The sequence below is a fragment of the Monodelphis domestica genome, chromosome X, assembly GCF_027887165.1.
Source record: "Monodelphis domestica isolate mMonDom1 chromosome X, mMonDom1.pri, whole genome shotgun sequence".
In the NCBI taxonomy this organism is placed as follows: Eukaryota; Metazoa; Chordata; class Mammalia; order Didelphimorphia; family Didelphidae; genus Monodelphis; species Monodelphis domestica.
The window spans coordinates 21,077,498-21,149,586 of NC_077235.1; positions in this window are offsets into that span (position 1 = coordinate 21,077,498).

The following is a 72,089-nucleotide window of genomic DNA, read 5'->3' on the forward strand; positions in this document are numbered from 1 at the left end:
AAGAAAGATACCATTCCAGGTATAGAGGTGTAACTGATGTAAATACACAAAGGTAGCAAAAAGCAGAAAGATGAAAGAATGATGAGGATACCAGAATGTCTGAATCATTTAATTCATAATGGGGAATCATATGAAATGAAGCTGGGAAACTATGGTAGAACCAGGAGAAAAAAATTGCAGGAGAGATATTTAAAATCCATGAGAAAGGAAAGCATTTCAGGCATCATCATGTATTATAAAAAAATCCATGATATTCTAATTTAATTTATTTTAATTTATTAAATGACACCTGAGGATTTCTAGCAATGCTTTATTGCCTACTTTTATTTTTGCTGTATGTTTGGCAGTTCAGAGGATGTATATGGACTATAAGCTCCTTGAAAGCAAGGACTATATCATTTTTATGTTTGTATTCTCCTCATCTATTACGGCGCCTGAAACTGCATAAATGCCTGTTTGCTGTTTGTTGAATTGATTTGAACTGAATGTTAGGCCATTGGGTTGCCATGAAAATATTCTATAATTAAGCTTTTTATCATTTGTACCTGATTTTCCCTATTAATTGAATTAGTGAGGTTTGACAAGGTATTTGAAAGATTAAGATTAAACACACGTTCCTGCATTATATGGGGTGCCCCAAAGGCTTAGTGCTTTTTTCCCTTAAAACTGCACCTGAACTTCTGGGAAATTTTATTTGTGTGTGTGTGTGTGTGTGTGTGTGTGTGTGTGTGTGTGTTTTAGTTTAGTTTTAGTTTTCAGCAATTATAGTATGTATAACTAGAAAATTTCCTGGGACAGCTAGGATACCTATCAGCGTCATGGATGCTCTGCCACTATCATGATAGCTGGCTATACCATCAACTGGCCCCAGTTTCTGTCTGTTACTCTTAACCTTTTAGGAAGAAGGAATAAGAATTGTTTGGAGAAAGTTTGGGATTTGCTGGCTAGCTCCTCATGCACAAGTTAAACTGTTAATATTGTGTTGGTTCATAATCTTTTATTTTAAGAAATACTCCATATATTTTTCAAGAGCATTGATATCATGAAAATTGTAGAAAATGCACTGACTGAAGTCAGAGGACCTAGGTTTAAATTCTGCCTCTACTAAGTATTATCTTTGTGACCTTGGACAAGTCCCTTAGCCAATATCAACCTTTCTTTTTTCATATATAAAATGAGATCAATGAACTAACTGGCCCCTGAGAATACTTCTTGCTTTAAATCTATTAGTCTATGAGCCTAATCTTGGCTATTTGGTTTCACAGCCATACTTAGGCTCTTTAAACCTGAGGTCTCTGATACACCTGGGAAAATAAGCTGAGGATTTGTACAAGTAAGAGAACCCTGTAGATGATTTGGCAAAAATAGTGCATTTGATTAACTTTAGGAAACTTGGATGGAGAATTCTTCTTCTAATTGTGGTCTAGACCATTGGCTCTCAACCTTTTTGGTCTTAGGAACCATTTATAATTTTTACAAATTATTGAGTAGCCTTTAAAGAGCTTTTGATTATGTTGGTCATATGTATTCATTTTTACCATGTTAGAAATGAAAATTTCTGAGTAAATTTATCTGAGCAAAATTTTGAATATAATTTTGACCTCAAGGGACCCCTTAAAAGGTCTGTCACCCACTGAGGATCCCTAGATCTCACTTTGAGAACTTCTGGTCAAGAGCACTTGATTTTCTTTTTTTTTTTACCATATTGTTGGCTGCTTTTGTGCCTTTGAATTGATTTATTGAGGTATCACTTTGCAAACATTAAAAGGAAAGTTTATACATTGTCAATAAGCAAATGAGGGTTAAATAGTTTAGTAATTAGGCAAATTATGTGTAATTTGTGTAACAAATCATGTACTATAATTTGCAACATTGCTAAATGAAAACCCTAATGTGGTGACTTCCCTATAGATATGTTTGCAGTGCTTGGGTATGTCTAAGAAAGAAGAAAAATCATAGCATTCACTATTGCACAATGTAACCTTTTCTGAAGATTATGCCTGCTAATGTGTTTCAGCAAAGACATTGCACTGCCATAATTTGGATACTGTCCTAATGCAAGCTGCCATTAGAAACTTTATTGGTATAAAGTCATTATTGCTACTTGGTTCTATATGAAGCACTATTAAGAATGAATGACCACATAGGCTATGAAGCCATCTAATAAATGTAAAATTTCCGATTACATTTTTCCCTACTGACAAAAATGGGTATTTTCTTGATGACTCACAACAGGTTTAATGGATACAGGGGAAAGACAGTTAATGTGCAATAAAGTGTAAAGCAAAAACATTAACAGCAAATAAATAGTAGAACTCCTTTTTGGTTGCAATAGTTTCAGGCGTTTAAGTGATACAACATTGGAAATGTACACCCTTAAAAAGGCTTCAAGGTGTGAGCTTCTAGGGCTAGGGGTAATTTGGGCTCCATTTAGGAAAACTGTTTACGTAGTAACATGCTCAGAAATTCTTAAATTCATTTTAAAGGGCAATAAAAAGATGAATATGATTCATTTATATTCAAGGAATGGAACTAAAAAAGCAATGTGAACAAGTTCCAAATTTGGCATCAAATCAACTCAACCCCAAAGGTTCTAGATAGATATAGGCACATGATACTCTGGTGGTGGGTCAGAAGAGTTTTGTAGGGTGCCAAGTTAGAAAAATGCCCACTGTCCAAGCTTCAAGGATTTTGTGCCTCCAGGCAAGAGGCTTCAGAGACAAGGCACAATCAAAAGGTGCCCAGTGTTCAATAGAGTTTGTAAAGGTGTTTGGTAGCCTTCTCCCCCTCAAAATGCACTTTTGTTCATATCTACTTAACTAATGCTTCTAAAGTCCTTTTCCTTTGCAAAACTGGCTGGTGTGGTTATATGAGTCATTCATTGCAGCTGTAGTATACCCAACTGGATGTTGGAAAGAGAAGATCTGGGTCTTGAGTGGCTCATTCATTTGAAAAAGCCTTGTCTAAAGATCTTGTTTTGCCTCATGGAGGTCAGTCATAGAAATGAAGGTTCCATTTATTACCAACATATGCACTGTAGCATGTTTCTAGTAGCAAAGACCTAGTAACAAGTTAGGTGCATTTTAATTGGTGGATGGATGTAGAAATCACAATGTTTGAGTGGAATGGAATATTTTTGTACCATGGGAAATGAGGAACATGAGGAATTTAGAAAAATATGAGGAATTTCAAGATCATGGGTCTAGAGTTGGAAGGGACCTCAGGGGTCTTCCTCCAGAGAAGACTGGTGCCTAAAGAAATTACTTCCCCAAAATCACATAGCTAGGATGGCTCTGAGGTGGGAATTAAATCCAAATCTTTCTGATTCCATGTTTAAGATCGTATACATTACATCATAATTAAGTGAAGAAGACCAGGAAAAGACAGAATGACTACAAGGGTGTAAATGAAAAGCACCACCAAATTAAGCCAGGTGATTTGTAATGGGTGTGACCAATCCTGAAAGTGTATCTTTGGTTAGGGAGGGAGTGGTCAGTGGATAGAGAATAATGTGTACACTGTTAAATGCAGAAATTGTCAGTTGGTTTTATTTGGCTACTTTTCTTTCTTGCAAGTAAAGGTTCATGGTGAGGATTTGGAGGGGGGAAATGAATCTCCAGGAGCAACTATGATATATATATAAAAAACCATTCAAACTTAAATTAGAAATTATAATATCATTTAGAAAACTCAGGCCACCGGTTTTCCCAAATCTCTTGCCTCAGATTAATGACCTAACTGATTCTGAAATGACTGGCTAATTCTTCATCTTGCTACTTGATTTGACCAGAAATATAAACTAAGAAATAAGAGATATATTTTATCCTTGATTCCAGGCTGCAGGATTAAGGTCAAGAAAAAAACATACAGGACACCTGGCATCCTTAATCCAAATTCCTATTCAGATCATCACTCGGCAGTTCCCCATTCTAGCTGAGTACATCCTGACTCCCTTTTTGAATTCTCTCCTACAGGCAATTAAAAACTGCTTAGTACCACCACAATAGGGTAAATAATATAATAAATCCATGCCTCCCAGGAAATATGCAATTTAGAATGGAGATAAAATGTGCTTGCTCAATTCAGAAGAATAGTAACAGAAGAAACCCCCAAAGTCCTCAAGACCCAGGCATCTCTAGTGAAAACAGAGTTGTTGAGGTGACCTCTGGGAGATGAAAACACAATCAATATGGTTTTTTGCCTCTATATCACAGTGGATTCCTGAAGAACCCTTGTGACACTTAGTTTTTATTTCTTAATATTTCTATTTACATATTTTGGGACAAAGTAATTTAATTAAATTTTAGTTGATTTTCCCCCCTTTTCCTCCATAGTTAAGGACCCATTAAATGAGAAGTCTATCAGATTCAGTCATTGAACTAATCCTTTTTTCCACCTTTTTTTTCTTTTTTTTCATTTGCCGTTAAAGACTAATTGTGTGGGTAATGAACTAGCATCACTTATTAATCTGAACCCTAACACTTGATCCTATAGTGCCGATGAAGTTTTTGAAATTCCAAGCACCTACTGGAACTTTGATTTCCTGTACAGAGAAAGATTTTTTTAATTTCCCATTTTTATTTGCTGAGTACAAAGCAAAGTCATTTTAACATCATAGAGTACCACTTAACTAAAAGACCATTGTTTGGTGCTCACAGGTTCAGAGTTTCCAGACACATGAGCAATGGCAAACACCCCTCCAGGAGGCCAAGAAAGAAGAGAGCAAATGTCTTGTCAAACCTATCTGCCTCAACCTTGGACTGCTTTCATTTGTTCAGCTCAACTCCTTACCCTGCTGTCCAGATTTGAGCTTTTTACTGTTACCAAATTTCCATTTCTTCAGAATCATCTCAAACAGTAGTCACCATCCATAGTATGGGATGTTTCTGTAGTACATTAACATAGATTTTTTAATATAGTTTCATTTTTGCCTTTATTTTGACAACACAATTGTTTCCATTTCCCTCACCCTTTGACTCCATTGAACCCTTCCTCTTAACAACTATGCTACAAACAACTACAAAACATTTAAGCAAACCTAATTAGAGAGGAACTGTGTCTGATATTTTATACTTCATTCCATATCCATAGTCTGCAGCTCATTGAGAGGGAAAATGTGTATTTCATTATTAGAATAGAGATTCACCAGAACTTGACTATTTTTAGCATTGGTTCATGTAGTATAATCACTGTGCATATATTCCTTTGCATCATTACAGGAAAGTATTCTCACACATTTTTTCTGAATACCTCTTATTCTCTTTTCTTTATTGTGCAATAATATTTTACTGCATTCTTATCTCACAGTTTATTCAGCCATCCATGCCTTGATCTACAGATACTCGTTTTATTTCCAGTTGCTGTTTCCCTTGTCACCATGAAGACTGATGCTTCAAATTTCCAAGAAAAGAGATTTTTCTCCCTTAAGTATAGAGATTTATTGACTCAAGACCCTGGAAATTTGGCTATGAGGCACCGAGTCTCTTGGGCGAAAGCAACTCAAGAAGTTCTCCACTGAAGTCCTTCTCCAGTACCAATTATCATGGCGTGGAGGAGATTGAGATTCCAGAGCAGTCATGACTCAGGCAGATCCCATTGAGCTGGAACTTTGCTGTGCGTCATGAACCAAACTGTGTGTCCATCATTTGTGAAGCAGCCTAGCTATAGTTGGAAACTCTCATCACTAGCAGTTTGGAAACTTGGCAAAGATTTTTTCTGAACAGAGCAATTCATGAAGATTCTTTACTAAGTTATCATCATATCAGAATGTATTTTAACAGAACAGGCTCCTGGGAGATAGACTGGTTTCTTCATTTTTCAACTTTGTGTCACAAGGGTCTGGCATTTCCTGGACTCTAGTGTTTGATCTATGGAGGATGCTTAGTAAATGTTTATTGAATGAATAAATGAAAGGTGGTAATAGTAGGTTTGCAAAGACCTTTGGGTACATTTTTTCACCTGGTCCTCACAACAATCAAATAGGTGTATTGAGTATTAAGCTCATTTGTTAGGTGAAAAAATTGAATTTCCTATAATGTCCCTTGGGGGGAAGGGAGGCACTATTCCATTACCCCTCTCCATGGCTCCTGAGGACAATTTTCACATGCCCTGCCCCTCTGCCCAGAAGCCCAATGCAGGTACCTCCTCCCTTCCCTTTCTGGGGTAATGTGGGGTGGGGCTCACAGGAAGCTGGAGGGTACAATTTGGGCATGTGATCTCTAAAAGGTTTGGCAATACTACCATAGAAGGTAAATCACACAGTCAGTAAATATTTATTAAGCACCTACACTGTGCTAAGGGGTAAGGATATAAGAGAGGCAAAAAACAGTTCCTGCTTGTAAGGAGCTGAGGATCAAATGGGGAAGTCAACAAAGAAACAAATATGTACAAAGAAGCCAGAATAATTAAGAGATGGGAGGCACTACAATCAGAAGGGGTTGGGAAAGGCTTTATTTAGAAGATGGAGTTTTATTTAAGCTTAAAGGAAGCAGAGATGTGGAAGGAGATCAGAGACAGCTAAAGAAAATGCCTAGAGCCATGAAATGGAGTGTCTTATTCATGGAACAGTCAAGAAGCCAGTGTCATTGGAGAGTACTGTTAGGGAGTCAAGTATAAAAAGACTGAAAAGATGAGAGAAGACTAGATCATGTGAAGAGATTTGAACACCAAACTGAGCATTCTGTACTTGAGCCTGGAGGTGCTGGGGAGACACTAGAGTTTATTGAGTAGGAGGTCAACATGGTGATACCTACACTTTTGGAAAAATATATTAGAGGTTTCATAGAGGGTCAAAGGAATGGGAAGAGACTGGAGAGAGACCCACTCACAAGCCGGCTATTTCATCAGTCCAAGCATGATGTATAAGAACCTTCACTAGAGTGGTAGCAGTGTTAGAGGAGAAAAGGGACCTTAAGTAATTTGCTGAGAATTATAGTTACTAAGCATCTGAATTTGAATTTAGGGCTTCCTTAGTTCAAACAAGGTGAGGGGTGGTAGCTGCTATCTGTATCAGTGCACCAAGTCCCTATACCAATGGATCCTTGAAGCTCTATTTTTTTCTTAGTTTTTACATTCCCCAAAGAAATGTCAGCCTGTTGGAGTGAAAACATTTTTAGCTATTTCACTTTTCTGGGAGCAAATGAGATAATAGATCCCGAAAGTCTAAAATGGACTCTGAAAATTACTTAAAATCTGTATTTTAAATTTCAAACAAACCCAGTTATTCAAGATATCAAGTCTCTTGATAGGAATTGATGTCATAGTTGAAAGAAAAAAATTATGAAGACAGCTTTATTTTTAAAAATTAATTAAATGTGAGTTGTGTGATGTTAAATAGTTGCCCTAAAGGGATATTATGATGAATCAAGGAGAAAAGGGAGTCTCTAGACAGAATTTCTATTAAAATGTGTATTGTATCAAAAGACTGAATCAGAACTGAAAATTTTTTCCAAAAATATATTTGGGTTTCTTTTTTTTTATTAAAGTGCCACCATTTGAAAAGGGCTTTATGATAACTTATTAGGATGAAATATAATATTGAATCTACTGCTCCTCTTCTAAAGTTTATCACCTGCTCAGGGAACACATCATTTGAATTTTATGCTAAGCTTTGACACTGTGGGGAGGCTACAGATGTGATGTTCATACTCCCCTTACTCCTTCCCCTCTTCCCAGCAGAATGCAACTGAATCCCAATGAAGCCAGACTCCTGGAGGCTTATGTTCATTTTTACTCCCCTCCCTATTACCCAAGGTGGATCCTTGAGGATAATTTTAAAGAAAAGTGCAAATAGCATCACAACAGTGAATAAGTTTACTTGCCCAGAGAATGGAAATGTCTAAGGAAAATCTAATAAAATCAGACAGGCTTGCAAAGAGTTTATAGGATTATTCTAAGCACTACAAACCAGGTAGTCTCTCTTGAAGACTATGTTCCTTGTTTTTACAAATGTGAATAAAAAGAAAATAGTTAAAACTGTGAATTGCTTCAGCTCTCAATTAAGCAGGGATAAATACTGTTAAAACTTTATTCCAGAGTTAGAAATGAAGTGATGAGAAGTGGCAACCCATTTGGGATAGTTTGTAATTAGAACTAACTTGCCATCAGTCAACAAACAGTTTCTATATCAAAAGAAATATTCTATAACACTTGATTCTTAGTAACTCCTAGAGAAGTTATTAAGTAGCAGTGAAGGTACTAATGGTTATTACCACTTTGACATGGCTTCCATTTTAAGACCAAGATGTTCTCTTTAAAAAAGATTTCTGAACTGGATGAAATCTTTCCAAGACATTTCATAATGACAGGATGACTGCATGTGAAAGAAGCAGTTTAGGGTAGTGGAACTCCTATTCAGTATATATTAGTGGCTTCTAATCACCTCCAGGATTAAATGGAAAATCCTCTGGTAATTGAATCCCTTTACATCCTGGCACCTTTGTACCTTTCCAGTCTTCTCCCACTCTACTTTGTCTATTTTATTTGTTTTTTCAAACTACCAGCTTGTAGTCTTATTTATTAAATCAATAGTTCTTTGACTTTTCAATTTTATTAATTTCTCTTTAATTTTTAGGATCTCTACTTTTCATCTGAGAATTTTTAAGTTGTTCACTGTCTAGTTTTTTAATTTGCATGCTCAATTCATTGACCTCTGCCCTCCATAATTTGTTAATGTATGAACTCAAGTAAATTTTCCCCTAAGTACGGCTTTGACTGCATCCCATCTCATCATTTTCATGTTCTTCAATGAAACTGTTCATTGTTTCTATGATTTGTTCTTTAATTAACCAGTTTTGGAGAATCATATTATTTAATTTCCAATTAATTTTTTATTTGCCTCTCCATGTACCCTTAGTAATTATTATTTTTATTGCATTGTGATCTAAAAACATTGAATTTATTATTTTCACTCTTTTTCATTTGCTTGCAATGTTTTTGTCCTAGTACATGGTCAGTCTTTGTGAATGTACCATGTGCTGCTGAAATGAAGGTGTATTCCTTTTTCCCTATTTATTTTTCTCCATATATCCACTAACTCTAATTTTTCTAAGATTTCATTCACTTCTCATATCTCCTTCTTATTTATTTATTGTTTTGATTTATCTAGTTCGGATAGAGGAAAGTTCAGGTCTCCCACTAGTATAGTTTTTCTATCTATTTCATCCTTGAACTCCACTAGTTTCTCCTTTAGAAATTGGATATTATGCCATTTGGTGCATACACTTGACTACTGGTATTTCCTCATTGTCTATACTGCCTTTTATCAGGATGTAATTACCTTCCCTATCTCTTTTAACTAGATCCATTTTTACTTTGGCTTTGTCAGATATCATGATTGCAACTCCTGCCTTCTTTTTATCAGTTGATGCCCAATAGATTTGGCTCCATCCTCTTACTTTCACCCTATGTGTATCTACCTTCCTCATGCGTGTTTCTTGTAGACAGCATATGGTAGGATTTTGGTTTCTAATCCACTCTTTTATTTGCTTGAATTTCATGGGTGAGTTCATTCCATTCATATTCAGAGTTATAATTACCAGCTGTTTATTTACTGGCATTTTGATTTCTACTCCTAGTCCTGCCCTTTCTTCTTTCAATATTTGCTTCTACACCAGTGTTTGGTTTTTAATCAGTCCCCCTAATTCCCACTCTTATTTTACTTCCCTTTCAATCCCCTCTCCCTTCTTATTCTCCTAATATTTTCTTTACGATGTTTTAAAACTACCACAACACCCTCTCCCTCCCTTTTATTCCTTCCCTCCCCACCAGTCTGTTTGTTACCCTTCTACTTCCCTATAGGGCACAAATCAGTTCTCTGCCCCAGTGGATCTGATTGTTCTTCCCTCTTTGAATCAATTTCAATGCACATAAGAATTAAGTCTTTTTTTCCTCTAACCTCTTTAATGTTCCAGTGTATTGGTGTTCTCCCCAGCTCCCGCCATGTGTTTCTTTATGACCCATAAATTTAATCCATTTTGTTTCTTTTCCCATTTCTCTTAGTATTAACCTCTTTATTTACCTCTAGTTTTATATATATACATATGTGTGTGTATGTGTGTGTCTTGGCATTTCATCCTATACTGTTTATTACTGTTCCCTAAGTATAATTCTTCTAGCTACCTAGGTAATAATAATAATTTTTAAGAGTTACCAATATCCTCTTTTCTTATAGGGATACAAATCATGTTAACTTATTGTGTCCCTTAAGAAAAGTTTTTTTTTGTTTGTTTTTCCCCTTTCTTAATTACCTTCTGGTGATTCTCTTCACATATGTTTGGGCATCAAATTTTCTGTTTAAGTCCAGTCTTTTCTTTATGAATGCTTTTAAGTCTTCTATTTTATTAAATGACCATACTTCCCCCTGTAATAATATAGTCAATTTTGCTGAATAGTTGATTCTTGGTTATAGACCTAGTTTCCTCGTTTTCCAGAATATCATATTCTATGCTTTCTGTCCTTTAGTGTAGATGCAGCCAGATCCTGTGTTATCCTCACTGTGGTTCCATGGTATCTGAATGACTTCTTCTTAGCAGCTTGTAATATTTTTTCCTTGGTCTGGTAGTTCCTGAATTTGGCTATAACATTCTTTGTTGTTGTCATTTGGGGATTAAGTATAGGAGATGATCTGTGGTTTCTTTGAGTCTCTACTTTTCCCTCTTGCTCTAGAATATTGGGGAAGTTTTCTTGGATAATTTCCTTTAGAATGATGTTCAGGCTTTTTCTTTTGTCATGATCTTCTGGCAGTCCAATGATTCTTATCTTGTCTCTTCTGGACCTGTTTTCTAGGTCTTCCATTTTGTGGGTGAGGTATTTCATATTTTCCTAAATTTTTTCATTCTTTTGATTTTGTTTTATAGTTTCCTGCTGCCTTCTGAAGTAATTTGCTTCTATTTGTTAGATTCTAGTTTTTAATGACTGAATTTCATCCCTGGCTTTTTGTTCATCCTTCTCCTTCTGATCTTTCCTCTCCTTTGCCTTGTTTTAAAAGCTGATTAATTTTGGCTTTCAAGACATTATTTTCTGTTTCTAGATTATTTATTTTGCTTTTTAAATTCTTTCCCCAGTTGTCTTCAGTATCTCTTAATTTTTTTAATTGTATTTTGAATTCTTCCAAAACCCGTGTCCAATTTTCTGGAATTTCTGTGTTTTTTTCTTGGTGTTCCTTGATCCTCTTCCATTTGCTCTTTGTTCATTGCCTGGATATAAGGTGTTGATTGTAATGTCTGTTTTCTTTTTCTATTGTTTACTCATATTTCCCCTTTCTTTCCCCCCTGTAGACTTGCTCCTCTCATTATGTGCTGGGTCTGTGGGTTTGGGCTGTTCTGTCCTAAAGGGGATTCTTCTCTGTTCTGCTGATTGATCAGGTTAGTCAGATCTTTCCCATCTGACAGCAGAAGCTGAAAAGGAGCCACACTTCCTGTCCTGTTGTCAAGGTTGTTGCCGTAGTTTGTTGCAGCTTTTGCTTTTGAAACTTAGTCAGGAAGGCTCTTATATCAGTCTGTGGATCAGGGGTGTTGGAGCTTGAGCTTCCCTGCCCACTGAAGGCTTATTATCTGCCCTATTGATGAGATTGAGCCATGGCAGAGGAGTTGATCTGAAAACGTGGATGTGCCCTGATGCCAAAACCTCCAGAAAGGAAGGGCAAAATAGAGCATCTTGTTTGTGACTAGACTGCCTGCTCTGATCTTCTCCCCCAGCTGTCTCTATGCTGCCTGTGTTCTAAACCATTAGCCTGGTACAGCTTTACCAGCAAGGTACTCCCTCCAGACTAGCACCCTTGCCTGCCTAGAGATTCCAGCCACCACTGGAGGCTCAGCACTGTAGCTGGTGGAGGAGTCCTGGGACCTTCCTTCTTCCTTTATCTTAAACCCTCATGCTCTAGAGTTCAGACTTTTTGGGGAAGTACCTTTTAAGTTGGGTCTAGGGGGAGGGTTCCCTAGCTCTGTCCTGTTGTTAGATTTGGGTTTTAGTCCCCTCAAAGCATTGTGTTTTTGATTGGTGAGGAAGGGTTTACAGAGTCTGAACTGCTGCTGTCTCTAAGCCACCATCTTGACTCCGCCGTGACTGAATAACTTCCTAACTTAATTTCAAAGTTTTAAAAAATTGAGGAATGAGAACATTGTGAGAATAAAGGACAAAGTCAATCCCTCTTTGTTTATTAAATGTGACTGAATTCCTTCATAAGACTCCTATTATATTAGATGCCCATATTTGTAATAAAATCATGCTAGGTGTGACTTTGTATAAATGACTGTGTTATTGCCTAGGCCTTGAGTGGAAATTTTATGATGAAGTCCCTAGAGAAGCATCAGTGAGCTGTTCATCTCTCAGCATATTTTAGAAGGTAGAGAGATAATATGCTGTAGGAATACCAGGTGTATGAAGAATTCTAAAATGCTAACTATTCTCTGATGGAAGAAGTTTCTTAATCTTGTATTGCTGCTATGTTCAGCCCAACATTCTAGCCTGTTGAAATCCTTTGGGATGCTGATTTTGTTATCCATCATGGCAACCATCCTTCCTAGTTTTGAATCTCTTGCAAAGTAGACACATATGACATCTATACCTTTATGTCATATGATTTATGTCAGTGATACAATAAATAAATCTCCCAGAGACAAGCATGGATTCTTGAAGCATTCCATTTGGAAACCTCCTTCTAAGTTAACATCAAAACATTCATCACTACTCATCAGGTTAAGCCATTCATTGAATACTAAATGTACTTAACCTGTATTATCATTAAACCCACAACACTCCATCATGTCTCTGAGAATAACCTAAGAGGATCTGATGGATGCTTTGCTATTATCTAGTTAATGTTAGAGCATTGCTCTCATCTTCTAGTCTAGTAGCCCCAACAAAAAAGGGGATCAGCAGTCGTTCCCCCTCATTTTTCTCACTCTTGGTAGGAATTTATATATCTGCTGGTCCTGTGTTCAGGACCAGCTGGGTTAAGGAAATGTATCCATTGCCATCTATATTTCAGAAAAATTATATTACATATTTTGGAAGGGTTATAAAGGATTCTCTTGTTATCATAGTGAAGCCATCTTTGGTACACTTATGTAGTTGTGAGTAGTGTGTACTCTTGAAGAATTAACAAGAATGGGAAAGGACTTAGGATATTACTTCTAGGGGGTACAGAGAATTTGTAAGTTGTCTCCATATGATATCTGAGGTTGTTTTTTGCCACAGTCAAGTAAGTAATCATTAGCTATGCCTATGGCTCACTCTGGTCTTCTGCCTAGAAGAGAAGGCAGAAGAGCTCTCTAAGCCCTCCCACATTATCAAGTAGAATGTCATGTTCCTCAAAGACACAGAAGAATAGAATTAATGTGAAAAAAAAGAAAATGGCTTGCTAGAAAAGAAAAGTAGTAGATTCTTAGCATTCCCAGGGTTAGTGGGAATTAGTGATCTGTGTAGGAGTTTGGAAAGACAACATAGAAGAGACAGAACTAAACACTTGGATCAAAACAACACATTTAAGGCTTTTCTTGAGAAACAAATGAAGAATGAATGGCTGAAAAAGCATTTGTTAAATGATTACTATGTGCAAGGCACTAGGGATTCAAATAAAAAGGCAAAAAAAGGCTTTACTCTTATATTTCTCACATTCTAATGGGAGAGATAATAAATACATAAAATTTCATTTGTAAATTGGATGGCAAAGCCCAGTGGTTCTTCAGGTACAGTGGTACTACTATGGCAATGTATCTTCTTTCATATAATTTCCATTGATAAAATCATAGGTTTTCTGATATCAAATCATTTGACAATGTCTAAGACCTTGGTGCGTGGAATTTTTTTTTCTCTTAATATGTAGTGACTACTGAAGTGGTTCAGTAGTTGGATCTGGGTTCATATGGCATATATTATCTCTTCTCTCTCCCTCAGGATGTCTTGCTTTGTTAACTGGGCCAGCTTGCCTGTCTTGTACATGGCTGTTAGTAAAGATGACTGGCCCTCTCCATAGGCTTGCTTCATTGGATAATAGTTTCAGGGTACATGACCACTTGTTTGGGAAGCACTGCTATTTCAATTACTGTTCAATTCCAGACTTGCTACCTTGGTATCTGTAAGGATGTCAAAAAAACCTGTGCTTTGATTTGCCTGACACATGCTCCCTCTTGTCTCTTCCTTAGGGTTCCTTGCTGCTTGTGATAAACCTTTAGAAGAAGAAATCTCTGTGCATTCTCCAAGGAATGTTATTGTGAATTCAAACATTCAGTTAAGTGAGCAGTCATCCGTTAATGGTCTAAGGAAGAAGAAACAAGTACTAAGGAGACCTGGCCCTCTTTACCTTCTGAAATCACATGAGGTTGGTTGCATTTAACATAGCAAGAATGCAGACAAGTAGTGTTCCTGCTATCTGTTAAGGGTTGCTGGGGCCAATATTTATCAACTCAGTAGAGTTTTGCTCTCTACTAGGACCATGCATCAACATCCACGATGTGACGGATAGCTTTATAAGACTTGTCAAATTAATTGTATATATTTACTTCTGCTTAGACATACGAACACAAATGCCAAAGCTCAAAATAATCTAGACAACATGGCTAAATATTTTAAAGTGTTAGAAAAGAAATTGAAGATCTTAGAAATGGAGTTAGTATCTGCATCATTTTTACAGATTTAAGGCAAGGGTTTGAGAAAGGCAGGTTCAGGAAGTGAATGAGCATCTATTTGAAAAGAGAAACCTGAAAATGATATTTGGATTTCTGATAATGACTTAAAGTAGAGGAATCAGAAGCTCCTGGCCAGGGATGGATTGTAGTTTCCAAAGATTGCTAAGAATGGATTTGCCTGAGGTCCTGAGAATTAAATTATCAAAAGTATGTAATAAAAAACTAGTAATAAGGGACCAGAGAGACAACTATCTGTGTTTTGGTTCATTAAGATAAGTGCCACAGAGCGTTGTTCTTAGATGGGAAGAGTAAAAGTGAAGATGCCCAGAGATTCATTGGACACAAAATTCAAAAAATAGGCACCAGCAATACAAAACACAGACTCAAATGCCTCTACATACATAAGTGTACATAGTATAGGTAAGTTAATGTATACTAGAAATGCTAATGTAATGAGGAAACTTTGATCTCCCTGGGACTTGCTGAGATGACCTTCATTATTAAAGATGGCTCAACTAAGCTATAACTTATTTAAAAGCAACAGGATTGGGTAAATCAGGAGAGCAGGGCCCCAGATAGCATGCATATTAAGGTATACTCCCAAGAGCAAATATAGGAATCAAAGGAGAGGAGAGTCATGGTGTTATACACTTCAGTAAAGACCTATGACAGAATAGATTACAGCGATAATGTCAATGGAGTACAAGACAATCTGGATACAGAGGAGAAATAGATGAAAATTTGGAGAAACTAGAAAACTGGCATGGAGGCAGGATATGATAATGATGGGGGCCTTCAACTCTCCAGACAGCTGCTGGTGTTCCGTCTCTTTGCCAAAAGCAGCAGCTAATAATTTTTTACTTGCCTTAATGATGATTTCTTCCTTAAAAACGTAAGGAAGCAATCAATGAAGGGAACTTCTGTGAATTTGAATAGTAGCAATAAGGAGTTGGTTGCTGAGGTGGGAATGGTAGGAACTCTGGAGAAGTCACTGTTCCATCTTTGGATTTATGCTAGTAAAGGACAGAAAAGTCACACATGACCTAACATGCAGTTGAGATTTGGGAATAATACATTTTAGAGTTTTCCCACAAAGTCAAGGGAGCATCCCTGTAGCTAAAATTCTCTTGGGGGAAGTCAGCCCAGGAGGGATGGGAGACATTCAAGAATGAAATTCTGAAAAGAAAGCGGCTAATTGTAATCAGAAGAAAATTTGTCCAAACAAAAAGTCCCCCTAAAGTGCAGATGATGGAATGTGATCTTGATTCCCTACGTGAATTATTCTTTCTAATTCAAAAGCACCTTAGGAGGACCAGGGAGACTGTATATGCAGCTACTCAACCCTACTCTCTCTGGAGGAACCTTCTATATAATGCATTGAGGAGATGCAGCAGGCAGTGTTATTTCAGGGAAACTTGTAACCCTTTTTATTTGCAAAGTTTGTGCACTTGGCTGTATGTTGCTTTAGGCAGAAAGAGATAAATCTGCAATCTTCTTTGGGCCAGAAGAACCTCAGAAAAATCGTCTTGCTTTGCTTCATTACAACACCTGCTTGCAATAAGTCAGGGGGATCTTATCTATTTCTGCAATCAAGCACCGTGCTAGAGCTGTGCTCTTAATTATCCTGCTAAATAATGGGACACATTTAAAGCCTTTCCACTTCATCTGCCTGTGCTCATTAGTGTCACTTATGAATTATTTGTCGGAAAGTCATTGCCTTGCCCCAAATTTGGGGATTAGGCACTGCTTCTAAGACACCAAAGTAAAACAGTCACAAAATGACCAGACTTGTCTGCTTGGAAACTGACTTGAAGTTTGCAGAGCAAATATGGAGATATTTTATTGGAAGATATCCGAAGGAATCTAGGTGTCTGTGTTTGAATAGGGTCTATAATGTTGCAGATGCAGTGACAAGCCAGAGAAACTCCTAGAACTTGAGGGAGAACAATTACCTCGTGCTTTCTAGCTACTAGGCCTGGAAACATATTAGATGTTTGCCAGTGATGTGGGATTCAGAGTCTCCTAGTCCTCAGGTAGCTGACCTGGAATGAAAGAATGAACATGAATGCACCGACAAGTGTCCAGGCTGAGCCACTGTTTGGAAGAGTGGAGAATGCATGTCTTTATGGGTATGAAACCTGAAATAGCCTTGAGGTGTCCATCATGCATCATCTCAGCCTAAAACCCCATCCCTTCAGTGCTGTCTCCTTTAAATATACATTTCCAGGCCCGTGGGGAAAGATCTTTTCTGAGAGATGGTCAGTTGAAAACCTTCAAATAAATCATGGGTAAGGGAGACAAGGATCATCTCACCCCATCTAGTGTAGCTGTGAAGATGTGTGCACTGCTTCTGTTACCCAAACTGCAGGGCAGGAGGAGCCCCAAGGTGTTGGCATGGAAACCAATTAAATAAGATTCTTCTCAACTGCTCTTTGCATCTGGGAGTTCAATGAGAGGCCTTATATATTGAAAGCTACTGGGCTGGAGGGAAACCTTTCATTGGGAGTCTATATCTGTGGCTGTCCTCCCTCTTTTTCCCCATTAGGATCCCTTGTGTGAAGGCAAGCATCTTTAAAGTCCCTGACAAATCAGCCATCTTGGGCTCCTCCAGCCCTGACTGAAATGACAAACATTGTTTGTGGGAAGAAAATATTCCACCAAAAATCCACAATAAGACCCCAGAGACATACTCCCATCAGGCCTAGATTTTGCTTGGGAAGCTCTAGGAACACTGACTAGCAAAGATTTTTTTTCATTTAAGAAATATTATTTTTCCCTCGGGGGAAAGGCAAAACCCCTTGAAACAAATATGGATAGTCAAGCAAAACAAGTTCCCAAATTGCTGATGTCCAGTATAAATATAAACACATGTACACATCTCCATCCCCATCCCCCTGAATTGATTACCTGTCCTTCAAGCAGTGGGTAGTATGCTCACCATCATGGTTGGTTATTATGATGATCAGGCTTTGGAAGTCTTGTAGCTGTATGTCTTTAGAGTGTTGTTTTTGTAGGAACTGTCCTATTGCACTAGTATCTTTTTGGGGAAACTTCTGAATCTCAATTCTGTTCTGTTCCTCTTAAGTGATATCGAGTTGGTTAGGGGCAGTGCCTGTGTGAGGCAAGACCTTTCCCCATCTAGTATGATGGTGTGATGTAGCAAAAGGAGTGATATACTTGGAGTAAGGAAGAGTTTGGTTCTAAGGTCGTCTCTAGTACCCCTAGCTGCTTGACCATGGGCAATTCTCTCAACCTCTGAATTTCAGTTTCCTCATCCATAAAATGGGAACAATGGCACATTTAGCATTTAGCTCATAGGCCTTTATGTGTGGCTTCAGTGAGATGGGGTTGGACAAGACTGTCTGCTATATTCTCCAAACACTATAGTCTTCAAAGAGCAAAAGTTGCAGCTGGCCCAGAGTTCAACAGAGAAATGCATGGTGGGAACAAGCAGGATCCAAAATATCACAAATCATGTGGAATCAGAAAAGAAGGTAGGTCCATCATTTCATGAGAGTAAATTATAGATCATAGATAGCCTGAGTTCTATAGGATGAGGTGTAGATGGACTAGCATCTATATGAATGACAAAACAGCCTTACAGCCAGCTATTCTGAAGGCAACTTCCGGAGAGCAACCCAACCCAGTCGAGGGGGCACCTTAGCAGCAGGGAAACAGAGAGAACCGGGGGAGAGTGTGGCCCCCTGGTCCAACCCTTCCATTCCAGTTCCATTGAAAGTCATTGCCTGAAGGCATACTCAGTTTAACCCAGGGAAAGCTCATAGAACCGACAATCTGCCCAGGACTAAAACCTCTGAACACCAGACAGAGATAAGAAAAGCTAATCCTCCCCATTCAGAGATGGCAAACTCCACAGAAGCACAGAAGCCCCCAAATCCCAAGAAAAATAAGAAGAAAGGGGCAACTTTGGACACATTCTATGGAGCCAAAATACAAAATACAGAGGAGATAGAAGACGATACACAAGAAAATGCTCCGAAACCTTCCAAAGGAAATGGAAACTCTCCACAAACCCATGAAGAATTTGAATCAGAAATGACCAAAAAGATGGAAGCCTTCTGGGAGGAAAAGTTGGAAATAATGCAAAAGAAATTCACGCATCTACAAAACCGGTGTGACCAAACTGAAAAGGAAAACCAGGCTTTAAAGGCCAGAATCAGGCAGCTGGAAGACAACGATCGTGTAAAAGAGCAAGAATTAATAAAGCAAAGCCAAAACACCAAGAAATTAGAAGAGAACATAAAATATCTCACGGACAAGGTGACAGATCTGGAAAACAGGGGGAGAAGAGATAATTTAAGAATAATTGAACTTCCAGAAAAGCCAGAAATAAACACCAAACTCGACATCGTGATACAAGATATAATCAAAGAAAATTGCCCAGAGATTCTAGAACAAGGGGGCAATACAGCCACTGACAGAGCTCACAGAACACCTTCTACACTAAACCCCCAAAAGACAACTCCCAGGAATGTAATTGCCAAATTCCAAAGCTATCAAACAAAAGAAAAAATCCTACAGGAAGCCAGAAAAAGACAATTTAGATATAAAGGAATGCCAATCAGGGTCACATAAGACCTTGCAAGTTCTACTCTGAATGATCGTAAGGCATGGAACATGATCTTCAGAAAGGCAACAGAGCTGGGTCTCCAACCAAGAATCAGCTACCCAGCAAAACTGACTATATACTTCCAAGGGAAGGTATGGGCATTCAACAAAATAGAAGATTTCCAACTTTTGCAAAGAAAAGACCAGAGCTCTGTGGAAAGTTTGATACCGAAAATCAAAGAGCAAGGAATACCTGAAAAGGTAAATATTAAGGAAAGGGGAAAAATGTTATCTTCTTCTTTTACTCAAACTCTCTTCTATAAGGACTACATTTATATCAATCTATGTATACTAATATGTGGGGGAAATGTAATGTATAAATAGGGGGTAAAGAAAGACCAAATAGAATAATCATTCTCACACAAAGATTCACATGGGAAGGGGAGGGGAAGAAAACTCCTATAAGAAGGAGAGGAAGAGAGGGTTTTTTACTTAAACCTTAATCTCAGGGAAATCTTTTTTCTTTTTATTTTGTATCGATATTCAATAGTGAATGAGTTCTATAATGTTCTTCCTAATTTATCATTACATGCTTTGGATATCAGAATCATATTTGTCTCAGAGAAGGACATTGGTAAGGAGTCATCTTTCTTTACTTTTGTGAACAACTTATATAGCACACCAATTTTAGTTCTTTAAATGGTCTATAAAATACCCTTATAAGTCCTTCTGGGCTATCAATACCTCTTTCATCATTATAAGAATCTGACAAAAACTTATATAAGAAAGAACCCATGAGAGGAAATTCTATTCTAATCTAACTCTAACTCAAAAGACAGAAATGGTTGCAGAAAAGAATTGATGGAAACTTCTGGGGGTAAAGACTGCACCATCTTGGAATATGTGATAGAATAAGAGATCTGAATATAAAAGGACATGCACCTTAGGTTTAGAGAGAATTTTTCAGAAATTCACAAAGAGAATATGTAGGATCATCTGGCATCCAGTTTTCCAATGGAAATTGGCCCAGGTAGAAAGAGAGGGCTCTAAAGAATTAAATTTGCTACAAAGAAAAACCATTCTGATGTGTAAGAAAAAGGGGAAATTGAGGATCTCAATGTGGTTGCAAAGTGAACTCATCATAGCAATAAATTGATAAAAAACCTGCTACAAAAGATGAAAGCCAGTGAAGTTAACAGAGAATTATTATAAAAGCATGGCATGATTCTATGAAAAAAAAACTGTCAGAGATTCCATAGCTAAGGCTAGTAAGGGAAGCTAAAGTTAACAATGATGTCTATTAGAGGAAGTCAAGTGGCACAGTATATAGAGCATGAGATTTGGGAATACCTGATACTTACTGGTTCTGTGACTTTGGGCAAATCAATTAACATCTGCCTGCATCAGTTTCCTCACCTGTAAATGGGAATAATAACAATATCTATCCTAGGGTTGTTGTGAGGATCAAAATATAATGTTTGCAAAGCTCTTTGAAAACCTTAACATAGTAGTCATTAGGCTTGACTCCATCACCTAGCCCCAGAAGATAAAAGAAGTCAATCTTGTTAATGTCAAACTAACAAATAGCTCAGTACAGTGCCCCACCCCTACCCCCCAGTGCTCCTCAAAGGTAGGGCATCACCAACCACCACTATACATCTTGTCTCGCTCTAAGGATAAGTCCCCTAACAGCTGCTGTTCTATTATCTTCAGTGAATGCAAATCCCCATTCCTTGGAGCTCAAGGAATCAGTCTTAGGAACAATTCTCCTCCCTCATTTCTAACTAAAACTGTTCACCATTGTGTCTTGTTTCTTTCCTTCTATGGGTCATATTCTTCTACTCTCAAGCCTTCTAATACAAATTGGAATTCCCCTCTGCCTTTTCCTAAACTTTTCCCCCTGAAGGCCTTTCATTCCTTTAAGGAAGTTTTTACCTTTCCTGATAACTTAAGGACTAGAATGACCTTTCATTGGCCCCTTCCAAGAGGGAAACCAATTCTTATTTTGCTTATACCTTCTTCAAGTGGCAAATAACAGGTTTATAAACCTGCTATTTGCCACTTGAAGAAGCACAAACAAGCTGCCCTATCTTCTGGGCCCTGCTACATTGAACTCAGTCTTCATACTTGCTGAGATCCTCAGTCCCCTCTCATTCTTGTCAATAGCTCTTAACAGTGTCTCATGGCAAAGTGACTGTGTATATCAGTTTTTACTGCACTGGGGAACTCTAGTTAGAGGCTTTGTTTTTCCATTTCCCACTTGGTAATGTTTTCAAGCACTGGGATTTGGCTTAACAGTCTCTCACCATCAATTAGAAGATGTCTGCCAACCCTTCAGGCAAAAAGAAACTGCCCTTCAGGGTCTGAAGCAAAAGCCCAATTAATATCTGAGCTTTATCTAATTATATCTAGTTATGTGCTTTTCTCCTACTTATGGACTTTTTAAAAACCCTTACCTTCCATCTTGGAATCAATACTGTGTATTGGTTACAAGGCATGAGAGTGGTAAGGGCTAGGCAATGGGGGTCAAGTGACTTGTCCAGGGTCACACAGCTGGGAAGTGTCTGAGGCCAGATTTGAACCTAAGACCTCCCATCTCTAGGCCTGGCTCTCAATCTACTGAGCTACCCAGCTGTCCCACTTATAGACTTTTGATACCACCTTGTTCTTCTCTGGCCTCAACTCTCTCTTCAAACAATACACTTGGTTTTTAGAAAAATACTAATGATCAATTCAGTAAAAATAAAACCAGGACTATGGTTCATGTCATTTTTTACGTGTGACATGTGCTTTCTTCAAATATCATCTTGGACATAATTTCTAAAGTATTTTCCATGAATAAATTGAATAGAAATGAAAATGTGCATGCACACACACACATCCCCTATATTTAAATATTGGCCTTTTTCCTATGTTTCTATCAAAAATAAAAGTAATGTTTTAAAAAAATAGGAAAACATGAAATTGAGAAGCAGTAGTGGAAGGTGATTAAAAATACTCTGTGTTGAATTTTTCTTTACCCATACTGGATGTTATCATTCAAGCTTACCTTAAGAAATAGCCCATGCAAAAACCTAAACACTTAATTGCCCTACAAAGTACCTTCGCAGAAAATAGTTATTTAGCAAAACCAAGTAAAAAAGTGACTGCAACTGAATGGTAATTCCCATTTACCAATTTTTTGACAGGTTGGGAGGAAATATGCTTTATCTGTGATCATTTGGTATTAGAATTTCCTTTTTTCTTTGACTAGTTTTATTACCTTTTATTGTTGTCTTTATTAACATTATTGTAATCATTTTGTGTATTATTCTCTCAAATCTGCTTTTCAGCATCACTACATATAAATCTTCTCATGTTATTTTCTCTCTTTAAGTTCATGGTGCCACTATGGAATTTTAAGATCTTGGGTTCCAAAAAGATGTCAGGGGTCATTTAGTCCAACTCTTATCTGACCAACAATCCCTTCTACTATATGACTAAGTAGTCATCTAGTCTTTGCTTGATGGCCTTCAATGAGGTAAAACAATTACATGTGATGTTTTCTAGGAATCCATTTCCCTTAAACAACTCTAATTGTTAGGAAGTATTTCTTTACTCTGAAATGTTGAGATCTGTGAGCTTCTCAATCCTCCACCAATACAGGTAGTAAGCTGCCTATATCTGCCTAGCCTGCATGCCCATATTCTCTTATATATCTTATACACGAAGCCCACCCAACATGATGGGAGCCTACTTCTCATTCTCCTTACATAGCCTGTATCCCATCCCAATCACTGTCATTGGTCTGTCTTTTTTTTTTTGATCATACATTTCTCTGATGACATTCTTTACTTTGATTTTCCTGAGCAATTCCTTGCTTGTTCTTGGTTGCACCCTGTTGATGTCCTCTAGGAACCAATTTAGTGCTCTTTGGGTGCTTTTCAACTTCACTTCTTTAGAGATTATAGTGTTCTGTGACTTTCACCCCTATAACAATATCAGAAGAATTCTGATGTAAAACAAATAGGGAAGGGCCTTTGTTTCAAGGAAAAGTTTGGAGTCATGAATAGAACAACATCTTTCCTGACACAATACAGACCACTTTCCCCTAACTCCTCATGTGACCTTACAAATGTGGACTCATCTCATTTTCTAAGCTCTATGTCAATTGGCTGCTCCTTGAAGATATATGTCCTCTATGGAAACTACCAGACTCTGACCTCACTATCTTAGCTATCATATCTGTCCCCATTTTGTCATCATCACAGTCCATGAAAATGCTGGCAATGCTCTATGGGGATTAGCCTTGGGGATCTAGTCCACAAGCCTCTTTGGGCTCAAAATCTCAGTTGAAAGTACCAAACTTCCCCACCCACTTGTTCTGTATTCCCAAACTTTCAGAGATTTTTTTTCAGCAATGGACTGACATATACCCAGAGTGGGTGATGATCAAGCTGAGGACCAGTTCATTCTTTGTTCCTGAGCCCTCACTTCCTTTCTTGCTCATAGCATTTAGGTATTCATATAGACTGGGATGCAAATATGCTCACATAAGGAAGCAATTCCCAAGATCACTTCTTGCAAGGCATCCTTCTTAAATCACAACAGTGATTTCTAAGACTCCACAACAGGACTCCATTCTTTGACCCTCTATCACTCTGTCACCTCTATCACATCCAGTGTTGGGTTTGGTTCCCTATGTCCACTTTACCAACCATCTCTCAGCATTATAGATGTATCTTGATGCTATTTTTATAGAGTATAGGACAATCTCTCACAATAAGGGCAATTTTTCCTTTAACTCAACTCACAGATGCAGATGGCTCTACACTAATTCTCTCTTCGTTCCTTTTTTTCTCCTCTTGCTCTTTTACCTTCTTGATATTTATCCCTAGGCTTCACCCTTTCCCTGACCCTGCTTGTATTGGCTAATTCAAAATGTGACTGCTTTTCATTAGTTTGGATCTCAAAGCCTGCACAAAAGCAGAACACCCAATAGTTGCCTTAACAATGGTTGGATTGAAAAATCAACCTTACCAGAAAAGAAATGCTACTTACCAACAAAGCATTCCACTGAGGATATTTCATCTCTTAATATCTTACATAGCTGAAAAAATATAACCTTCACGTTATTTTTGCTGAGTTGGTCAAAAGTCTGTAATAAAGATTTAGAGTTATTCTTTTCTTACCCAGTACTTTGTTGTTAACATTAAAATGGCACAGGCATTAATTTCCATCAAATGGAACACTTGTTTACCTTGATGATAGGTTTCTTTTTCCAAACATTCATTGTCATTTTGAAATTTGCTATCCTAAGCCACATTAATGAATGCAAGTTTGCAAAGAAATTGAAACATTTGACAAGGACTATTAATAAGTCAGGAGATGGCACTGGATCATAGGGAAGTTCTAGTTAATACATTGTCTGAGAACTCCCTGAAGCCACAAATTCAGAGAAAATTATAACAAAAAGACCCAAACTAAGGATCTCTAACTTTCAAGATCAATGAATCTAGACTAATAAATACATAGTTGTTAAAAAGTCCATGATCCAAAGGAAGAAGGAAATTTCAAACATATCTGCAGTAGATGTCTGTGGTTAACCACTACACTTAGCCCTGACAAAAGTGCTGAGACAGTGGTTATTAACATTTTTTAAGTCCAAAAGGTTTAATTTAGGGTAGAGGAGCCATTGCTTTTCCTTTAAAAACACTTATAATTGATATATTTTTTTTAGTATCAGAATCATTACCAGAAAATATACCAGCCTCTGTAAAAACAAAAACTTCTTCTTCTTACACATTAATATTCTATTGAATTCATGTCCCACAATACATTTACTGACTCCTAAAATGATTGGTATCCATTTAGTTTCCAGTTCTTTACTGCCACAAAAAGTATTGCTATGAATATTTTTTATGGAACAGATGTCTAGCAGTTGAATATCTGAATCAGAGTATGAACATTTTAGTCACGTTTCTTATATAATCCTCCAATTATTTTTTTCAGAATGGTGGGACTGATTCAAAATCCATCGACAGTTTATTTCACTACTTTTCTTGTATCCTATATCTTATTTGGCCAAGCTTTGTGTTATTTTCTGTACTTTGCCATTCACTTGCTTTGCAAAAGTTTTCTAAAAGAAAGCTTTCATATTTTCTGCTCATCCTTCCCCCTTTTTACATGCAGATCCACTCCCAAACTGTTCTTAGTGATGCCTGGAAGGAAGAAACAGGGGAGAGGTCAGATATAGTCTCTAAAAACCTGAGAATGTTGTATTTTGAACTGTCACTAGGACTGAAGGAAATGTCACCATGCCCAATTTCCATTTATTATATACATCATAGTTGAATTTATGAAATGAATTTGTGCTTGAGATTTTTTCAATCATGGTGATAATTTATGATTTAATTTTATATATTTGTAATTATTTCCCTATATCAAGACAAAAAAAATCTTAGTCACAGGCAACCTATCTTGGAATAAATGTTTTTAAGAACATTAAGATGTTGCTAACTTTTAGAGAGATTGAGGTGTAGAATTTAGAATTCTTTTATGATTTTCAATATTTTCTATGTCTCTTTTGAAGCTCCCAGTATTCTGCCCAATTTGGAGCATATCAGTATTCAGAAAGAGTTGCTATATTTCATAAGGTCAGCTCTTGGTGTTTTAAAAAGTTCATAAATATGTATTTACATAGACTGTGGCTTTAAAAGTCTGCAAATCTATACATCTGAGAATTTCAAGCCTCTAAATGTGCTGACTGAATGCGCAGCATGAATAGACTTTCAACAAATAAATATTGTGCCACATTTCTTGTAAAAAGAAGTTTTCCTTGAATTTGCTATGGGGAGGGGTGATTTAACATTTGAAGTCAAAGTCAGAACAATTTGTCCATTTTGGAAATATGAATAAATATGTTATTTTTTTTATCTTACCAAGAATGAAAGAGGAATGTAAATGACAATTTTTTTCTGGTTTTACAGTAAATCTAAATGTTTTTTATGACTTGGACTAGCATATTTTTCTCTTTTTAATATAGCTTATTCCTTAGAGTTCTGACTGTTCAATGGATTAATCTTCCATTTAACCAAGAAATTTTGGATATATTTCCCTTGCTAAAGAGAGAGAAATTACAACCAATAGCAATATTATTTGAGAGTAGGGTCATTTACAAAACATCATAAAGAAGAATGATGGAAGATGGTCTCTGAGGTTTCCTCCAAATTTGAGATTCTTTGAAAAACAATTTTGTCTTATTTAAGAAGAAACAAGTGATTGGGGGGAGTAGAATGGGGAATATAGGTCTGCAAAGAATTTGGAATGAAATCTAACTGAGCTAGATGATCCTAAGAGCATGTGTGGAGGGAAAGGAAAGAGCCATAGGGGAAAAAACATAAAATGGAACAGATCTCTTTGTGTTCTCATGGTAATCTATTCTTATCAGCAAAGATTGTTCAAGTGCTACATTTTGAACAATGGTGTACTGAATGAGAAAGTTACAGAGATGCCTAAGATAGGGCTGTGGTGAATGGTGGACCTGACCAAAGGCTCCATTGAGCCTTTGTTATTTTGTAATGTCATCAAAGTATCTGTTATCTTATCAATGGGGATACTCCCTCCAGGGATGGAGATCACAAGGCAGGAGCACTTTTTTCTTATGTGATTCTCATTCATGTCTTTCCATAAATATTTTATGTAGAAGGAGGGTCCATGGATAACACTGAGCATTTTCCTTTAGGTGCCTCAGCATCATGAATAAAAATGACAAGCCCTCCCTCTTTTCTGGTCATATATCTTTCTGATGATATCTTTTACTGGCATGCAGTTTTTCTCTGAGAATATGTTACAGCCTCTTTTTACCTATCAGTATGTCTCTCCATTCCCCTTTTGAGTGACCTATAATTCTTATTCTCTGCAACACTGTAGTACTGCATGATTCACTGCCATATTTCATCACTAGAATAATATTGGTGTAAAAAAAGATTGTTTTTTTTGTTTGAGGGAGAAGTTTGGGGCTATTAAAATGCAATTCAGCTGCTTTTTCTTATATTCTTCTTTTCTGGGCCCTTATGAATGTTTATCTAATCTCTATTCAAAAATACATGTACTCAATGATCAGAGTTGAAAGCGAACTTAGATGTTACCTAATCTATTTCTTTTTACATAGAAAAAAACTGAGGACCAAAAAGAATAAATGACATGTTTAAGGTCACATAGATATTAAGAATCAGAGCTGAGATTTCAACCAAGATCCTCTGACTTCTGGCCCAGCCCTCTTCCCATAGCATCACAATGTCTTTCTTCTAATGGGGCTGGGGTGAGAGGAGCCAGGATTATTAAGTGACTACTATGTGCAAAGTACTATGCTGAGGGCTTTATAGATATTAACTTATTTTATCCTCACAAGAACCCTGTGAAGTAGTTGCTCTTATGATCCCCATTGTATAATTGACAAAACTGAGGCAGAGGTTAGTGACCTGTCCAGAATCACAGAGCTAGTAAATATCTGAGGCTAAATTTGAACTCAGGTCTTCCTGACTCCAGGCCCAGTGATTTATCCACTGTACCACCTAGTTGCCTCTAATGGGCATTTCAATACCCATCTCAGTTGCTTCTCATAGTCAATAGGCATTCTCTATCCACCTTTTTTTCCCACTGGTGTAGATGGTAAGGCTAAACTCTTTTATGCAATTACGGAACTTACTTAAGAGGCCCTGTAACTTTTCAAAAGTTGTTGCTATCGACAGTGTCATTTGCAAACAGGAGCAGCTGGATAGCTTTAATTACTAGTAAGCTAGTAGGTGGTCTTCTTTGATTTGAACTCTATAATAAACATCTAGACCTTATGTCTTATTTAATCTTAATTATCAGAAGGTAATTTATATATATATATATATATATATATATATATATATATATACCTCCCTCCAGGGAATCTAAGTCTCTGTGGAATCTTTGACCTCTCTGCTTCTGTCTTCCTTTAGCAAAAAGGTCCTAACCCATGCTTATTTCCCTTTAAAAGATTATGCCTTAAGGAGGAACTAGTTATGGATCATCGTTTGTCAATCACACATCATCAATGTGGTGTTAAAGAGGTTAGTAAATCCACAAAATTGGAAATGAGCAAGAGAGGATATAACAAGGTGATAAGAACTGAAGACAATTAATAGAAGTTATTCTATATAGTTCTGCACTTACAAATTTGAGAATTAAGAAGAGATAGATAATTGTTCATAGAAGGATAAAATGAAAAAAAAATGAATCTAGGAAAAAATGGATGGCTTAAATAACCAAAGAACATCTCAAGCAAAGTGGCTCAGCCAGAATCACAATCCAAATGAGACATACTTGAGAAGAACTGGTAAATCATATGGAGACACTTAAAAAACTCTGAGACGGATGTGAGATGGCCTAGCTTCTGCTAAGGGGGGACCTAGTTTTCATTTTCAAACCAAAAATTAAACTGAAAAAGAAAAATGGCGTTAGTGAATATCAACAAAGTAGTAGAAAAAATTCTCCTAAAGAGAAAGTAGGAATCTCTCAAAAACAAATATCTATCATGATCAGGCAGGATTTATACCTAGAATCTGAGAGAAGTTTAATTTTATTCATCAGTATGATACATCATATTAACAAATGAAGAAATAAGGACTATAAAGAGAGGCTTGATCATGTCACTCCCCTATAAACTCCTCAATAAACTTCAGTAGCTCTCTACTAACTCTAAGGGGAAATATAAATGCCTTTATTTTATATTTAAATCCCCTAAGAACCTGGCCTCAACCTTCTTTTTCAGCCTTATTTTCCGATATTCCCCTTCATGCCTTCTATAGTCTGGTAAAATAAGTCTTTGCCCAAGTTATACCCTATGTCTGGAATGTATACCCCAATAATCTCAATCTCTTAAATTCCTTAAGTTCCCTCAAAGCTCACCTTAAGTGTAACTTTCTACACAAAACCTTTCCTGATCCGCAAAGCTGTTAAGGCTCTAAAAAATTACCTTCTATGTATTTGATACATGATTATATCAATACCTCACATCTCCCTCAATAGTCTGAGCTCCTTGAAGTCAAAGACTTTGTTTTCATCATGTTATCCTCAGTATCAAGAGGATACCTGCTATATAGTTAGCATGTAATAAATGTTTGTTGACTGATTGATGACAGTAGGAACAGGCAATGTATTTGGTGATATGCATGATTCATTTATTTTAACAGTAATTTTTAAAAAAAGGAATGAAGTTATTTCCTTACCAGGATAAAAGTCTATATTCCCAAATATGGATTAATATTACATGTGTCAGGAAAACACTAAAGATATTCTCCCATTAAAAGGAGGAATAAAACAGAGATCCTCCTCTTGCCTCTCCTATTTGACATTGTTTTAGAGATCTTGATGATATCAATGAGGCATAAAAAATTAAAGAAATAAGAATCAGAGATGAAAACCTTCAAACAACTACACTTGGAAACTACTCAGTTACTTAGAATTAAGCTCAAATAACAACAAAAAAGAAATTGGTAAATATGATGAACAACAGTGGTAAAGTAGTGGGAGCTAAAAAATAAATCCAGGAGAAGAAATTTTCATTCCTTTATAACATCAAGACCAGAAGAAGACTGATAGAAAGAGATATATTCTTTACAATGATGATAAATTTCATGAAATATTTGAACTCGAATACATGAAGTCACAAAAGAGACATATATAAAGACAATGTCAAAATGATTTAAATAGAAATCAAGGAAGAACTGAATAAATGAAGTAATATTTTCAGCTCATGGGTAAGTCAAGTAAATATAGTAAAAACGTCAATACTTCCAAAACTAATTTACAGCTTTAATGCAAAACCAATCAAAGTACAAGTTGGCTATTTCACAGAATTAGATAATGCCATAACAAAATTCACTTGGCAAAGAAGATGGATAAGATGATCAAAATTACGAGAAAGAAAACCAGTAATAGGGAGTTAGAAATATCAGACAGTGAAATACACTTTATTAAGTCATCATTAAAACCCTAGAAATAGAAAAAAAGAGAGTACTTGGTCAAAGGAAGTAAAGACTCAGAAATAAAACACAGTTTAGTAATGATAAGTCCAGGAGAATACTAGAGTTATAAAGATGGGTCTTTATTTTAGGGAGAATCTTGATGTTAGTAAAAGTACTGTATAATATAAAATAGGAATTCAAGCCTATTCTCTTCTTCTTATGCTCATCTGGGAGTAATCTGTTGTCCATCTGAAATATCTGTTCAAGATATAAACATATTGATACATCAGCTCTATTGGCTGCCAGTTGCAAAGCAAGAAGATAGGTCTTCTTAAAGCTCTATGTAAATATCACTGTTACTGTAGTTGGTCCAATGTCACCTGGGAGTCATATCATACTTAAACAAACATACAGTAGAACCAAAAATGAAGTCTCAGTATAGTCATACAATAAGCATAGTTGCTTTATCATAGTAGGTTTTATTTATGCTTTTAAAAAAAAGTTTTATTGATAGTTTGTATTTTTATACTATTACCTTCTCCCCCCCCAATAGACCTCTACCATTGAATCCTCCCTTGTAGCAAAGAAAAACAGTTAACCAAAATTTTCTGTCATAGCTGTTGTATTGGATAGTTTATGTCAATGATGGCAAACTTTTTAGAGACAGGGTGCCAGCCCCCCATAGACTGAGTACCATGCCCACCTTCCCCACCTTGGCCCCAAGCACCCCATCCCTTATCCCAGACAGGGGAGGGAGGAATCACTCCCATTGGGCTGCTGGGCAGAGGGGCAGGTGATGAGAGGCATGTGTGGAGAGGGGGAAGAGAGTGGCCCCAGTATTCTGCTCCCCTACAGCTCTGCTCTCCTCAAACCTAACTCCTCTCCACAACCACCAGAGGGAGCATCTTCACCACAGACTCAACAGGCTGCCATCTGTACCACACCCTCATGTAGCATGTGAGCCATTCCCTCAGTAGGAGAGAGAATAAATGCTCCCATTGGACTGCTGGGCAGAGGGGCCGGGGAAATGAAGAATGTCCTCAGATGCATGTGGAGAGTGGGAGTTGAACACCTTCACCCTGAATCCCTCTGAATTTCTAGTAACAAACTTTGGCTGGAGGCATGCTGATAGGGAGGGCTCTGTGTGCCCCTTTTGGCACGTGTGTCATAGGTTCACCATAATGGGCTTATGTGATGTTCTGTTCTTGTACTTCTCTGAAAGGAGGGAAATCTTTTACATCATGTATTCCTCCAAGAGACAGCTGGGTGGCATAGAGGATATAATGTTGCACTTACCATCAGAAAGATTTGATTTTCAACCTGCCCCCTACACTCCCTAGGTCCACTAACACCTTTGATCCTCATTTTCCTCATCAGTAAAACAGGGATAATAATAGCACCCAACTCACAGGGATTTTATGAGGATCAAGTAGCAAAGTATTTTGCAAACCTAAATTTCTACTAAATACTAGTTGTTATTTTTAACCCAAGAGTAGTCATTGCTATTACTCTGATTTTATGCATCTTTTATTATTGTTTCATTTGCTTTATTGCAATTTTTGCTTATATCATGCTCCTGGTTCTGTTTTCTTAGCTTTTTTATCAGTTCATACAAGTCTCATTTTTTTCTGATTTATTCATATCTGGTATTTCTTTTGACTTAATAGTATTACATTATGTCCATATACTATAAGTAGTTCAGGTACTCCCCAAGCAGCAGCAATCTACATTGTTTCTAAACCATTTTTTTGTTTTCTTACCATAAATACTTCAGATAGAAGATTATACATATATGCATATAGAATTTATGCTTATGTATAAAATGACCTTTATTTATTTACCTTACTTTCTTTTTTTCCATTTGAATTAGTTTATTTGCTCAATTTAGAACATTATTCCTTGGTTACAATAATCACAATTTCATTGGGTATTACTTGTGTCCTTAATCAGAACCTATTTCCATGTTGTTGTTTATACTAGGATGTTCATTTAGAGTCTACATCCCCAACTACATCCCTTCCAGCCATGTATTCAAGCAGTTGTTTTTATTTGGTGTTTTTAATCCCACTTTGTTTCCTCTGAATGTGGAGAGTGGTTTTTCTCCTAGGTTCCTCCAAGTTGTTCAGGGTCATTGCATTGCCACTAATGGAGAAGTCCATTACATTCGATTGGACCACAGTGTATCAGTGTCTGTGTATAATGTTTTCCTGGTTCTGCTCCTCTCAATCTGCATCACTTCCTGGAGCTTGTTCCAGTCCCCATGGAAGTCCTCCACTTTATTATTCCTTTGAGCAAAATAGTATTCCATCACCAACATATACCACGATTTGTTTGGCCATTCTCCAATTGAAGGGCATCCCCTCATTTTCCAATTTTTTGCCACTACAAAGAGTGCAGCTATGAATATTCTTGTACCAAGTCTTTTTCCTTGTTATCTCTTTGGGGTATGGCTGTGCTATAGCTGGATAACAGGGCAGACAGTCTTTTATTGCCCTTTGGGCATAGTTCCAAATTGCCCTCCAGAATGGTTGTATCAATTCACAGCTCCACCAGCAATGAATTAATGTCCCAACTTTGCCACATCCCCTCCAGCATTTATTACTTTCCTTTGCTGTCATGGTAGCCAATATGCTAGGTGTGAGGTGATACCTCAGATTTGTTTTGATTTGCATTTCTCTGATTATAAGAGATTTAGAGCACTTTTTCATGTGCTTATTAATAGTTTGGATTTCTTTAACTGAAAATTGCCTAATTATGTCCCTTGCCCATTTTTCAATTGGAGAATGGTTTGATTTTTTGTACAACTGGTTTAACTCCTTATAAATTTAAGTAATTAGACTTTTGTCAGAGGTTTTCGTAATGCAGATTGTTTCCCAATTTGTTGATTCCCTTCTAATTTTGGATGCATTAGTTTTGTTTGTACAAAACCTTTTTAATTTGATGTAATCAAAATTATTGATTTTACATTTTGTGATTTTTTCTAGCTTTTGCTTGGTTTTAAAGACTTTCCTTTCCCAAACATCTGACAAGTATACTCTTTTGTGTTCACCTAATTAGCTTATAGTTTCCTTCTTTATATTTGGGTCATTTACCCATTCTGAGTTTATCTTGGTGTAGTTTGTGAGATGTTGATCCAAACCTAATCTCTCCCATACTGTTTTCCAATTTTCCCAGCAGTTTTTATCAAAAAGTGGGTTTTGGTCCCCAAAACTGGGATTTTTGGGTTTATCATAGACTGTCCTGCTGAAGTCATTTACCCCAAGTCTATTCCACTGATTCCACTGATATAATATTGTTTGAGATCTGGGACTGCAAGGCCACCTTCCTTTGCATTTTTTCATTATTTCCCTGGATATCCTTGATCGTTTGTTCTTCCAAATGAACTTTGTTATGGTTTTTTCTAATTCAGTAAAATGTTTCTTGGTACTTCAATTGGTTTGGCACTAAATAAGTAAATTAATTTCGGTAGGATTGTCATTTTTATTATGTTAGCTCATCCTACTCATGAGCAATCAATGTTTTTCCAATTGTTTAGATCTAGTTTTAATTGTGTGGAGAGGGTTTTGTAGTTATGTTCATATAGTTTCTGTGTTTGTCTCGGCAGAGAGATTCCTAAGTATTTTATATTGTCTTGTGTGACTTTAAATGGAATTTCTCTTTCTAATTCTTGCTGCTGAGATGGGTTGGAAATATATAGAAATGCTGATGACTCATGTGGGTTTATTTTGTATCCTGCGACTTTGCTAAAGTTCTTGATCATTTCGACTTGCTTTTTAGTTGATTCTCTAGGATTCTTTATGTAGACCATCATATCATCTACAAAGAGTGATAGCTTGGTCTCCTCATTGCCAATTTTAATGCCTTCGATTTCTTTTTCTTCTCTAATTGCTACAGCTAGTGTTTCTAGTACAATGTTAAATAAAAGAGGTGATAATGGGCATCCTTATTTCACTCCTGATCTTATTGGAAATACATCTAGTTTGTCCCCATTGCAGATGATGTTGGCTGATGGTTTTAGATAAATACTGTTTATTATTTTTAGGAAAGGCCCTTCTATTCCTATACTTTCTAGTGTTTTCAATAGGAATGGGTGTTGTATTTTATCAAAGGCTTTTTCTACATCTATTGAGATAATCATGTGATTTTTGTCAGTTTGCTTGTTAATGTGGTCAATTATGTGGATGGTTTTCCTAATGTTGAACCATCCTTGCATCCCTGGTATGAATCCTACCTGGTCATAGTGAATAACCCTTGTGATGACTTGCTGGAGTCTTTTTGCTAGTATCCTATTTAAGACTTTTGCATCTATATTCATTAGGGAGATTGGTCTATAGTTTTCTGTCTGTGTTTTGACCTGCCTAGCTTTGGGATCAGTACCATATTTGTGTCGTAAAATGAATTTTGTAGAACTCCTTCTTGGCTTATTCTATCAAATAGTTTGTATAATGTTGGGATTAGTTGTTCTTTGAATGTTTGACGGAATTCATTTGTGAATCCAACTGGACTTGGGGATTTTTTCTTGGAGAGTTCTTTGATGGCTTGTTCAATTTCTTTTTCTGATATGGGGTTGTTTAGGTAATTTATTTCTTCCTCTGTTAGTCTAGGCAATTTATATTTTTGTAAATATTCATCCATTTCACCTAGATTTCTATATTTGTTGCCATATAATTGGGCATAGTAGTTTTTAATGATTGCCTTAATTTCCTCTTCATTAGAAGTGAGGTCTCCCTTTTCATCTTGGATACTGTCAATTTGGTTTTTTCTTTCCTTTTTTAAATTAGACTGACTAGTACTTTGTGTATTTTATTTGTTTTTTTTTTCAAAGTACCAGCTTCTAGTCTTATTTATTAAATCAATAGTTCTTTGACTTTCAATTTTATTAATTTCTCCTTTGATTTTTAGGATCTCCAATTTAGTCTTCATCTGAGGATTTTTAATTTGTTCACTTTCTAGTTTTTTTTAATTTGCATACCCAATTCATTGACTTCTGCCCTTCTTAATTTGTTAGTATATGAAATCAAGGATATAAATTTCCCCCTGAGTACTGCTTTGGCTGCATCCCATAGGTTTTGAAAGGATGTCTCATCATTGTCATTTTCTTCAATGAAGTTATTAATTTTTCTACAATTTGTTCTTTAAGTAACTGATTTTGGAGAATTGTATTGTTTAATTTCCAATTAATTTTTAATTTATCTCTCCATGTACCCTTACTAATTATTTTTTCTTTGCATTGTGGTTTGAGAAGGTTGCATTTATTATTTCTGCTCTTTTGCAATTTGCAATGTTTTTATGCCCTAATACATGGTCAATTTTTGTGAATGTACCATGTGCTGCTGAAAAGGTTTATTCCTTTTTGTCCCTATTTATTTTTCTCCACATGTCTACTAACTCTAATTTTTCTAAGATTTCATTCACTTCTCTTATCTCATTCTTATTTATTTTTTGGTTTGATTTGTCTAGTTCTGATAGAGGAAGGTTCAGATCTCCCAACAGTATAGTTTTTCTATCTATTTCATCCTTGAGCTCCACTAGTTTCTCCTTTAGAAATTTGGATACTATGCCATTTGGTGCATACATGTTGAGTACAGATATTTCCTCATTGTCTATACTGCCTTTTATCAGGATGTAATTCCCTTCCCTATCTCTTTTAACTAGATTTATTTTTATTTTGGCTTTTTCAGATGTCATGATTGCGACTCCTGCCTTCTTTTTATCAGTTGGTGCCCAATAGATTTGGCTCCATCATCTTACTTTCACCCTATGCGTATCTACCTTACTCTTTACATTACTTTCTTGAAGGCATATGCTCACTCGTGGGATCTCTGGCTCAAAGGAACTTTTAAGATTTTAGTGCAATTTTTTAATAATTGTACATTTTTCAAGAAGAATTGGAGTAATGCACAGTTTCACCAATACACCTATAATGTTCTACTATAACCCTTCCAGTGTTGACTATTAGGGTAGCTAGGTGATACAGTGGAGAGAGGACAAGACTTGGAGTTTGGAAGACCAACATTTGGATCATACTGCAGACCCTTACTAGCTATGTGATCCTGGGAAATCACTTAACTTATATCTGCCTCATTTTCTTCACCAGTAAAATAGGAAAATGATAGTGAGCTATTACTATTATTCCCATCTATCTTTGCTAAGTTAATGAATGTGTAATGAAAATTTCAATTATTTAAATTTTCTTCTCTCTGTCTATCTCTCCTTCTCCCTCTCTCCCTCCCCTCCCTCCTTCATCTCTCTCTCTCTCTTTTTTTCCTCCCTCCTGTTCCCATTTTTGAATTCCTGATGTGGAAACTTCCTCCTTTGATCTAAGCTGTCTAAGAATCAATAACATTCTTTTCCTAGCTTCAGTGTGAGATGCTTGTTGTCTTCTCCAGGGTTAGTCTGTCAACTAACATTTATCAAGCACCTACTAGGTGCTAATCATTGATAAATTGTATATACATGCTAGAGGATATTCTTGAAATTAAAGTCCAAATATGCCTTTCTATCCATTTCACCACACTACCTCTCATTTATTCTAAGTGACTTGGAGCAATTTTCCTGTAGCCATCAATAGCTTGTAGTTTTCCTTTTGAAAACTGTGTGTTCTTAGCCTTTGACTTCTTTTTGCTGCATTTTATCAAGCCAGAGTGACAATTTCCTTGATACCAAGAAAGATCTTCATGGAATTCCTTCAAGTGATGGTGACTGCAACTTTCCTATATTTAATAGCTGTCTTAAAATGCATGTCCAAGGCCGCATGTTCATGATACAATTGATTATTGTAACTCCCTTATTTTTGTTTGAGGCATTTCCATCCTTCTACTCTTCCAGGTTCAAAACTTCACACTGCAGTTCCTTGTTTCTCCTTTGCCTTCACTGCCTATAGTCAATAAGTTTCCAAATTTGTGCATTCTAATTATACACCATCTCATGAGTCCATCCTCTTCTCCATACGCACAAGGCTGGTTTCATCACCTCTTATCTAGATTATCACAGTAACTCCTTAATCATTCCCACTGCTCCAATTTCTCCCCTCTCCCATCTATCCTCTACACAGTTACCAAATTAATATTCCTGAAACATGATTTTATTCTTCTGCTAAAAACCTTCTGGGATTCCCTACTGTATAAAACAAAATGAAGACTCTTTGGCTTGGCATTTAAAGCCTTCCATATTATGACTTCCCCATCCCTTTTTATGTTTTTGGACTTTTCTCACAGTTCCCTTACCATTCAACATGCTCCAAAGTAAGCCCACTAGATATTTCTTTGTAGCAGTCCAGCCCATAGGTATTATGGAGAGACAAGGATTGTGAGTGAGCACATGGCCATCCTGCGCATGGCAATGAGCTCTATTCCCAGCGTGGCTGATGTTAGGCACAAAACCTTGCTTCCTCCTGTCTCACTCACCTGAGGATAATAACCCCACCTTCACCTTGTCATAAGTTGCAATTATCCAATGGCAATACGCTAGGTAACTCATCCATATGTATTGAGGCATCATGTAACTGATCAATATGTATTGAGCTCATTTGTATATCAAAGACAATAAAAGGAATGGGAGGCAGCCAGCTCCGTCCACTTGGAGGACATCGACAGGTTTGCAATGGAGCAACTCCTCCCCTTTCTCTCTCCTCTCTATCTTTCTCCCTGAGGCCTGAAGGGTCAGGCCTTCCTGTTTCTCTCTCTTTTCCAATGCTAATACCTAGCATTATCTACCTCCTTTAGTTTCTGATTTCCTTTCCTTCTGAGCTAGCATTATCCTCTGACCAGTGCAGTGTTAAATTGAGATCATTGGATGGGAATAGCCTGAATAGTAACGTCCAGTGGTCGGAGCAGGCTGTGGCTCCTGAAAATCAATAATTGATTACTGACTCGATTATTTACATCTCTAAAGCCGGCTCGTTCACGCCCTTTGCGGGATCCAAAACTTCTATCCTGATTCTATTTTCCATCCTTAAAACTTCCCGTGGGCCGGGAGGTTTTATTCTTGAAACTGATATTTCAGCTCTTGCCTTTGGCCATGCTGTCCCATGTCTGGAATGAACTATTTTACCTTCATAACTTAGAATCTTTCATATCCTTTAAAGTTAATTTCCTTCTCAAAACCTTTCCTAATCTATTTTCTCCCTGTCTCCATTTGTCCTTCCTCCAATTATCTTTTTTCTTTCCAATTATTTTACCCCAACGAAATGTAGGCTCCTTTAGGAAAGAAGATTTTTGTTTTTAGTTTTTATATCCTCAAAACCAAGCATTGTAAGCATTGTATTTTGTGCATATTTGGTGCTTCATAAATTGATTTATTGGATTTAATTTTACTTATCACTTTGGGGCTTCTTCAGTGATATCAGATATGATGTGCTCATCAAAACATCATTCACAAAGAGAATCTAGAGGACATCACCATCTTTTAAGAATCTCTTTTCTTTTGAATTTGGGTCTAGACATCCTTCTCAAGAAGAGAAAACATCTTCATCAAGTATGTATTTGTTTGATGTCTTGCTGATATCTGCAGTTGGGATCTCATCATGCAATCTCATCTTTGGCATTATCCTTCTCAAGTTCTATTGTATTGTACTAACATACACATACATGCATACATATATGACATTTCATCAGAGAAAAATCTTTAAGGTGGCGCTTTGCTCTACAGAATCAAAAACACTTTTAAAATATTATCAAGCAAGAACATTCCCACAGTAAGACGTGGCATTCTTTTTTTTAAACCTTTACCTTCCATCTTAGAATCAATACTATGTACTGGTACCAAGGCAGAAGAGTGATAAAATCTAGGCAATGGATGTTAAGTGACTTGCCCAGGGTCTTATAGTTAGGAAGATCTGAGGCCAGATTTGAATCCAGGACCTCCCATCTCTAGGCCTGACTCTCAGTCCACTGAGACACCCTAGCTGCCCCCAAGATATAGCATTCTTTATATCTTTCAGTTACCTGTGTGGCCATAAAAGATATGGCCTGCTAAATAATAGTATTTATGAAAGTCTGCCTGTTCCTTTATCATAACCTTCATCAAGAATGTATTTGTTTGTACATGGTATTTATTCTAAGGTACAAGGTAAAAAAAGAATGTATTTGTTACATGCGAACATAATTCTCTTAAAGTTTCTATAGGGGTGAGAAAGTAGATGTATGGATCCCTTCTTGTTGATCCTTTCTCAGTTACTTTTTTTTTAAACTAAAATTATTCATGATTTTTACAAAGGGATCTTTTCAATTTTGGATACTTTGAATTGCATTCCTTAGCACCATCAACATTGTATCTTTGCTATCCTGGGCTCTCATTCAGCTGCTTATCTTACATTTTTTTTTCTTGTTGCCATTTCTACTTCCTCAAATGAAATATCAGTGACTGTAATGACAGAAATATAATTTGTTGATTCCAGTGTAATTGAATTAGATAATAGTTGTTATATCAATTCTGATGAATATTTTCATGTTCTTTTCCTATTCTTTCTCAATTTATCCTTAAATATTTATGTAATAATATACCTTAATTGGATCTCTAGCTAATCTTTCTGTTACTTTTCTCTCTCTCTACTGCTTCTCACTCATTTATGTGGCTTTAAATCTCCTGATCTCCATCATCATCCTCTGGGAGATTTTTATTAAAGTTTTTTCTCATTTGTATAAATAGATAAGTAACTTAAACAACATTTTGTCATAGTATCTTCCCATTTAAACACAGCAAAGTTAATGAATTCAAATGATAAAACCTGTAACTTCCTATTTTTAGTTTAACATTTGTTAACAGAAACAACGGATTTTTTTTTCACTTTAAACATTATTTTATTTGGTCATTTCCAAACATTATTCATTGGAAACAAAGATCATTTTCTTTTCCTCCCCCCCCCCACACCCCCTTCCCACCACCTCTCCCATAGCCGGCGCACGATTCCACTGGGTATCACATGTATTCTTGGTTCAAACCCATTTCCATGTTGTTATTTGCATTAGAGGGTTCAATTGGAGTCTCTCCTCAGTCGTATCCCCTTCCCCCCTGTAGTCAAGCAGTTGCTTTTCCTCAGTGTTTTTACTCCCATAGTTTATCCTCTGCTTGTGGATAGTGTTTTTTAGATCCCTGCAGATTATTCAGGGACATTGCATTGACACTAATGGAGAAGTCCATTACCTTTGATTGTACCACACTGTATCAGTCTCTGTGTACAATGTTTTCCTGGTTCTGCTCCTTTCGCTCTGCATCACTTCTTGGAGGTCATTCCAGTCTCCATGGAATTCCTCCACTTTATTATTCCTTTGAGCACAATAGTATTCCATGACCCACATATACCACAATTTGTTCAGCCATTCTCCAAATGAAGGGCATCCCCTCATTTTCCAGTTTTGGGCCACCACAAAGAGTGCAGCTATGAATATTCTTGTACAAGTCTTTTTCCTTATTATCTCTTTGGGGTACAAACCCAGCAGTGCTATAGCTGGATCAAAGGGCAGACAGTCTCATCACCCTTTGGGCATAGTTCCAAATTGCCCTCCAGAATGGTTGGATCAATTCACAACTCCGCCAGCAATGAATTAATGTCCCTACTTTGCCACATCTCCTCCAGCATGCATTACTTTCCTTTGCTGTCATGTTAGCCAATCTGCTAGGTGTGAGGTGATACCTCAGAGTTGTTTTTATTTGCATCTCTCTGATTATAAGAGATTTAGAACACTTCTTCATGTGCTTATTAATAGTTTTTATTTCTTTGGCTGAGAACTGCCTGTTCATGTCCCTTGCCCATTTATCAATTGGAGAATGGCTTGATTTTTTTATACAATTGATTTAGCTCTTTGTAAATTTGAGTAATTAGACCTTTGTCAGAGGTTTTTATGAAGATTGTTTCCCAATTCGTTGCTTCCCTTCTGATTTTAGTTACATTGGTTTTGTTTGGACAAAAACTTTTTGAAACAAAGGATTTTTAACATTTGATTAACTCATTTTGCTTTGAAAGCCCTTCACAAGCTGAATCCTTCCTACCTTCTTACACATCACCGACCATCTCTGCTTTCAATATACTCTCATTCTTGTGATATTGACCTTCTTGCTGACTCTCCTATATGACAGTCCATCTCTGAGCTTTGTGTTTTTGTGTTCATTGACAATGCTTTGTGCTTGGAATGATTTACCTCCTGGATTCACTTGCTTTTTCAAGAATTATTTCAAATCCAACCATCTGCAAGGCTTATCCTAGTCTTTCACCACCATGTGCAAATACCTTCCAGATGAGATTTCATTTCATGTATTCTGTATGTCTTATATATACCTAGTTTTTTTTGACATGTTGTCTCCCCCATTATAATGTTAGCTCCTAGAGGACAGAACTGCCTTTTTTGTAGCTAGAGGGGTTAACAGAGTGCCTGACATATACTAGTCACTTAATAAATGTTTGTTATCTTGAAAGATTGGCATTGTATATTATATTAAACCTAACTTTTGTTTACATTTGGTGTTGCTTTCATTTATTGTAAGCATTGTGTGTGTACACTGTGTCCTCTGATCTGGTCTGGTAGAAGGAAAATACTGATCTGTTCTCATGAACTGTGATTATGAATAAATGCTAACCTTGAATCTTGGGGAACTTTCAGGGTGCCATATCTGAGAGAAGCTGAGAATATATATTTTCTCATTTATGTTCTAATAAACTGACTTCCTGGAAAATCAGTATCACAGGCATCATCTTCCCTATTTTAATTTATTTTAATTGAATCCTAGAAAGGATAAGCAAGACACATGACTAGTAGTATCTGATGTAAGAATTTGATCTAAGTCTCCCTTATTGTTTCAAGGTCCACCACTGTTTCTATTGTGGTGGTGGTAGTAGTCTCTCGGTAACTGAGGGTGATGATTGTCTTTGTGCGTTTTTGTGCACAAAGACACTTGTGCATGAAGATTTAAGTGGAAAAGTCGATGCACAGAGACAGTCCCACTCTCGGCGTTGGAAGCCTGGGTCTAGTGGCACGAAAAGTCATTACACCTGGAGACTCCCTCAGCTGCATTGGATGGCCATGTTGTCTTTTGTGCTCCAACACACCCTAAGCACTCCACAGTGCTTTGCTGCGTCACCTTCTCAGCCGTTGAACCTTCTTGTTGGTTTCTTCTGCCTGTTCCGCCAAAGCTGTCTTCACATGCTAGGTGAGCAAAGCCCTAGTTCACCAGGGGTCGACGACGACCCGATGGCTACCCTCACAAGGTTTAGCCAGCCTGTTGAAGCTGTTGCCCAGGGTGTGGCCACTGCCGCATGCTAGCAGCTACTGGGAGCCACAAGTGAGAGATGGGTGTCAAGTGAGAGTCAGAGGCTGGAGAGATGCCCTAGGAGGGCACGACAAGCCCTCCATACCAAAGATATTACTCCTCCCTGAGCACCCCATACACCCCAATTTCTATTGTACCACATTCCTATTTGAATCAGTCATTTCCCCCCCGGCACTCAAGTATATACTTTTTAATATACAATTATCATTAGCTTGATTTTCAAAATTATTGTCATCTCATTTCAGAGAGCCCTTCTCCCCTACCTCAAAGGGTTTATGAGAAGATAGAAACCACTTTCCTTCTCTGCAATTAAAGCCAGGGAAGATTGTTCTCTCTTGTACCTTTGGAGGATATATTGCATTAGTCGAGTCCCATTTTGATAGAATTAAAGATCCAGGATTCTTCATAATAGCATTATGGATGGTCTATGTCATAGACTCTATGACTTTGAGGAAAGGAGCAAGAGAAATACCTTTTCATAATCAAAATAGTGAGGATTTAGGGATACAGAAGAAAGGCCCTGGTTCCAGGACAAAAGTTCTAACTTATGCTCATGAAGAATTCCATGAACTTTTAAATAGCATTCAATATTCAGAACTGGAGATGTAGGAAACCTGAAGCCACATACAATTGTTTGAGTTTGGGATTCAGATTATTTTGAAACACATGTGCGTTACTGGAACTTTGGTGGGGTGAGGTGGTCATCTGACTGGGGTCTGCCTGGAGGCATAAGGATTCCTTTGTTTTAGGGAACAAACAGATGCCTGAGATGTAGCCTGATAGGATTGAGGTGTAGCCTGGAGGTGCCTCTTTCTGACCATCAAACCTAGAGGAAGATCAAAGGAGGACAATCATCTCAGGACCCTAGAGGGGTCATTGGATGTTTTTAGGCTCAGTTACAAGGATGTAAGGAAGCAAGGGAGTTTCCCTGATAATAGTTTGCCTGAGTTTCTGGGGGTACAGTGCCCATGTCATTTGTGCTCATACTATTATATATTAAAGTGTCTCTGACCTTATCCATATGGATACTTCTTCCAATAGTGAATCTCCCAAGTCATGCATACCATCTACTTTTGTCTATCCCACTCCCAGCCTTCTTTCTCCAAATCCCATCACCTGGAAATCTCTTTGTGCTGTCCACTGACCCCACAAAGCACACCAGGTTTCCTAATATAAAAACATCTGGAAAATATATTTGGATCAGAGGAGGTTCCTTCTCTCAGCCTTTTCTTAGCCATGGGATTGCTATATCTACAACAAAAATAAAATCAACATTTTTGTAAGTGCCTCACAACAGATTCTAAAACCACTCCCAGATTACCATGTTGAAATCATTTCTCACATACTGAATAACCATGTATCTTGGGGATCACATTAGAAGATGGTAAATGGATACTAGAGAAAGGGAAGGAAGAGGAGTAAACCTTCTATAATTGCTTGTAGCAGCAATGGTTGATCTATGAATGGGAGCATGTCACCTAACAGTTAAAATGACTTTCAATTTGATGAAACTTAGAGAAGGATGATAGTGTCAGGAAACAGTAGAATATATCAGACAGGAAGGAAAAAGGTATCTGTAAATCAGCATTCCCCAATGGAGACAAGATGAATGGTTCTCCTGGGCAGCTTTCTTTATTTACAATCTTGCTTATAGGGATGTAAAACTTGGTGCTTTCCAGTGACTTGGCTGGGAGTCAGAGCCAGCCTCAGGCAATCCTGTCAGCATCAGCTAAAGCTCACCTTAGGTGAGGCTGCCCATGCCCAGGGGCACAGTTCATAGGGTTTTCATTTTCCAGGTTGAAATAGTAGACAAAACCACAGTAAATGTAGCTAATACAGTGTTGTCAGACATGCTGAGAATGACAGTTGTGAAGTTTTGCACATCTCTAGTAATGATCTTGTGTTTTTCAGCTGATTCCAAAAGATGGGATTTTGGGCAGCCTGATTACTAAACACCATGTGGGAATGTCAATTCGAGTGGCAGAATAGCATGCTGGGACTCCCAATAATGCTCCCCCAAATGAAAGATTTTTCTACCAAGTTAGCTCAGCCGACCACTAAGCATGTTGAAAATATCTAAACCTATCCAGTGAGATCACAGCTTGATGTGATATGATTGCTACAGTCAGCAGGCAAATGTGAAAGAAATTGGTGTATGTTTTCTAGTTTACTTAGTTGCTCGGTTAATTGGGTGTCATGCTGTGATAAGAAGCAGCCAATTTATGGGTAATCAGGTTTAACTCAGCTCATTCCTTAAAAACTTTCCATAAAACTTTTTTGGGGGATTTAGTCTGCTTTTTAAAGTTTTATGGTACTTTTTATTTTCTCATCATTTGAAATTCCCAAATCTCCTTGTCCTGCCTCTAACCAGCAAGACTTACCTTTACACAAAGGAGAAAAAAATAAAACCAACCTATGCAGCAGTCACAATGTTACACTTCCACAGTCCCCCAGCTCTCCCTTGAAACCAAGAAGGTATATTTTAGAAAATCACAGTCTCCAGCTGAGGATGAGAAGAAAGACAAGAGACATTTTATGCTCCTGAGAAGCTCACAAACAAACACCTCCCTTCTTCCCTCAAGGCTAAGATCAGGCATTACATTTTCCCAGAAGCCACCTTTGTTTCAGCATCCTTTTCATTTACCTTGTTGTAGGCTTTGCCTATGTTAATTCTGTGGCTTTGCTTCCTTCTCTTGACACTATTGCATACAAGCATCCCCACATTTCTCTCAATTCATATTGATCTGGATTTTTCATGCAATTTTTTGTTCAGCTAGTCCCCAAATAATAGTCACTCACTTTGTTTCTTAGCATCTACTACCAGGAAAATGATCTTTTAAATAGTTGGATGTCTGTGGGACATTCCTTTTCTCCCCCTTAACCTCTGGGAGTATTGACAATGTAGAGAGATCTCTGGGTGAAAAGGAATGAGATGTTACTTGTCCCCCTGGTTGTTTAGTCTACTTCCAAATTGTTTATTAAATGATTGAATTGATTCTTAGCTCCACTAATAGTGTAGTTATATGCCTCTCTCTCCTAAATCCCTCCAACATAGATTCCTTTTGCTTTTTCTCTCATATTTCTCAAGTTTTTGAGTATCTGGTAAAGCCTCATTATTGTTGTTGTCTGTACTTCCTTTATATCAGTGTTCTTTCATGTGGATGTTAATAGTTTGCAGTGGTTCTTTTCAGAATTATTCTTTTATATCTTTGAATCACCCATCCATTATTGTTTTTATATATTTGTGTTGATTCCCTATTTAGCTTGGATATTGGGCCTAAATCTGAGACATTCAATTCAAAGATTTACTCAAATTAACAGCTTCCTTTCTTTATTCTAGCTACCTTCAATTTATTTTTGCAAAAACTTTTCAGTTTCATATAATCAAATTTATCTCTTCTCTCTCTTTGTGATCTCTTCTACTCTTAAAAAGACAAAACCATCCATTTTATACTATTTTTAGGATGTGTGTGACATTTTATATTTAAGTCAGTATCCATTTTGGAACTTATTATGGTACAAGGTATGTTAACCAAAGTCACAAAGCTATTTAAAAAGGATGGAGCTAGAACAGAGACCCAGGTTTTCTACCACTATAATATGCCTTTCAGCTCAAAGGAACTTAGAGTTAGAAGGGAACTTAGAACTCATTACTTCATAGAATTCCAGACCTTGAGAGAGGAAGAGTATCCCAGTGGTTATCTAGTCCAATTCACACTGGGAAACACATTTCCACTTGAAACACTGCTAAAATATATCCACAGGATATCTATAATTCACCATATGAGTAATCTTGTTAAAAATGGAATTAAGAGAAGTGGAGCACTTCATGCAACATTGTCCAGACACCGAGAAGTTTGAATTAGTGGAACCTTTATTTATTACTGGCCAGGGCACCCTCCTAATGATGGTCACCCTGAACAGAAGTTTCATGCAGCTTTTATAGGAGTTCAGGTAGGCAGGAAACAGGTGGACTCAAACACTTTCATACATACATTTTCTTATTGGGTTTGGCAGAAGCAAGCAAGCCTTATCTGACAGAAGCAGATGTGCCATTAGTGATACTACAGGACAGGGTATATTCCATAGTGGAGTCATCTCTTTATATACCATATGCTATATTAAGCTCAAGCCTTTTAAGGCTTCCTGATTCTTTCTCCCTAGAACTAACTATAGATCTTTGCTTAATAAGGTCTGTCTAAATTGACCTGTTCTTAGTGAAGCCATGATGACTCTTTGTGCTCACCATTTTCTTTTCTAAATATTCACTTGCTCTCTCTTTGAATGAATAAAAAGACATTTATTAGAAAGTTTTTATGTGCCAAGAACTGTGCTAAGTGAGAGGGCTACAAATAGAATTTGTGAAACTGTTCCTGTTCTCAAGGAGCTAACACTCTCATTGACAAAAAAAAAAAACAGCATTTGAAACAATGTTCACATGCAGGGGGCATGGGGCAAATGCTAAAGTCTGGGAGTCATTAGATTATTCAAGTAAGTCTGATGACAGTGTTAGCGATAGCAGAGAACAGAGGCAGAGTAAATGATCAATAGTAGATCAAACTTCTTTCCTCTTAAAAAAATGGAAATGTCTATCCTTGTCTAGTCCTGTAGCATTTCTCTGCACAATCTTTCAAATATTGCTGATAGTGTTTTGGGAATCATATTCAGCATGATGTAGGGAGAGTTCTTAATTTGGAGGCAAGAAATCCTGAGTTCTCATCCTGCCTCAGAAACTCAACAGCTGTGTGACCATGGGCAAATCACAACCTCCCTGGGCCTCAGTTCCCTTCTTTGCAAAATTGATGACCTCTAAGGGTCCTTCTACAAAACTGCACTAAAACTGTACTCTTACACTCCCCCAATATTTTAAAGACCCTAGAACAATATTGGTGAAGGTTTTCAAGTTCACATGTCCAGAGAGCAACTTCAAGCTGTCTGTGCCCCAGCCTCTAATTACCAAAGAGCTGAGGGAGAAAGTATTGACTTTGGGTGGCTGGGCAGAGTGGGAAGTATGCAAAAAATGTCCTCATATGCTGGGACAAGGGGAAACTGAGCAGCATCTTGAGTGCCTGCCAATACTTCGCCAACACTGCCCTAGAATATAGCTTTTCATGGCCAGGTGACTTGAATTCATCTTATTCCCTCTTTATTTATATTTAATGTCAACTGCCTATCAGTAGCTTTTGTTCTGTTCTTCCTCCAGTTACTTTTTTCACAATAATCCCATCAGGTCATTCACAGGAGATTAAAATTACCTGTCAGGTCATTCATGGGTCTCTTGCCAGAAGAGATTTTAGAGATCACCTGATCCAAATCCCTAGCTTTGTGTTGAAGAAAGAGAGGCCCAGGAACAGGACACACAGGTAGGAAATACCAGAGCTGAAACTTGAACTCAGGTCCTTTGACTACAAAGCCATCACTCTTCACACAGCACTGTGCTATGGCTTGACCTCATTTGACTTTACTTCAATACTTGATTGCTCTATGATCTTATGAGTGTGGCTATGCTCCTCAGTGGTATGGATCTCAATTCATCCATGCCTTCTAATCCTGTATAAGTCCTATTTCTATCTTCTTTTAAATCACTCTACCACAAACATAACACAAACACACATGCATGAACAAATGTACACAGTAGGTCTAGCCAACAATTTTGAGGCCTTCTTCTAGATCTTTTTGGGTTGTGCTTTTCTATATTGATACTGGACAGTGATATTTATAGCAGCTCTTTTCCCTGGTAGGAAGGAGCCGAAAACTAAGAGAGAAAGCGTATTAGTTAGAAAGGGCTGAATAAATTATGACTTATGATGATAATAGAATATTATTGTGTTATGAGAAATTATGAAAAGGGCACTTTAACAGAAACTTGGAGTATGAACTGATACAGAATAAAGTGGGTAGAAGCAAAACATTTTTGTAAATTTTTTTTTACAATCACAATTTTTTTACAATATTGTGAAAAAGGAAGAATTTTGAAACAGCCCTGATCAATCATACTTCAGAGAACCAAGGATGAAGCATGCTGCACACCTATTGACAGAGAGGTGATGGACTAAATATATAAAGTGCATTTTTGCATATAACCTATGAAATAGTTATTTTTGCTTGACTGTACATATTTCTAACCAGGTTTCCCCACTTTTTTTTTCATTAGAGGATGGGAAGGAGGGAAATAAAACTTATGCTTGTTTATTTTAAAAATTAGTTTATAAATTATTTGTGACCTTCCTTGAGTCCAAGCATATGTTTTCATCCATCTTTTTCCATATACTTTATAAACAAATATTTGATAAGGTTTCTTTTAGTGCATAATCCTGTGGAGCTCTTTTTGTTAACCTTTCTCCATCCAGGGATGGATGTTTCCATTCTTTAGTGCACTGTTCTCTCCATGAGAAAATTCCAAAGAAACAAAGCTTTTTTGTTGCTGTTGTAGATTTGATTAATTTTAATTTATGCTTCCATAAGTCCATCTTCCAAAAAACTCTGGTAGATTACTGATATATAATTTCATTTTATATTACCCATGTTGCCATTCCTTCTTCAGATTGTGTATGCCCACCATGGGAATGAAATTAATTGTTATATAATTATTAGTATTTTTCCTGAAGTCCTTCTTAAGGTTAGGTATAGTGTTAGCACTTTTCTCTCCAGTAGAAAAGAGATTGGAGGAATGAGAGGAGGCAAATCTCAGTACATTCAATTTTACTAGATTTCTAGCTGCTTTCATAAAAAAGTTAGGCAGAGAGGATGAAAATATTGGCTAAATATTTCATATTTAAATGAAAATATTGGCTATTTAATATTTAAATGAGGATGTTGAATTATATAAAGATTTTATTCTTCGTCCAATGCCACAGATAATCAGGATCATGCTGTGAGAGAATTCAGCTAGGGCTTTATAAAAGTATAAAAACATACGGATATTAATATCTTATAAATGTAAATAATTTTAATTTATACTAATTGGCCTGACTTTATCTAAGGTCCTGGTGTTCTAATTATCTAATTTAAAGCAATAGTAGAAAAGAATCTGTAGCAAAGAGAAAAATTTAAAACTATAAATCTATCCTAGTTTCACTAAGAATGGACCAGGAAATAGGGAGATTTAAATCACAGCAGGAAAGTTTGAACTCTACTCTAGTGAAACCTCGTTTGAGCACTTAGGTTATCAAAGAGTGAAACACATTATCAGGAGAAGTTATAGATTCTCTTTCTCTGTTTCATATATTTGGAGTAGATATGGAGTCAAAAGACCCTGGTTCAAATTCTTCCTCTTCTACTTATTGCCTCTGTAACCTTAGACAAAAGGCATCCTCCCTGGGACTCATTTTTCTCATCTAGAAACTGAAGAGATCACCCTATTAACCCCTAAGTCTCTTTTCAGTTTTTAATCCTATTATCTAAGATTTCTCTGTGTCCCTGGTTATAACTACATAGACTAAAGATCTCTTTTGCCTTTTGTTTCTATGGTTGGCATAAGTTCTGAGGGTGGGGATCATGCCTGAATTATATGCAATTAGCTTATGGGAAGAAGCAAAGTGTGAGAATGTCTTCAACTAAGACTTAATAGCTATATAAGGAACACTACGAGATAGGATGTCCTCTGCATTACCATCAATCCCAAGGCTCCTAGAACTTAACAAATGGCCCTTTTTAGTTGTCACGGCCCCAAATGTACTTGTCATGGGATCACCATAGGATTAAGGTCCTCTGATCTTTATTAGGCCAGCCCTCAACCACAGAGATCCTCTATTTCACTTGGTTTCTGTTTAGGCCGTTCTACTTTGGTTGGACTTCCTAATAAATTGTGCTTTACTAGTGTAGTATGTGAGAACTCTGGGTCACCCCCTCATAATGTTGACATGTTAGAATAGGACTAAAGAGCAAAGGACAATCTAGGGAAATCTTTTTAGCTACTTGGGTTCTAAGAGAATGTCATATATTATCAAGGGAGGCTTTAAACACCCTTTCCCCCTGCATATTTTAGTTTCAGACTTTGAACTAGGAAGAGTTGAATTTAAATTGCCCCTTATAACTTTCTACTAGCTATGTGACCCTGGACAAATCACTTAACCTCCAACAGCCACAATTGCTTTATATGTAAAATGGGGATAATCGTTGCACCTATCTCACATGGCTGTTGTAAGTATCAGATGAGATTGGGAAAAGATTTTTAGAGTATTTTAAAATCCTTAAAATACTATATAAATGCTTAGCTATTATTATTATTAATGATTATGATACTAGTAATTTATAATTTCTATCGAATCTACCATGTACCAGACACTGTAATAAGCACATTACAATTATTATCTCATTTGGTCCTAACAACAACTTTTGGGAGGTAGGTACTATTATTAGCCCCATTTTTATTTATTCATTTTATTTATTATTAATCCCATTTCCATTTGAGGAAACTGAAGTAAGTAGAATAGATTGAAATTTTCTAGTCCCTATCATTGCACTAGGTACAGCTAATTGAGAAAAAGGATTACATTGTTCTTTAATAAATTGGCAATCAAGCGTCAGATGAAATGAAAAAACTACAGTAACAATGAAGGTAGAACCAGGTTGATCTGGCTTAGCCCACAATGTTAGTTAAAATGAGAAGAAACTATGTTTTCCCCCCATTTGAATTAGTTTATTTAGTCAATTTAGAACATTATACCTTGGTTACAATAATCACATTATTTCCCTCCCTCCCCTCTACCCACCTTTCCTGCGGCCAAAGTGCAATTTCATTTGATATTACTTGTGTCCTTGATCAGAACCTATTTCCATGTTGTTGTTTGCACTAGGATGTTCATTCAGAGTTTACATCCCCAACCATATCCCTTCGATCCATGTATTCAAGCAGTTGTTTTCCTTCGGTGTTTTTACTCCCACAGTGTTTCCTCTGAATGTGGATAGTATTCTTTCTCATAGATGCCTCTGGGTTGTTCAGGATCGCTGAATTGCCACTAATGGAGAAGTTCATTAGATTCGATTGTACCACAGTGTATCAGTCTCTGTGTACAATGTTCTCCTGGTTCTGCTCCTTTCACTCTGCGTCACTTCCTGGAGGTCGTTCCAGTTCACATGGAATTCCTCCATTTTATTATTCCTTTGAGCACAGCAGTATTCCATCACCTACATATACCACAATTTGTTCAGCCATTCCACAATTGAAGGGCATCACCTCATTTTCCAAATTTTTGCCACCACAAAGAGCACAGCTATGAATATTCTTGTACAAGTCTTTTTCCTTATTATCTCTTTGGGGTACAAACCCAGCAGTGCTATGGTTGGGTCAAAGGGCAGACAGTCTTTTAGGGCCCTTTGGGCATAGTTCCAAATTGCCCTCCAGAATGGTTGGATCAATTCACAACTCCACCAGCAATGCATTAATGTCCCAACTTTGCCACATCTCCTCCAGCATTTATTACTTTCCTTTGCTGCCATGTTAGTCAATCTTATAGGTGTGAAGTGATACCTCAGAGTTGTTTTGATTTGCATTTCTCTGATTATAAGAAATTTAGAACACTTTTTCATGTGCTTTTTAATAGTTTTGATTTCTTTAACTGAAAATTGCCTGTTCATGTCCCTTGCCCATTTATCAATTGGAGAATGGCTTGATTTTTTGTACAATTCGTTTAGCTCTTTATAAATTTGAGTAATTAGACCTTTGTCAGAGGTGCATGATTGTTTCCCAATTTGTTGCTTCCCTTCTAATTTTGGATGCATTCATTTTGTTTGTACAAAAACTTTCTAATTTGATGCAATCAAAATGATTGATTTCACATTTTGTGATTTTTTTTCTAGCTCTTGCTTGGTTTTAAAGTCTTTCCTTTCTCACAGATCTTACAAGTATACTATTCTGTGTTCACCTAATTTGCTTATAGTTTCCTTCTTTATATTCAGGTCATTCACCCATTCTGAATTTATCTTGGTGTAGTTTATGAGATGTTGATCCAAACCTAATTTCTCCCATACTGTCTTCCAATTTTCCCAGCAGTTTTTATCAAATAGTGGGTTTTGGTCCCAAAAACTGGCATGAAAGTATGTTTTTTTTGAGACAGGAAATAAAGTGGTTCCAAGGTTGTCATCTAAGTGAGGCTTCACCTTTCTTAAATAGTGCCCATAAAGTTAGTGGCCCTCCTGAAAAGATGATATTGAGATTCCAGAAAACAATTATGTTCTGGTTGCAGAAGGGAAGGCTGATCTCTTTAGAGTACAACATGCTATTTGAAAAGTTCAGTTGTGCACCACTCCCATGTGGCCATTTAAGAAGCATTATTCAGGACAAACACCTTTCTACAAAGATAATGGAGAGTATTGGACCCAGAGTCAGGGAGACCTGAAGTCTGACCCTTACTAGCTTTAAGGTCATTAACATTTTAATGCCTTAAGTAGCTTCCTAGGACTTAGCTACTATGCTTAAATTTAATAAACATTTGTTAAGTACCTACTAGATGAAAAGTCCTATAGAGGTGCTGGGATCTAAGGCAGTGGTAGGCAGGATTACACTGGCTAGACCTCCGATGCTTCTTTCCTGGCCCTTTTCTGGACCAGAATTCTGGACTTTAAAATCATGCTTCTACTCCTTTCTCATCCTGTGACTTCCCTCAGTCCCTAGGACTACTGTACCCTGAAGCATCCTAAAATCTCTACAGACTGCCTTAAAAAGTCTGACCCCCTTCTCTCATTGTTGACTTCCTCCTGGAGCCTCCGTTTTATGCAACTGACTACTCTGCCTTTATTGGACCAGGTATCAAAATGAATACACTTGGCTCTCCTGTTTTAGTTCCCTTTTTGTGTTGTTTTCTGCCATTAAGATGGATATTCCTTGAGGTCAGGGATTATCTTTATGCTTACATTGATATTCCTGGTGTTTAGTCCAATGCCTGGCATACTGTAAGCACTTAATAAATGTGGCTCAAAGACTCTCTCTGACAATACTCAGTCATTTCATACCACATGGACTGAAATTTGTATTAAAATGATTAGTGGTGAGGTTTCTTTAGGATGGACTTATGTTCTGGAAGTGTGTGTACATGTGTATGTATGTATATGTGTATATCTGAATTTGTGTTTGTGTATATATGTATACACACATATATTTTACCTGTTTCAGTTTTTTATTTGAATATCAACAAACTTCTAAACTGAATACTGTTTGACCTTTTGAGATTCTTATTACGAAGCTTTCCTCATCCTAACTGAATAGAATAAGAACAATTATCACTGAGTAAGCTATTATGTAGAATTATATATCAAATCACTAGTTGGCCCGCCTAAGTACCCCACACTGATGAGGACCTTCCTCTTTGTAAAATTCATGATCTCACTTAGCTCTTTGCTGAGTAATTCCAGATTTATACTTTTTTTCTTTCACATGGCTTACACCCCCTGCCCACTTCTTCCAACCTCACCCATTAAGTTCAGTTCATTCTGGTTGCCAAGTGCTGTCCACAGTACTGGAGATATGAATAAAAAATGACATAACCCTTTGCCTTCCTAGTCTCATAGGAGCATAGGATCTTAGAGCTAAGAGAAATGAATAGTATATGCTTTATTTGGGAATGGACTTAGAGGATATGGTTTCCAATGCAGTCTTCTTTTTACTATTGGTAAACTTTGGGTTAATTACTTAATTTCTTTGTGTCTCATTTTCCTCATCTGTAAGATTAGGAGGAAGCAGAATTGGATTTATTTAAAAGGCTCTTCCAAATCTAAATCCTCTGATCCCAGAATTAACATAATACTCATTAAATTATGATTAAGTAACTTGAACATGAGAAACTCAAAGAAAAGTGGATCATAGAAGGCTTTATGGAGGGAATGGTACCTAAGTTAGACCTTGAGAGCAAGAAGGATCTCAACAGGTAGATATGTGCAGTGAATTTTACACGTATGTATAAATGCAGGGAGACAGGAAAGTAATCTAGCTTTCCTGATCACTGTAGTGTACAAAAGCGAAGAGTGAGAAATAAGTTTTAAAAGGTAGACTGAGGGAGACATTGAATGACAACCTAAGAGGTTTGAATTTTATTTTTTGGTAGAAAAATTCAGTAGTCACTGAAGAATTGTGAGTTATGACAATTATATTTGAGTTCTGACAAATATTTTAGATTGTCCAATACTTTCTTTTCTTTAAATGCTACTAACTTTTAGAAAAGGGTTATGTTAGTCTAGAATTCTCTTCCTAAGAATGTTAGGATGTGCTAATGATTCCTTTCAAGGTATTTTACACTTCAAGATAGCATTTTACAAAATTACCATATATACAAATTACATTCAAATGTTGATTTAGCCTTAAGAAATTATATTTGAGTCCATTATCCAGCCTCAAGAGCTTCCAGGTCATTACCAAATTGTGGTAAATACCTTAAAAAGATGAGGACAAACTGAGAGATGTAACAATATCCCAAAACCCCTTTTATAGGAAAAAATTACTTTGATCATACCATTCTTTATTTTGATCATAATTGTGCACATAGTTCAAGGGAGTACTCAATGGTTTCAGCAGAAAGCCTGAAAACAGAGGGGTGAAGCAGTTCCTTATCTTTCTGGGAGCTTTACAATAATACCTGGATTTCTCCTGTGTTGGGGTTTGAAGAAAATTCTAAAGAACAGAGGAAGAAAATTGCACTATAATTATGCTGCTAGCAAGTGAAGTAATATTCTGTTGCACATTTGATACCTGGGGAAAAGAAAACCAATTAGGACCTATCCTTCAAACTCAATTTTTCTGTAATTTGAAAGAAAAAATTATGTGCTTTAAAAAATTCTTCATAATAGAAAGAGGCAGATCCAAACTATTTTATTAAAATCAATAACGACATTCAGGATGTTATTTAACTAAAAATGTAGGAAATCAAATGGAGGAATTATTAAGTACAGAGAAAGTTCTGAAACATTAGAGCCATCATCTTACAGTTGAAGTGGCTGCTCCAAAGAGTATTGAGTTCCTCCCAACTAGAATTCTTCAGGTTAAGGTTTGATGACAACTAGCTGAGAATATTTTATTTTATTTTATTTTTTAATTTTTGTATCCCACTTTGTTTTTTTAATCATTTAATTTATTTTAAGGATATTTTCCCATGGTTACATGATTCATTCCTCTACTTCCCCTCTTCTTTCTTCCCCTCCCAGAGCTGACAACAATTCCACTGGATTATACATGCCTTATTACTCAAAACCTATTTCCATATTATTCATATTTCTATTTGTAATAGAGTAATCTTTTAAAACCACAAACCCAAATCATATAGCCATATAACCAAGTGATAAATCACATATTTTCCTTCTATGTTTCTACTCCCCCAGTTTTTTCTCTGATGTTGATAGCATTCTTTTTCATAAGTTTCATGAGATTGTTCTTGATCATTGCATTGCTATTAGTAGCAGAGTCTATTACATTTGATCATCCCACTATGTTTCAGTTACTATGTACAATGTTCTCCTGATTCTGCTTGTTTCATTCCATATCAGATCATGGAGGTCTTTCCATTTCATATAGAAATCAAGCAGTTCTTCATCCCATATAGAACAATACTATTCCATCACCATCATATACCACATTTTGTTCAGCCATTCCCCATTCTAGGGACACCTGCTCATTTTCCAATATTTTGTCACCAGAAAAAGCACAACTATAAATATTTTTCTACAAACATTTTTTATCTCTTTGGGGGTACAAACCAAGTAGTGGTATAGCTGGTTCAAAGGGCATGCAATCTTTTAAAGCCCTTTGAGCATAATTCCAAAAGGTCTTCCAGAATGGTTAGAGAAATTCATAACTCCACCAGCAATTCATTAGTGTCCCAATTTTGCTACATCCCCTCCAAAATTTATTATTTTCCTTTACTGTTCTATTGGCCAATCTGCTAGGTGTGAGATGGTACCTCAGAGTTGTTTTGATTTGCATTTCTCTAATCAGGAGGGATTTAGAACACCTTTCCATATGATTATTGATAGTTTTTATTTCTTCATCTGAATACTGCCTATTCATATCCCTTCAACATTTGTCCATTGGGGAATGGCTTGACTTCTTGTAAATTTGACTAAGTTCCTTATATATTTGGGAAATTAGACCTTTGTCAGAGAGTTTTGTTATAACAATTTCCCCCAATTTGTTGGTTCCCTTCCAAATTTGATTGTGTTGGTTTTGTTTATACAAACCCTTTTTAATATAATCAAAAATATTCATTTTACAACATATAATCTTTTCTCTCTCTTGCTTGGTATTAAATTCCTTCCTTTCCCATAGATCTGACAGGTATACTATTCTATGTTCACATAATTTGTTCATGATTTCACTCTTTATATTTAAGTCGTTTCCCCATTTTAAATTCATCATGGTATAGGATATGATGTTGATCTAAAACTAATTATTCCTGTACTGTTTTCTAATTCTCCCAACAGCTTTTTTCAAATCATCGCTTCTTGTCCCAAAAGTTGAGATCTTTCGGGCTATTGAACACTAGCTTGCTGAGGTCATTTGTCTCAAGTCTGTTCCATTAATCCACCCTTCTATCTCCTGGTCAGTACCATATTGTTTTGATGATCACTACTTTATAGTACATTATAAGATCTGGTACTGCTAGGCCCCCATCCTTCACATTTCCCCCATTAGTTCCTTTGATATTCTTTTGTTCTTACAGATGAACTTTGTAATAAATTTTTCCAAATCTCTAAAAAGTTTTTTGGTAGTTTGATAGGTATGGCACTGAATAAGTAAATTAGTTTAGGTAGGATTATCATTTTTATTACATTAGCTCAACCTACCCATGAACAATTACTGTTTTTCCAATTGTTTAGATCTAGTTTTATTTATGTGAAAAGTATTTTGTAGTTATGTTCATATAATTCCTGAGTTTGTCTTGGCAGATAAATGCCCAAATATTTTATATTGTCTAGAGTAATTTTAAATGGAGTTTCTCTTTCTAACTCTCGCTGCTGAGTTTTGTTGGAAATATATAGAAATGCTGGTGATTTATGTGGGTTTATTTTGTATCGTGAAACTTTCTTAAAATTATTATTTCCACATCAGCTTTTCTATATATCTCCAACACAGCTCAGCAGCAAGAACTAGAAAGAGAAATCCCATTCAAAATCACCTTAGACAAAATAAAATACCTAGGAATCTACCTCCCAAGACAAACACAGGAACTATATGAACACAACTACAAAACACTCGCCACACAACTAAAACTAGACTTGAGCAAATGGAAAAACATTAACTGCTCATGGATAGGACGAGCCAATATAATAAAAATGACCATCCTACCCAAACTTATTTATCTATTTAGTGCCATACCCATTGAACTACCAAAATACTTCTTCACTGATTTAGAAAAAACCATAACAAAGTTCATTTGGAAGAACAAAAGATCAAGGATATCCAGGGAAATAATGAAAAAAAACACATATGATGGGGGCCTTGCAGTCCCTGACCTTAAACTATATTACAAAGCAGCAGTCATCAAAACAATTTGGTACTGGCTAAGAAACAGAAAGGAAGATCAGTGGAATAGACTGGGGGAAAGCGACCTCAGCAAGACAGTATATGATAAACCCAAAGATCCCAGCTTTTGGGACAAAAATCCACTATTCGACAAAAACTGCTGGGAAAATTGGAAGACAGTGTGGGAGAGACTAGGAATAGATCAACACCTCACACCCTACACCAAGATAAATTCAAAATGGGTGAGTGATTTAAACATAAAGAAGGAAACCATAAGTAAATTGGGTAAACACAGAATAGTATACATGTCAGACCTTTGGGAGGGGAAAGGCTTTAAAACCAAGCAAGACATAGAAAGAATTACAAAATGTAAAATAAATAATTTTGACTACATCAAACTAAAAAGCTTTTGTACAAACAAAACCAATGTAACTAAAATCAGAAGGGAAACAACAAACTGGGAAAAAATCTTCATAGAAACCTCTGACAAAGGTTTAATTACTCATATTTATAAAGAGCTAAATCAATTGTACAAAAAATCAAGCCATTCTCCAATTGATAAATGGGCAAGGGACATGGATAGGCAGTTCTCAGATAAAGAAATCAAAACTATTAACAAGCACATGAAGAAGTGTTCTAAATCTCTTATAATCAGAGAGATGCAAATTAAAACAACTCTGAGGTATCACCTCACACCTAGCAGACTGGCTAACATAACAGCAAAGGAAAGTAATGAATGCTGGAGGGGATGTGGCAAAGTAGGGACATTAATTCATTGCTGGTGGAGTTGTGAACTGATCCAACCATTCTGGAGGGCAATTTGGAACTATGCCCAAAGGGCGACAAAAGAATATCTACCCTTTGATCCAGCCATAGCACTGCTGGGTCTGTACCCCAAAGAGATAATGGACAAAAAGACTTGTACAAGAATATTCATAGCTGCACTCTTTGTGGTGGCCAAAAACTGGAAAACGAGGGGATGCCCATCAATTGGGGAATGGCTGAGCAAATTGTGGTATATGTTGGTGATGGAATACTATTGTGCTCAAAAGAATAATAAAGTGGAGGAGTTCCATGGAGACTGGAACAACCTCCAGGAAGTGATGCAGAGGGAGAGGAGCAGAGCCAGGAGAACATTGTACACAGAGACTAATACACTGTGGTATAATTGAACATAATGGAGGTCTCCATTAATGGCGGTGTAATGTCCCTGAACAATTTGCAGGGATCCAGGAGAAAAAAAACACTATTCATAAGCAAAGGATAAACTATGGGAGTGGAAACACCGAGGAAAAGCAACTGCCAGAATACAGCGGTTGAGGGGACATGACAGAGGAGAGACTCTAAATGAACACTCTAATGCAAATATTATCAACAAAGCAATGGGTTCAAATCAAGAAAACATGTAATGCCCAGTGGATTTACGCGTCAGCTATGGGGGGTGGGGGGAGGAAAAGAAAATGATCTATGTCTTTAATGAATAATGCTTGGAAATGATCAAATAAAATATATTTTTTAAAAAATTATTATTTCCACTAGCTTTTTAGCTGATTTTCTCAAACTCTGTAAGTATACCATCTACAAAGAGTGATAGTTTAGTTTCCTCATTGTTTACTTTAATCCCTTCAATTTCTTTTTTTCATTGCTACTACTAGCATTTCTAGCACAATAATAAATAATGGTATTGACAATGGGCATCCTTTTTTTCACTCCTAATCTTATTGGAAAGGCTTCTAACTTATCTCCATTGCATATTATACTTGCTGATGTTTTTAAATAAATACTGTTTATTATTTTGAGGAAAGGCCCTCCTATTCCTATACTTCCTAGTGTTTTACATAGGAATGGGTGTTGCATTTTGTCAAAGGCTTTTCCTGCATCTATTGGGATAATCATGTGATTTCTGTTGGTTTGATTATTAATATGGTCAATTATGTGGATGGTTTCCCTGATGTTAAAACAGCTTTGTATTCCTGGTATTAATCCTACCTGGTCATAGTGAATAATCCTTGTGATAACTTGCTATAGTCTCTTTGATAGTATTTTATTTAAGATTTTTGCAACTATATTCATTAAGGAGATTTCTCTGTAGTTTTCTTTTTCTGTTTTTGGTCTTCCTGGTTTGGGAATCAGTACCATATTTGTCATTAAAAAATAGGTAAGACTGCTGAGGATATTTTTTAAAAAATTCCTGTTCTGGTTGGTCTAGATGGCCTGCGAGGCCTCTTCTAGCTCCTACATTCTCTTATTCTTGATAAATTAGATATCTTTTTAAAAGTTCCAAGTGGACAATGTTGACGGTATTGAGCCAATTTGTAGGGGAGGTAAGATCCTGAGGAATACATAGAAAAACATCCAGAACAGTGTTTCCCAACCTTTCCATTTATGAGAAGCCTTTTTAACTTCACTCTTTTTCACATATTTTCACCTGATCGTGGTACTATTTGTCTCTATATTTGCTGAGAAGAAGCTACTATTTATTTAGTAACATATATAAATGAATTGCTTTTTTTATCATAACAGAATTTACTGATTCATGCTGCTTATTATATATGTTATTGAAAGTAAATAAAAATCAGAATAACACTGGATTTTAAGTTCCTGTGTTTTGCCTTTTAAGAATACTCTTATCTTCTGTCTTAGGATCAATACTAAGTATGGTTTCAAGGCTGAAGAGCTAGGCAACTGGAATTAAGAGACTTCTCCAACTATCAAGTATTTGAGGCCAGTTTTGAAACCAGGACTTTCTATCTTCAGGCCAGCTCTCTGCTCACTGATCCACTTAGCTGCCCCATCTTTTGCCTCTTTTTGTATTCTCAGCATGTAGTGCGATGCCTGATACAAAGAAAGTGCTTGATAAATATTTCTTAATTGATTGATTCTTGAACACATAGATTTCCAGATATTGTAGGCCCCCAGAGTTCAGAGGATCATTGATTTAGAGCTGGGAATAGCTTCAGAAGCAATCTCTCCCCCTCCATTTTACAATTGAGAAACTAAAACTCAGAGAAGTGAAATGATTTGCTCAAGGTCATGCAGGTAGAAAATATCACAGCCAAAGTTTGAAATCAAGTCCTATGATTCCAATTTGAGTACTTTTTGCATTATATCACATTGCCTCTCATATAAGTAGGGAATGATCAATATTATCTTTCCCCAAGACCATAAAGTTAGAACAGCAAAAGACCGTGGAGGTCATGTCATCCCCTACATTTGACAAACCAAGAAATTGAGATGCAGAAACATTAAGTTACTTGACCAAGGTCATACAAATACTAAATAATAGAATTCTAGCTCAGGCCATTTGACTGAAATCCAACATTCATTTTATTGTATCACACTACTTTTGTGCTTTCTGAGATGTTTTCATATATATTTTAGTGTTTCATTTGTACACTGATAGAAGGTCTCATTGATGGTTCTCTGTACCTTTTCATTCTGGGTAGTTCTTATGCATCTTCCTGTAAATCTACCAAAATTGAAGCAAAAGGTGAATCATACACATTTAGACTGTTTATAAATATTAACTTTTCTATTGATGTGCTAAATTTAAGATTCTTGTCAATAGCAAATGGGTCAAGGGATCAAATCATCTTCATATTGATTGTCTCTCTACAAATTAAATCAGATGACAGAAAGTAGTTGAACCTATAAGGTATGGCAGCTCATGGGTTCTTCTTGACGTGTAAAATGAAGGAGTTGATGAAATTGGTTGTATTAAACACAAAGGTGAGATTTCACTGGGTGTGTATATCTTATATCATAAGCTTCATGTGAGCATTTGCTAAAAAGAAAAAATCATAAAGATAATTTCAATGTATGCACCAACATCTGATGTAGAGGAGAGAGACATCCTGTGAGAAATTGATAAACCTTCAAATTAAATGAACATATGCTTTTATACCTAGAAATTTATGCTAACTGAAGAATGAGGAAGTCAGTAAAAATCCTTTTTGGAAATATTTGGCTCTGGAGTAAGAAATGAAGATGCCCAGGTCATATAGACTGGATAAAATGTCTGTGCCTATATCTCATGAATGCCTTATTTAAGAAGAGAGTTGAGAGCTTATATACATGGTAGATACCAAATCACATCATGGAAAATGAAACTGATTATATCTCAACTGACAGGAAACTGGTAACTGTTGAGAAAGCCACTTTAGGATCAGTTGTCTGTTCATAGTCAAACCATTGGCTTCATAGAGCAATAAATCAAAAATCAATATTAAATTAGAAATAATAAAAATGGAAAGATAGACACATAGTAGAAACAACTCTGATATGATCTATTTAAACAAGCTTTTGGCACAAACTGGGAAATGGATAAAAGATCCAGCTTCAAGAGATATATTTAAGACTTCCTAAGTAAGTTTCATTGATATAAAAATTTAATTGAAATAGGGCATCTAAGTAGTATAATGGATAGAGACCTGGCCTTGAAATCAGGAAATTCTAAACCCATATCTTGCCATAGTCACCTTCTATGGTCAGGTTCTTTTTTTGCCATTGTTTCCTCATTTTCCATCCTACTGCTCAAATTTTAACTTTTTATTAAGATTGGGCTCTTCCCCTAAGATAGAGGAAGCATTGCCCCAAGCTTCATGTTTGTTTTTTTTTTGTGCAGCTATTTTCAGAGCTAGTTCTGGGAGTCTATAAGTTTTCAGTTCATCCAAGATGGTATAATCTAGGGAGAAGTTTTTTCACTGCTCTCCTGGACTGTGCTCTGACTTGTGAGCGACCACAGACATTCTTTTTTTTTTGCCCTGGAACTATGACCAGGGTCCAAGCTCCCCTGGAGCTGTGAGCTCTAGGGTGTTAGCTAGTGCTCCTCTTTGTCTTGGTACTGCAGCCCCATACCAATGAAGTGTCCCCAATAATCACTTTCTAACCAGTTTTCTGGCCTCCTTACCTTCTGTGGGCTGAGAGCTCCAGAAGCCAATGTTGCCAGTTCACTTCCCCCCAAGGCCTACTGCTAGCTTGCCAAAGCTCTGTCTGTGCTAGATTGCACTGATGTACCTTTTTCTCAACAGAAAAGAAACCTTATAAGTTGCATTGTGAAGGAAAATAGTTTCGCCCTGCCCTTCTTTTGGTTCTGCCATTCCAGAATTCATTTATAGTTATTTGGAGGAAAATTTGCAAAAGGTCAGGTGAGTCTTTGCCTTGACTCTGCTATCTTGGTTCCACCTTTCCTCAGTTTCTTAAATTTTCTGATTTAGTTTCCTTATGTATAAAATGGAGATAACAATTGCATCTCTTTTGTAGGTTGTTGTGAGGCTTAAATGAATCAATGTATGTAAAGTATTTTTCAAACCTTAAAGTGCTATATGAACGTTAGCTCTTAATATTGTGAAGTAAGAACCACAATGAGAACAAAGAGGTCTGAAAACCTCATTAGCCCATAAACAGTTCAGACTATCACCTCATTTGTAAAATCTTGCAGGCGATGTATCCTTGATTAAAGTATGAATATTGCAAGCATTTGCACATGGCATACTATAGTATACACTACCTTCATGGACACAAAATTAAATGAAAAATACAGAGAATATAAGATCCAACTGTATTTCTTTTTGGCAACTATGTCATTCCCTAGAGCAAAATGCCACATTAAAAACTCTCTTCCAAGAAAGTGTGTCTTATGAATACATTAAAATCATAAGAGGTTCCTTAAAAGATACAGCGACAAGTAATTTGGTTTGTTGTCCCTCTGGTTATTAATATCACATGAGGCATAAAACCAGAAGCTGTATGGTCAGCAAAGGTGCTTGCCAAAGTACTGGATGATGTTCAATGTAAAGTCCTCTAGATGCTCCTCTTTGGAGCTGGTGGCACTGGAAACCAGTTCATAGATTTAAAGCTGTGTTGGACATTGGAGATTATCTATCCCTATACCCTGCATTTGATAAATGAGTCAACTGAGTTCTGAAGAGGTTAATTTACATGACCAAGGACTACCTTTAGCAACTGAGAGTCACTGAACTTAATGGCATTGGAAGGAGCAGTTCAAATGAGTGTAAGGGTAGTACAGAGTATATTCCAACTGTGGTTGATAGGCTGCACTTGGCATTACAGAGGTTATGGGGAGATACAGGCCCAGGACTGTGGTGCCATAGACACAGGATCTCAGAGGAAATGGCTGGGCTTGGTTGTACTCTTTTTCTCAGGATCAATCACTCAGTTACAATGTGTTCATTAAGCACCTATTATATATTAGGAACTGTTGAGATAGATACCAAAGTGAAACAGCCCCTTCCTTTTAAGATACAAAGCAATTTCTGATTGAAGGCATTACCAGCTGGGGTAGATATGGGAGAGGAGGGAGAGGAAAGACTTCATAGAAAATGTGATCCTTGAGCTAAGCCTTGGAGGAAATTAGAGATGCTGACAGAGATATGGATTCTAGGCATTGGAAATAATCAGTACATGACTACTGGAGATGTGATATCATGAATGAAGAAAAATAAGTAGGTCTGTTTGGCTAGGCCATATACACAAAGGGGAGTTATGGAGAAGTACATTGGTTCCAAGTCATAACAGGCTTAAGCGACAAATAGTGATATATATATATCACTCCTCAGAGTAATGGGGAGCCACTAGAATTTGTTGAGTAGAGGATTGAAATTGTCAGACTTACAGTTTAGGAAAAAAACAACTTGTCAGCTGTGGTTAGAATGGATTGAAATAGAGAGAAACGTGTCAAAAAGAAAAATTAGGAGACTATTGAACTGTAGATGCAAACTAGGAGGATGACTATTTGAGTAGGGAGAAGGGATGGATGCTAAAGATGTCATGAAATTAGAAAGAATAAGGTTTGGCAATTGATTAGACATGTAGAGTGAGGGAGAGTAAGGAGTATGGAGGGTAGGAGATGGTGGTGGTTCCTAAAACGAGGAAGTACCCCTCTCCATATCTGCGCCTTCAGACAAAATCCTATTTGGATTCATGCTAGTTATGGTTCTGGTGTCATGTACCTCACAGGGACTGAGTTGTTTTGCGCTTTCTTTCTTGAACAGTCCCTTGAAGATAGCTGGTTCTCAGTAACTGTTCAAATGAAATGAATGAATGAAATAGTGCTTTCCTACTATGTCCATAACACTGAAGAAAGAATTAGAAAAGCAAGACAGTCTCAGAGGTCTCACTTTTTAATGGAGGAGGAATTATCCATGAAGGTTTCTGCTATCAATCAAATGGAAAGCCTCCATGTTACTTAGGGTATAGTGCAAATCCAATGGTAGTGCCTATTCTTTAATGTAATTTATAGCGACGCATTTGCTTATTTATGATACTGAGTAATGCCACATATTTTTGGACCTAAGTAGAAATTTTAAATGATGATTCTTGGGGCACAAATGAGTTTTCAGACTCTTGCAATACCCTTTCTTCTGTCTTGGAATCAATGCTAAGTATAGGTTCCAAGCCAGAAGCCCAGTAAGGGCTAGGCAATTGAGGTTAAGTGACTTGCAGAGGTCACACAGCTAAGAAGTGTCTGACATTGGGTTTAAACCCATTACTTCCTATCTCTATCCACTGAGCCACCTAGCGGCCCCTCTGCAGTACACTCTTTGTACCCCCATCCCAGATTAGTCATACTATCTCAATACTAGTTAAAGCCATGTTCCCTCACTATATATGAGATACAAAAAAAAAACAACAAAAAACAAACTTATGAATGTGAATTTATGCCATAGTATAAGTAGTGTCTTAGTGTAAATCTGTGGAATCAGTAGTATATAAAATGTATTTGTGTATGTTTTTGTATCATGGAGAGGTCCATATCTTTCCAGTTTTTGTAAACTAAGCCATTATGTATGTCTGTGGGGACATATAGAAAGGTATTAAGTATACATATGTACCCAGTCTCTAGCAATCCAAAGAAGGCCTTCTTTTTAGTCAGTATGCCTTGGCACAAATTATGTTTTGTCCATTGAGAAAGCAAGAATGTCATTGGTAATGCAATATTGAGCCCCAATGAAAATATGATTGTAGCTTTACTTGAGAAATATGGAGTGATGATGGTGTGATAGAATAGATGGGAAAAGACACTGGATAAGCTTTCACAAGTAACTTGTTTGTGAGCAGCAGTCTATATTTTAAATTAACATCTTTCCAGAGATTAAACTTTTGGATGCCTAATCAATGTGACAAAGTGTATAATATCACTAGCACCAACATGTTTTTTAAAAGGAACAACTCAACAAAAGGTAAAAGGAAAACAGAAGATTATTATTAGGGCATACATATCTAAGTATTTAAATAGCCCTATGGGAAGAGAATATATTTATTGTATTTTATTTAGAACATTGCCTATAATACTGTTGACACTCAGTATATGTGTTTGTCATTATTATTACTGCTACGGTAACAATGAAAATTCTGTCTTCCGTTATTGCTTTTGAAAAAAGTAGCTTGGAAATAAGATTGTTAACAAAACAGCAAATGAAGTAAGATATAAGATGAGTGAAAATATTAAGCAAGAATCAAAAGGGTGAGAGGGAATGAGCCAAAGGGCATATAATCTTTTAAATATAAGCCTTTGCACATGCTCCTGCAATGCAGCTTGGCAGTTAAGAAACACTAGTAGCTTAACATTTCATTAAAGTGTAGGCATAGATGAAGTGCATGAGGTTAGATTAGCTAGTGTTCCTCTCAGAATCCATAAACATTAGTCTGCTTCAAAGGCCCAGCATTGGTTTTGTAGGTCTGACGTTTTTACATGGACTAACGTTAGGACATATGGACATTTTGAATGGTTGCTTTAAATGACTGAAGCTTCTGAGCTCCCCAAAGTAAGAGTTTTATAGTAGTTAGAGTTCTTAGACTTAGAGTCAGAAAAATCTGGTTTTGAACCTTGCCTTTGACACTTACAAACTGTATGACTATAAGGAAGTGAATTCCTCACTCTGAGCCTTCATTTCTTCACATGTAAAATAAGAATAATTATACCAAAAGGATTTTGTTCAACGAGATAATGTAACTAAAGGACTTTGTACCGTTTAAATCACCAAATATGTTCAATATTGCTATAATCATTATAAATTTGAATTAGCCTTTTGACTCCCAGAGAAGGGGCATGATTTTTATATTACAAGCATATTTTCTAAAGGCCCAGGTCCACAACTGATGCGTCCAAAGGGAATACCTCCCTTCTGAGCAGCTCCAAGAAGGTCAATGAGAAATATGAACTCTCTTGAGGATGCTAGTTCTCAAATATTAGGGATGCCTTCTCCCATACTGCCTGCCTGAGGCCTAAAACATTATCAATGTCCATACAGCAGGGGTCAATAAGGAAAATGTGTTAAAAGTTTTGGATGGTAAACCACTATTAATATTGGAATAATACTTCCATCATTTTAAATACCGAAACCCATGAGTAATGATTAAATTCCCCGTCTCTAGGTGGTTGAAAATTGTCAAAATATCTTACTTCCAGTTGGTGTGTTCACTGTGCCCCAGCGTAACAAAATGTAACCCAGGTGCTTCTGTAATTGTGATATATTCAGAAAATTCACTGTGGTTAATTGCCCTCAAATCCATGCTTCCATCTGTTTAGTACTTTGGAGCAGCATACTTGGCAATAGAACAGGAAAAAACATGAGACAAAACTGTCTGGCTTCAAAATAGCTAGAAATTTGTTGGTCTCAATTTTTGGCAGTCTTATTCTTGTTGGTTTAGGTATTTTTTTTATCTTCATACACTGGCAAAGTTCTTGCATTAGAGACCTAGAGCTGCTTGGGGTAGTGAGGAACATGTGGTCCTCCTCCTCTACATTTTTTCGGATGAGGGAAGAGAGACGATGTGACTTGCCCGTGGATATACAGATAGTTAGTCTGAGGGTGGCAAGGATTTGAATCCTGTTCCTCTTATTCAAAATGTAACACTCAGCTCCAGAATGTCATAGGTGAAAATTATTTGGGTTTCTAATATCTTAATCTCCATATGAATTTCTAATATATTTTGCTCAATACAGCATATAGTTGGTCATTCTTCTCCTCATGGAAATGTTACTGACATTATAGCAAGGATTCACAACATTCCATCATTTTTTTATATAGAGGCAAGAACTAGTACTAACAGTTGATGTATAGGAGATCTCATATGGGAAGATGTATAACATGTGATGGAAAAATTCCTGACTTAAAATAATCAGGCAAGGCATGGTTCATATCCTGCTTCTGAGAATGACTATATGGTCCTGAACATGTCATTTAACTTTTCGTGCTCATTTTCTTTTTCTGTAAACTAAGGATGATCATTTACAAGAATTACAAATAGCTATAAGGTTCTTTTCTCTTAGGTTTGTTGGGTGGCTCAATTGGGATGGTAGATATAAAGCATTTGTCAATAAAATGATGTATGTCTACTATTGCTCCTGTTGCCTTTGTTTGTGGTAGCATGTGTTCATTTGGATAAGTCCAACCTCTGGCTCTACTGGCTATGTGATTGGAAGTTTCTTAACCTTTCAGCTACCCAGACAAAACTCTGTGACTATGAATTTTGGGAAATGTGTTCATCTTCATGGGGAGGAGGAGATTTGTCATTGGGTGTTCCTATACCAATAAAATCCTAGGACAAGTCCCTATTTTATTCCTTCTGATGAAAATAATAATAATGATAATCTTGTTTTCATATATTCTACGGAATCTAGCTAGAAATGGTCCCATCCTGTAATTATGTATACATTCAATATTTTTAAATTGAGGTACATAAAATATATATATATATATATTTTAATTTGAAAAGTATTAGGTTGTAACTCATCTTATTTAGTCTTTTAAAAACCCTTACCTTCTATCTTAGAAATAATACTATCACTTCCTAGGCAGAAAGGTGGTACAGGCTAGGCAAGTGGGGTTAAGTGACTTATCCAGAGTCACACAGCTAGGAAATATCTGACAACCAGATTTGAACCCAGGAAGATAAGTCTTCCTGACTCCACGCCTGACTCTCTACCCACTGAACCACCTAGCTGCCTCATATCTTATTTAGTCTTACCAAAAGCACCTTTAGTTCAAATTCATAACAAACAGGATGACAGGGATGATATGTATCTCATCTTGTCCTTCTGTGATTTTGAAATTTGAAATGAAGACTGGGGGGATGTCATCTATGTAGAATATTTCTATGCTTTTCCTGGATCATGGCCAGTTCTTAGGCTTCATCCAGAGGTTGGCCTTTTTGATTGTTATGTGGGTTACAATGAATATTATTATCATACCGCTATTAACAGTAGTCCCTCTGTATTCCTTGCCTGTGGCACTGACCCACAGTGGAATTATCTGGGACAGGAAAAGTGATATTGAATAGTATGTGGTAGGAGAAATGCTAGAGAGTTGCTAGACTTCCTTGTTTCATCACCTATTTAGTTGTTCAAATAACCTCCCAATTTCTGAATAAGTTGTATTCCAAAAGTCTATAAAATTTTAGATGCCAAAAAGTCTTTAGAAATAATCTAAACTAACATGCTGTTGAATGACATCTACTTTATGTTCCAAGCCTCAACCCTATGTCCCTGTCCTTGGGGGATTTCTTGGGGCTATACTGTTAGCCACCATGGAAAATGCATAGTGGGGAAAATTTCTAAAAAGAGGGGAAAAAGTACTCTTTCTAGAAGCATCCATATTGTGCCTGAAATTAATAACCTCTAAGGGACCCATGACCCTGACACAAGTCCATCCATCCAAAGGAAGAAGGCATCGAGGACAGATTTACTCCTGACTTTGTGACACACATATGTTAGACTGAGATACGTTCAAATAGAAAGAGCATTGAAAAATGAAAAGGACTGATTTAAGCTCCACTTTATACCAGCTAAGCAAGCATCAGCAATTCAAAACCTCTTTGTCCCTGTTTCCTCATCTATAAAATGGGAGTAATATTTCTTGTGCCTTCTCTCTCCCAGGCATATTATGATAAAGCCATTTTTAACCTTAAAAAAGATATAAATATGTATGTTATGCCTCACCTCAGAGAGATGGTAGGAGGCCCAAATGAAGCTGTGAGAAGTCACATCCAGAAAATGCTTGGAGACACAAAAAGTTCTCAGCTCACAGTGACCCTGTGAACTTTGGAGCTGGGGATTATTAGTCTCATTTTAATGTATGTAAAAGTACTTTGTATATTGCCAAGACTTATAAAAATCTGAGGGATCCTTCTTCTTAATCTCCTCATTAGAGGAATCTCAAACTTATAACCAAGGGTACCCAGTGATTATCTCTTTTTTTACTTTTTTGCAATGTTTCTTTTAGAGGATTTTTATGATGCCAAAGCATTTGTTGTTCTTATGCATTTACACTGACTATACAGATGTTGCCAAATTGTAATACAAAATCTGGACAAAGCTTATGCTCAGATGTAAGAAGGTCAAGGAAAATTGTCTCAAGAAGGAGATCTTCATTTTCTAAGTAAGATCCCTAAGGCATTAAATCACATCTGTGCTGTTTTTAAAGTCAAAATTTGCCTTTCAAATTTCATGTTGTACTCTTTTATAATGTTAGGAGTGAATAGCTTTGGAACATATCCCTAATATGCAACATATTTATATAAAGCCTAGTATTTCAGAGGAGGCATTTTATGACCCATATACTTTTTTATTTAAAAGAGTTCTGAAAATTCTTCCTCTGTTTTCATCTTTGTCAAAACTATTTGTTTACTGAATAACCCAATCATTCAAAAGACGTTCTTGAGTCATTTAAAAATAATCTTCTGAATTTTATTTCTTGAGAAAGAGGGAGAAAAGCTTAATGATGTGCTTCTGGTTAAGATTGAAGGATATAGGATCAGTCATAATAAAGATAGATTTGTAACTAGTAGAATTCAAAGAGTAGTCATTAATGGACTGATGTCAGTTTGGAGGGAGGTCTCTAGTGGAGAGTTTTTACAATTTTTTTCTCATTCAAAGCGTAGATAACATTCTTGTCAAACTGCAGATGACTGAAAGTGAGGTGAGATAAAGGTATGGATCCAAAAGAATCTCATTAAGTTAGTACATTAGCCTGACTCAAGAAATTCAATAAGGACAAATGCAGTACCATTTACTTTGGTTCAGAATATCACGAAAATCATCTGGGGCATTTTAGTGTAGGGTGAACTTAATATGAGTCTACAGTGTGACATGACAGCCAAATAAATTAATGCTACCTGAGGAAGCAAAATGTTCAGATGGTGAGGTAATAGTGATATTATACCCTGGGTTCATTTAGGGGTACCCCATTTAAGGAAGGACATTAACAAATTGGAATAGTGTATAGAAGAAGGAAACCAGGGTTATAAGAGGAAAGATGAATGTGTCATATGAGGATTGGTTGCAGTAAGTGGAGATATTTAGCATGGAGAAGAGAAGCCACAGTGCAGACCTAATAACTGTCTTCAGATATTTACAGGGTTGTCAAGGTAAAAGGGAGATGGACCCTGACAAGGGAATTGGCAATAAAAAAAGTTGAGAAACTCTTTCTAATTCTCAGAGCTGTCCCCAAGGGGGGTGGGTTATCTGAAAAGGTGATATGTTCCTGATTCCCATAGGTATTGAAACAATAGTTAGAGACTGTGTGGGATATTGTAGAAAAGATTTTTTATTTAGTGTTTGTGAAACCAGATAAACTTTAGAATCCTTTCTAGCTCTCAGTTTCTGAACTTCTGAGAAATCTGTCTGTGGGTCTCTATTTCTATGTCTCCAGCCTCAGTAATCTAACAATGACAACTCATTAGATGCTCTTGTATTTTTGTTTGCCTTTCTTACTTTTGAATTTTAGTTCAATCCATCACTTTTTCTTTGAGGATCTAATATTTTCTATATTCCTTCATTTCTACTTATTGCTACTAATTCTCCTCTCTCTGCCAGCTATTTCTATAATAAAGTGATGGTGAATTTTTCAGACACCAAGTGCCTAAACTGCAACTGGCATATTGAATATGAGCCCCTTGTCAAGATAATTTTAGGGTTGTGACTTAAAATCTAGATTTAATTGGCCACCGGGGAAAATCCCAAATAAAATACCCAAGTCAGTCTGGAAATTTATGGTTAATTGAATTAATATAGAGGGAAGGAATTTAAGTAGAAGTAGAGAAGAGGATATAGGATTTCTCCTGCCTGACCTGTGCCAGGGGGAGTTTAAAATTCCCACCTCTAGGTCTCTGAAGAAGATTAGAGGCTTCTAAGGGGATGAAGTTGGAAAAGTAAAGGAGAGAAACTTGGCCAGAAACTCACCA